At 36.5% G+C, this 72089-nt stretch overlaps 2 protein-coding genes across 3 annotated transcripts; one reads left to right on the top strand and one right to left on the bottom strand.

Moving 5' to 3' along the window:
- The first annotated feature begins 12669 nt into the window (after positions 1-12669).
- LOC105058055 (probable N-acetyltransferase HLS1) lies at positions 12670-15538 on the top strand. The gene is made up of 3 exons (XM_010940833.4): positions 12670-13164; positions 13310-13491; positions 13611-15538. The coding sequence occupies exons 1-3, from the start codon at positions 12991-12993 to the stop codon at positions 14491-14493; spliced, it is 1239 nt and encodes a 412-aa protein (XP_010939135.1). The 5' UTR covers positions 12670-12990; the 3' UTR covers positions 14494-15538.
- A 15507-nt stretch (positions 15539-31045) lies between these two features.
- On the bottom strand, positions 31046-59235 carry LOC105058056 (phototropic-responsive NPH3 family protein NPY4). 2 transcript variants are annotated; one of them, XM_073249614.1, is made up of 7 exons: positions 58859-59235; positions 58699-58776; positions 57331-58027; positions 35849-35918; positions 33851-33920; positions 32061-33245; positions 31046-31812 (listed from the first exon to the last, which is right to left on the bottom strand). In XM_073249614.1, exons 4-7 carry the CDS (start codon positions 35863-35865, stop codon positions 31267-31269), a joined length of 1818 nt encoding a protein of 605 aa, XP_073105715.1. In that variant the 5' UTR covers positions 35866-35918; positions 57331-58027; positions 58699-58776; positions 58859-59235; the 3' UTR covers positions 31046-31266. The 2 variants fall into 2 exon arrangements, with proteins under 2 accessions (XP_073105715.1, XP_010939136.1); XM_010940834.4 differs by lacking the exon at positions 35849-35918 and having other exon boundaries at positions 58859-59234.
- Between the last annotated feature and the right edge of the window lie 12854 nt (positions 59236-72089).

The following is a 72089-nucleotide window of genomic DNA, read 5'->3' as shown; positions in this document are numbered from 1 at the left end:
CAAGGGCTGTAGGGTCGGGGCCGCAAACTGGGGGTGGCGAGGCAAGGGCTGCATGATCAGGCCAACGGGGATGAGACCACGGGGAGGCTGGTGGGGTAGGGGCCGTAGGATTTCGCCAGTAGGGTTAGGGTGGCCACAGGCGAGGCAGGGTTGGGGTGGTTAGCTCAGGGCCATGGCATAGGAGGCACCGATGGGGTCAAGGTGACCGCGGGTGAGGTAGGGCCAGGACAACTAGCTCAGGGTGGCGGTGTAGGAGGCACCGACGAAGTCGGGGCGACCACGAATGAGGTGAGGCAGGGGCGATGGGCTCGGGACTGCAGCATAGGAGGCACCGACGAGGTCGGGGTGGCTGTGATCAAGGCGGGGCCGAGGCAGCAGGCTCGAGGCCGTGATGTAGGAGGCATCGATGAGGTTGGGACACTAGGAAGGAGGACGCACGGGGAGTGGGGAACATCGAAAAAGATGCATTGTGGAGGGGGGTTGCTGTCGGTCAGGAGGAGGCATCGGTGAGGTGGAAAAAAGTTGGGAAGGAGGAGAATGAGGGGATTCATGAGAAGGAGGAGAACAAGTACGAATTTTTTTTTTCCCTCTGGTGGGTTGGGGGTTTATTTTAGCAAAATTATTACCGACGGTAAGAAGGTCATCAGTAATACGGTCGGTAAAATATTATTTTATATGTTAGGATATTAGCGACGACAGTTTTCGTCGCTAATCCCATTTATCATTGCTAATACTATAAAATTATTATTGAAATATTAAAATTTAATATTAATTTTTTAAAAAAAAAATTAAAATAATATTTTTAAATTATTAGCGATGATAAATTATTCTATCGCTAATGCCATAGCTAATACTATTAAATTTTATTATTAATTTTTTTCATCATTTTTTGAGTGGTTAAAAATCATTATTGAATTTTATTAAATTTTTAGACTTAATTAATTTATGGATCAAGTTCTAATTGATTTAACTTAGATTTAATTTAATTAGGTTTAATTTAATTTGAGACTAATTAGATTTTAATATTTCAAGTATGACTTAGATTTAAAGTCTAATTGAATTAGATTTGATAGAATTTCGAATTGGATTCGAATCGAATTCGAATTGGATTTGAATTGAATCATGGATCAAGTCCTAATTAATTTAAATCAGATTTAACTTAATTAGGTTTGACTTAATTTGAAGCTAATTAAATTTTATAATCTAAGTAGGACTTGAATTCAAAGTCTAATTAAATTAGGTTTGATAAGATTTCGAATTGAATTCGAATCGGTTCGAATTGGATTTGAATTAAATCATGGATCAAGTCCTAATTGATTTAAATTTAATTTCATTTAATTAGTTTGATTTAATTTGAGATTAATTAGATTTTATAATCTAAGTAGGATTTAAATTCAAACTTAATTAAATTAGATTTGACAAGATTTTGAATTGGATTTGAATTGGGTTCGAATTGGATTTGAATTGAATCATGGATCAAGTCCTAATCGACTTAAATCAAATTTAATTTAATTATATTTAACTTAATTTGAGATTAATTAGAATTTATAATCTAAGTAAGACTTAGATTTAAAGTTTAATTAAATTATATTTGATAGAATTTCGAATTGGATTCGAATTGAATCATAGATCAGTCCTAATTGATTTAAATTAGATTTAATTAAGATAAGTTTGACTTAATTTAAAATTAATTAGATTTTATAATCCAAATAGAATTTGAATTCAAAGCTTAATTGAATTAAGTTTGACAGGATTTTGAATTGGATTCGAATCGGATTTGAATTGGATTCAAATTGAACCCAAATTGAAACCTATTTTCTCCTAGTTGATTTAAATCAGATTAAATTTAATTAGGCTTAATTTAATTTAAGAGTAATTAGATTTTATAATTTAATTAGGACTTAAATTTAAAATCTAATTGAATTAGATTTGATAGGATTTCGAATTGAATTCAAATTGGATTCGAATTGGATTCGAATCAGATTCGAATTGGATTCGAATTGGATTCAAATTGAATCTAAATTAAAATTATTTTCTCTTAATTAATTTAAATTAGATTAAATTTAATTAGATTTAACTTAATTTGAAGGTAATTGGGTTTACAATCCAAGTAGGACTTCGATTCAAAATCTAATTGAATTAGGATTGACAAGATTTTGAATTGGATTTGAATCGGCTTCAAATTAGATTCGAATTGAATCTAAATTGAAAATTTTTTTAATTAATTTTAATTTAATTTAATTTAATTAATTTTGACTTATTTTGAGGTTAATTAAATTTTATAATCTAAGTAGGACTTGGATTCAAAGTCTAATTAAATTAGGTTTGATAAAATTTTGAATTGAATTCAAATTAAATCTAAATTATTTTCTAAATTATTAGTAATAAAAAAATATCGCCGTCACTAATTCGATCGCTAATAACATTTTCAATAAAAAATTATTTTTTAAAATTATTATCCAAATTTTTTTTAAAAAAATATTAGCGACGATAAGATTTTCATCGCTAATAATCTCAATTCACCGTTACTAATAATTATTTTATATTTAAATATTATAAAAAATTTAAAATATTTAAATATTTTTAGTGATGGCAAATATCGTTGTTAATAATTATATTGTCATCGCTAATAGTATTAGCGACAGTAAAATTTTTGATTGATTTTATGGTGACTAAAAGGTGTTATTAGTAATGAAATTTTTTGCTGTCACTAATACGGTCGCTAATATTCAATATTTTTGTAGTGTATCTATTTTTAATGTTAGTAAAATAAAGTCAAATTTATAAATAATGATAGAATGAAATGAATAAGGATTCTTATCCATGCAATATAGATGGTAAAAATTAAAAATTTTTATATAGCAACAAATTAGCTAGTGTGATTTTAGTGGATATATGTAAGACATAAACTAAAGAAGGTCTTGTACTGCGGATCAATCAAAAGCATAATGCTAAGCATGTTTACCCAAACTAATTGCAAATCGTGCTATGAGAGGGGAGTGGAGGAGCTCTCGATGCCGCATGCCAGTAGGTAGCAGCTTCAAAGTCCAAACAGAGGGGAGGTGCTATGGACAAAAGGCCCAGAAGGGATCTCGACTCTCGAAGTTTCTTAACAGCAATAAAATGGGAAGGGGAGGAGTTGGTCACGGACCCATGGCCGTAAGCGGCAAGCCGACAACCTCAAGAAGGGGACTCAGTGGCACTGTGGTAGCAGGCAAGGCCCTAAAAGAGCTGATAGTGGCTAACGATGGACTAGCGGTGAGTCACAATATTTGTCCAATAAGAAGGGAGAGGCAATGAAGCGATTGACGATGGTTGATCGACGATGAGGTGATTGGGGTATTGAAAATAGAGGCGACCAAAGGGATGGTCGTGAGAGGAGGGAATGTCAACAGTGTTAAGTGGTAGAATTGTGGTGATTCATTATGTAGCTGATGGATGAGCATGGTGAGGTAGCGAGGTTGCTGGCATGGTGAGGCGTCCGATGAGGTTGATGGGGATGATGAGTCGACAACTGAAGAGGTTGATGGGCATGGCGGGCAAGATGGCAACTGATGAGATTGATGGGCACAGCAAGACAGCAAGGTGGCTAGCAACAGTGAGGTTGCTAGTGCCAGTGAGAAGAAATCTTAGATTTGTGGATGATTTGGGAGGGAGATGGTGGATAGTCACGGATCTCATGGTCTCTTCAGGAGCATGGACTTGGAGGGATAGGTTGGGGTCTGTAGGGACTTAGCCGAGTAGGAGTGAGACAGTTGACAGGTTGGATCCAAGAAAAATAGAAAAAAAAAATACTTTCACTAGTGAAAAAGTATCATCGGTAGATCTATAACATAAAATTTTTGTAGCAAAAATCCAGTTGTCAGTAAAAGAGTAACATTCTGTGGCAAAATTCTTTATCGATAAAGTGAATTTTTTATGAATATTTTTAGCAACAGCTAAATTTTGTCATAAAAAGTAAAAAATCTTTTTGCAACGAATTTTTTCACTGAAAAAAGTTAGCGCCAAAATAAAAAAATGGCGCAAAATATTTTGCAACGAGATTTTCTGACAAAATAATAAAATCATCATAAAAAAATTTACTCATGTATTTTTTGTGGCGATATTTTATATTGCCGAAAAATATTATTTTTGTGGCAAATTTTTCTATCACCATAAAAACTTTTGTTACTAAATATCATTTTTCTTGTAGCATGCGGTCACTAAAATTATTAGTGACGATATTCTATAATTTTAGTGATAGTTTTTATTGCCATTAAAATTTTAATTTCTTATGATAAAGAAAATCATGGTGAACCTTATTTTTGCCATGACTCTTGAACTTCTCTCCAGACTCTTGGCACCTTAGTGGTCGTTGCAATCCAACCCCAAGGAAACCATGATGAACCTTTCTAGCACTATGATTTGATTTTTTTATTATTCTTGACATCTTAATGGTCGTTGCAATCTAACTCTAAGGAAACATGATGAACCTTTCTAGCACTATGATTTACTTTTCTATAGTATCAATGTGTATTTTGTGAATGTTACTCTCGAACTTCCCTCCTTACTCTCAACATCTTAGTGGTTTTTGCAATCAACTCCCAGGAAACCATGATGAACCTTCCTAGCACTTTGATTTTGCTTCTCTATTAATGCATGTTTGCATTGTCTTGTGACATGGGAATGATATGTTAGTGTATATTTGCCATAAATTAATCAATCATAGTCTTCAAAAGTCTCTCTTTTTTTCTAATTGTAGGGTAGATTAATTGATTTGGTGGATGTGCATGTCTAAGGCGACTAACCAAGTCATGATCATATTGATTTATAATGTGAGGAAGCTAAGATGTTGCAAGATATATAAAGTGCCTTGTTCACGTGTCTCCATTAGACAAAAGAACTTTATTTATAGGTACTTCTTTCATAACATATTCTCATGAGTTTTAAGAAAGATCAAAAGACAATAATAACTTAGCACGAAAAATTTAAAATATATTTATCAAGCGGGATTAATCATGAAACAAATTTTAATGAGTTGTGATCACAGCCATCCATCTTTCTCTCATGCATATCAACTGTTGGGGCTAAAAATAGCTAAAATATGGATTGTATATCAGTTTGTCCATATTTATATTTAATTTTACTTGTTCATATATGAATATATATATATAAATCGGATAATAAAATTTATACTCACATTCATTTTAAATGAATCCAAATAAGATAATCAAATTTTATAGATAAATCCACAAATCAGAGATATTACCATATGGAAACTAAACTAAATTTAAGGCACGTTGATGCTGTCATTTTTTAAAGTTTTTGAAAAACCATATAAAAAAAATAGAATAACTAACCTAATTGAATATTAGAATAAGAATGGGATATTGCTATATCCAAGTGATGCACCCATATCTATATTTTTTGCTCTTTGACGGATATAAGTACATGAATTTTGATCACACACTATAATGATTCTATAATTTATATCCATATTTGAACAGATCAGGTATGAGAAAGGATTCAATCTTGATTTCAATACAAGGGTCCGAACTAAAAAATAATTTTATATTTCTTCATAGGCAAAGAAACAAGGGCCTCACGCCACATCAAGAGGGCCTGACCTTCTTGGATTATAATTATACCTACCTCACAGCTACTCGGACGTTGACTGCCTTTCATTGAATGGAACTCGGCAGCCATTGTCTGGTGACAAGCTTCATTTTTTTTTCTTTTTAAAATGCAAACACCCAAATATTAAAGCATAGCCCACGCGTAGTTCTTGTTAGAAGGTCGTTGTTGTTGGGTCAGACGCACTCTTGCATGGAAACTGCACCATAAGATTCCGGAGACAGGGATTGAAAGGCTTTAGACTAAGAACACATGGATGAATAAAGAAAAGCCAAGAGATCTTTTTGATTAGAAAAAACTATACCCCCTTTGTGACCGAATGCGGTAAAGCCCGGGTCAATTGAAGGTCTCGATGCCATGAGCTTCCAAGGAAATGGTTCGGAAAAGTCTCGATGGTTAGACTTCCAAGCAATGGACACATTTGTTTTCTCCAAAAAAACGACAAATGAGAGTAACGTCGGATGGAAGAAGAGGATGGGGGTTGCATCTTTCCCACAAAAGAAGGATCCATCTCCTTTATAAAATCCACCATTAGATTGTATGGTGATTGCTTCAAGATCTATACAGATAGATGAAAAAAAAATGAACTGCTTTGAGATTTGTTTATAGTACAATCCAATAGTCAATGTCGTGAAAGAAGAACCAACATTCTTTTGCATGAAAGATGCAACTTGATCCCAAAGAAGAATAAGATAGACAACCTCTGGCGAAACTTATAATTAATCTCCATTTCTCCAGCAATGGACCATTTTTGTAGTCAACTGCTCCAAGCCGAAGTCCCCTTCCGTAGTCCACATTGAGCATCGCATTTTTGTAATGGGTTTGTGCTAACAAGCCAACCAGACACAAGGCGGCATTACGGCTAACATGTTGCCTTAGTTGACAAATCTTTTATGAGCTTAACCTCTTCCTAAGTATTCTTTTCCCTCAAGTCTCTTTTGGGTTGTGGGTAGAAAAGGATGTTCACATGGCCACGGGTGGTCTAAAAAGCCTATGAGCCCCACTCTGGCCCGACAACCCTGCATTGTGTTTCGCGCTGGTTGGACTTATAATTGAAATGTGAAACGCTTGTGTACGGTTTCTGGGCCATGTGTCGGCGGCCGAATACATGATCTAATGATGCAAAGTCCATGGATACGATTTGTCTTGTCCTAATCGTTGTCTCTCTCTTCTTTGTTTAGGTAAATTTGGCATGGGTTGAATGCAAAAAAGAGCGATAGGTCTTCCTTTTAAACCCATGGTATCATACGTTTTCGGTATATAATTGTTGGGAGGAGATAAAGATACTATATTTGTTATTCTAACTCACAAGATGGAATTGTTACCATTGTGAAGTAGCTTGAAACACCTTATAATGAGCCAATTCTGCTTGCTTTGTTAATATGTTCCAACTTTTTCCAAGAAATTTCCTCAAATGATGCGTTTGGTTTGAAGTCAATGAGTTCAACATTATTTTTCTTATGGACCCTATTGATCCTCATGTTTAGTCTTCTAGTCAGACAAACATTAACCGACATGGAGAACCATTCCTCGTTTTCATGAACTCACATGGCACTTATGCAACCAATCATCACAGACGTCATAGTTGTCATCCTTATCGTCGGTGTAACTATCATCAAGATCACCATCGTTGCTTTCACATTGTAGTCGCTCCCATCGCATCCTCATTTCACATTCATGCATGGCATGCCAAATGCCTCATATAATTGATGAGAATTACTTTTGATAATTAGGTTACCTACCTTATTTCTATATTACTCTAAAGAAGTATTTGGTTGGAGAGAGTTGGGATCCGGAATCAGAATGGGAATGGATAACTCCTATTCCTATCATTTAGTTAGGAGGAATTTCATTCCGATTTTGATTCCAGAATGGAATAGGAATAACCTAATCTATCTAAAACTCAATCTTTATTATCTCCTAAGGATTCAAATTTGTATTTCGATTTTAATTTCAATTTCGAGTATGAACCAAATACTTCGGGGGATTTGGTCATTTCAATTCTAATTTTAATTTATTCCGATTTTCATTCCGATTGCAAACCAAACATCTCCTAAGTAGAAATCCAATGACATAGATCAAGCTAATAAGTGGTACCTTATGAAGAAGGCCACTATCATTAGAAATCACCTACTTAAATATTAATAATGACATTATTAGAGGATGTTTAGTTTGCAACTGAAATCGAAATCGGAATAGAAATCAGAATGGATTGGAATCGAAATCGGAATGCCAAATCTCCCGAAGCATTTGGTTTATGATTGGAATTGAAATGAAAATTTGAATCCTTAGAGGAGAATAAAAATTAAATTTTAAATAGATTGAATCATTTTCATTCTGCTTTGGAATTGAAATCGCAATGTAACTCCTTCCAATCAAACAGTTAGAATGAAAGTCATCCATTTCTATTTCGATTCTAGATCTCAACTCCCCCAGCTAAACACCCCCTAAATTTAAAAGCATAATGACCATTATTTTTATCTCAACCAGGAGCTGTTTTGAACTTTCAAATTATCATAAAAATTACTCATAATCTCATGTATCAAAAAGTCGTTGAGGCTATTGACACTGGCATGAGAAATCATGCAATGCAATGCCGGTTACCACACGGAAATGGATCACTCCATTTAGTTATGCAAGACATTGTTCCACCGAAGCGTGTTTTGTTACGATGCAACGCAGAGGTGGTGTAGGTATCTTGGACCGACGGATAAGGTCGGGTGGGAGGTGGGGACCACCGGATGCCACGCAAAGTCGGGTCGCGCTTGTTAACTGCTGTCAACTTGTCATTTTGGAGGCACGTCGTCGCCGGTAGCCCGTAGCCCACAAGAAGCGTGACGGCGCTTCCCCACGTCGCCTCATCTGGCGGCGGCTTGTAACAAAGAAATAACGGACAAACCCCTAGAAGAAACTAGTATGAGAATCCACAAATACCTCTAATTACATGCAGAATATCTCTATTGATCACTTGCCAACAATCACAGATTAGTTCACCGAAATATAGTAGTCAAGAACTATAGATTGGAATCCATGGTGTCAATAGGGTTCGTAAACGATTCAGCTTATCATCAGCTTACACATCCACCAGTGAACTCAGTGGTGATCAATAGCACGTAATTTCTATCTTGTTTCTTACATGTATATCATTAAATTCTTAAGGCCTATATTTTCATCATTGGAGCACTAATATTCAAACATGGGTGTTTATATTGATGAGTAACTATGAGAAATAATATTATCTTTCCAACAATAAAAATAAAAGATAGATTTGGATAAGATCGATCGGATTTAGGCTCAAATCTGGTCAAATCAAAACTGAACAATAAAGATCCTATATTGATGATTCAAATGATTGGATGTAATTTACTTTCTCAAAACTGTTTACACATAAAAAATCATATAATTTAGAGACCTATAACTAATACATCAAGTGACCATAAAAATCTCTAATTTAATTTTATTTAGATTGTCCAATTTTTGACTACTTAATGTATGGGTTATTAATTTTTAAATCATATGATTTTTAGTATACAAATAGTTTTGAGATAGTAGACATATCCAATGATTTGAATCATCGATGTAGAACTTCTATTATAAAGTTTCAATTTGATCGGATCTGAATCCAAATTCAATCGATCTTATTCTAGTCTAACTCATAAAAATAATATTTGCTATCACATGTATTACTGCATGAGTGAATTGTTCGCATGACATCAGAATTAGGAGAATCATATGAAAAAACATGGTTCGAGAGAAAATTAAGAATAATTAGAAAAGTTACCACTCACACTAGTTATTGTATGCTCATGAACTATTTATGTATATTCTATTGCCCTGAAATAGATATGATATTCTAAGATCTTTCAAATGCTATATAAGTTTCTTAACAACAATTTGCCTGATGACAACATACTCTCGTTCAACAAAAATAAATATCTTAAATAGAAAAAACTTGTATTATTATATATGGAGATATTTGATATAGGGTGATCATTTCAAGATCAAGAATGATGTGGGCAGAATATTTAATTGCATCATAAAGATTCTATATGATAGTGATTTCAATATCTCCCACTCCTTAAATCACTATCCAACTGAGTGATGGAATACTTATCCTAAAGATCGAAAATTCAAGATCATTCTAGAGCAGTGATCTTGGATCAAAATTTAAGGATAAAATTGCCCCTCTGTCTAACAAAAAAAAATGATAGGATTTTATTACGGTACTCCAAAAGATATTTTAGTCTTTTTACTATTTATGTATTTTTGATCATCGGATTAAACATGAATCATTCGGATTCTAATCGGTTGAAGTGCTAATATGTACAGGTAGGATAGTAATTATTTTAAATATTAAAATTATTTCAACATTGAATTAATAGCAAGTTCTGTAATTAACTTGAACTTTATTTTTTTTTCAAAAATGCTTCTCTGTGGGCCACCAAAGATGAAGGAGCCGTGGGTGGCTGGGAGAGGAGGGTGTGGACCGAGGATGGAAGAGCCACGGGCGAAGGACTGCAGGCAGAGGACCTGTGACGTATGGGGGGGCAGAGAAGCCACAAGAGGAGTGGGGGAGGTACCACTGAGAAGCCGCAGGCGCATGCGAGGGGGGCACGAGTGGGGGGTGGTGTGGACCAAAGGCGGAGGATCCACAAGCGCCGAGGGGGGTGGGCATGCCCAGGGGATGGATGAGCCATGGATGGTAAGGGGGTGGAGAAGCCGCAGACAGAGAGAGATGGAGCCATGGATAGGAAGGTCAGGGGGAGGAGCCATGGGTGGTGTTGAGGGAGAGGGTGGGGGATGGGTGCGAAGAAGTCGTGGGTAGAGGGAGGCGGAGATATTGATATTATATATAATATATTATGATATATAACTTTATTTTTTTTTCAAAAAGGCTTCTCTGTGGGCCACCAAAGATGGAGCCGTGGGTGGCTGGGGGAGGAGGGTGTGGACCGAGGATGGAAGAGCCACGGGCGGAGGACCTGTGACGTATGGGGGGGCGGAGAAGCCACAAGAGGAGTGGGGGAGGTAGCACTGAGAAGCCACAGGCGCATGCAAGGGGGGCACGAGTGGGGGGTGGTGTGGACCAAAGGCGGAGGATCCACAAGCGCCGAGGGGGGTGGGCATGCCCAGGGGATGGATGAGCCATGGATGGTAAGGGGGTGGAGAAGCCGCAGACAGAGAGAGATGGAGCCATGGATAGGAAGGTCAGGGGGAGGAGCCATGGGTGGTGTTGAGGGAGAGGGTGGGGGATGGGTGCGAAGAAGTCGTGGGTAGAGGGAGGCGGAGATATTGATATTATATATAATATATTATGATATATATTAAATAATAATATAGAATAAATCATTTTACTACCATATTATCATTCAATGATAATTTTAAAGTATAGTAAAATCATATTATTTTATTTTATATTTATATAATGAAATTATTTAATATATTATTTCTATTTTATTTTATTTTTTAATTAAAATAATTAGTAGTATTAAAAAATAATGTATTATAACTATAAATAAAAACACTAATTTTATAACAGAAATTAGAGTTTTGCTGAGGTGATTTTTTATAATATTTTATTATAAAAGATATTTAAGATATTACATATTATTATTATATATATATATATTAAAAAATAATATTTTATTACTATTTTTTTATTTTTTCTCTCTCTATCCGTGGCTTCTCCACGCCCACCCTACCCCTAGGTGCCATCGTGGCTCCTTTGTCCCCCTCCAAACCCCTGCTCATAACTCCTCCGCCCTCGTGCCCTACCCTACACCCCCCATGCAGCCCACACCTTCTCCGCTCTCAGTCCCTTCCCACTCCTCATTCCTCGATGGTCGATGCCCACGGCTACTCTATGCCACTCACCCCTCCCAATGGCCTGTGCTCCGCCCCCCCCAACACTTGTGGCTGCTCTTCATGCCCCACCCCCTCGATGGTCGATGCCTCCAACTGCTCTGCATCCCCCACCCCCTGGGTGACCTACGGCGCTCGATGCCCACGACTGCTCCATGCTGCTACCCTCTGGAGGTTCGCACCTCCTCCGCTCTACACCTTATCCCCCCAGAGCTCGTAGCTACTGTTCACTCCCCCTCACCCGATAGCCAGTGCCCACGACTACTCTGCTCCCTAGACGGCCCACACCTCCACCGCTCTATGCCCCACCCCTCGGCACGGCCCGTGCTTCCTCCGCTCTGCAAATCCCTTCTGGCACCCATAGCTTCTTTATGCCACCATTGGAAGCAGAGAATGTTTTTTTTCAAAAGAAAAAAAATTAATTTAATTATGATATAAAATAACTTTAATTTTTGACATATTTATTGTACCAGCCATGCACATTAAGACTTCAACAAGTTGAAATCCGAATGGTCTATATTTAATCCGATGATCAAAAATGAATAAATAATAAAAAAATTGAAATATCTTTGATAGTACTGTAGCAAACTCTAAAAAAATTATATATTTTTATAAGATTAAAAATTTATAAAATTAATAAATATATTTTTATAAAATATATTAAATATAATTTTATATTTTTAATATTATATGATCGATGATATTGTATTCTCATGAAATATCCAACACACCATTTTTGGATACTCGTACATCTTTAATTATTGAATTATAACATGTTAAATATCATGTTCTTAGATCATTTGAGATTAAATTAGATTATAGGTGACCTAAAATCACTATGATGATTCCATTTGGATCATCAATACCATCTATCGTTATCCTAACCATAATTGCATGATACACCTTCAACTTCGTGGAAATAAATGACTATAAATGAAAAAATACCAGCGATGTACCGAAAAAGAAAAAAAAAAAAAAAACACGACTGAGCGCGCGCGCGCGCACGAGGTCTTCGCGCAGCCGCAGCCGCAGCCGCCACTTCTCTCCATCCCTTCTACCCTCCGCTTTCCGGTCGCCGTTATTTCCACGGCCCTTACTCTTTCTTCCAATTAAAATAAATGCGTACTTAGAACTTGCGTAAGAGAGAGAAGAGAAGATTCTAGGCAGGGGAAATTAATAAAATTAGAGAGAGAGAGAGAGAGAAGAAGGCCCCTCGTCCCAACCCCATCACCCTGTACAAACTTGTATATATGCCATTGCAACCCCATCACACTAAAAGCCCGATCATCACACTAAAAGCCCAAAAGGAGTGGAACTCTTCTCCTCCTCCTCGTTCCCTTCTTGCTGTACCCGTGATTCAACAAATTGATATAAAGCCACTTGCTTCTCCTCCCCTTCTTTCCAACTTCCACGAGAAAGAGTGGTCCAAGTCCTCTCTCCTTTCCCTCCCATCTATACCATTGCTTGCTTATAATACCAACACCAACAAGTTTATTGGCAGAGACCGGAAGAGAGATGGGGGAAGAGGGATTTGTGGTGAGAGAGTATGAGGAGGAGAGGGACCGCCTGAGGGTGGAGGCCATGGAGCGGATGTGCGAGGTAGGGCCCAGCGGTGAGATGAGTCTCTTCACCGACCACCTCGGCGACCCCGTCTCCCGCGTCCGCCACTCCCCTGCCTTCCTTATGCTGGTATCATTATCGTTATTATTATTATTATTATTATTAGTACTACTACTATTTTTCTCTCTTCTTTCTGCTAATATATTATTCGAATAAATATTTGTAATTTTAATATCATTTAATCATGAAATTTAATTTAATTGAAAATTTTAAGGTGGCGGAAAAAAGTGGGCCGGTGAAAGAGATCGTGGGGTTAATTCGCGGCAGCGTGAAGACAGTCACCTGCGGAAAGACCATTCCACGTAACGCCGCTGCGAAGCACCAGAACCCGCCCCCCATCCCTATCTACAGTAAAGTCGCCTACATCCTCGGGCTCCGCGTCTCCCCCTTCCACCGGTAGTCCACCATCATTATTGTTTCTTTATGTGCGTGTAAATGCTGATTATTAAATATTAAATATTAATGGTTTACTAAGTATGTTTGGTTAATTTTTTTAAAAAAATATATAAATATAGGAGGATGGGAATTGGGGGGAAGCTGGTGAGGAGGCTGGAGGGGTGGTTCAAAGCGCAAGGGGCGGAATACGCATACATGGCGACGGAGAAGGACAATGAAGCATCGATTCGGCTGTTCACCGGCCGGTGCGGGTACTCCAAGTTCCGGACACCGGCGATTCTGGTCCACCCGGTGTTCGCCCACCGCCTCCCCATTCCCGGAAGCGTCCGCATCATCCGCCTACCTCCGGCCGACGCCGAGACCCTCTACCGCCGCCGCTTCTCCACCACGGAGTTCTTCCCCCGAGACATCGACGCCGTCCTCTCCAATCCCCTCTCCCTCGGCACCTTCCTGGCGGTGCCTGCGGCCGGCGGCGGCGGACGGGGAGGATGGGAATGGCCGGGGGCAGAGGAGTTCCTGGCGGCGCCGCCGGAGTCGTGGGCGGTGGTGAGCGTGTGGAACTGCGGGGGGGTGTTCCGGCTGGAGGTGCGGGGGGCGTCGAGGGTGAGGCGGGGACTGGCGTGGGCGACGCGGGCGGCGGACCGGGCGCTGCCGTGGCTGCGGATCCCGTCGGTGCCGGACATTTTCCGGCCGTTCGGGGCGCTGTTTCTGTATGGGATAGGGGGGGAGGGGCCGGCGGCGGCGGGGATGGTGGGAGCGCTGTGCCGGCACGCGCACAACATGGGGAGGGGGGCGCCGGGAGGGTGCCGGGTGGTGGCGGCCGAGGTGGCGGCGTGCGAGCCGCTGCGGCAGGGGATCCCGCACTGGAGGAGGCTGTCGTGCGCGGAGGACCTGTGGTGCGTGAAGCGGCTGGCGGAGGGCTACGGCTACGGCGGGGCGGTGGGGGACTGGACCAAGTCGCCGCCGGGGACGTCCATATTCGTGGACCCCAGGGAGATATGATGCTTCCTCCCCTCCCCGCCGGCGGGGGACGGAATCTTTCGCGCGATTCACCTTCCTTCGCGCGAATACACCTTTGGATGGTCATTCAAGATCTTGGCAGCGAATGAGAGGAGGGCTTCGGAATGCTCTAAGAGCTGGGCTTTGTGGGGAGAGAATTTTGTCTGGCTCGACAAGGAAGATATTTTGAGCTACTGTCTACCCTACATGGCTTTTCTCTTTTGTTACATCGACCAGTGACCTCTTAAGAAAAAAAAACACTTTGCATGCTGTACAAAGCAGGCATCATAATATATATGTGATTCTAAAATATATAATGAATTATAGAGACAGTTGACATAAAGCTGGGTTTTGCAATGGGGAAGATAGGGAGATGGTTGTAGGCCAAGCTGGTGGCTGCAAAGCTTAAATTTAATGACTGGGATGCTTATATAATTGGTAAAGATATTTCTTCTTTGTGGTGCTCTATTGCATCTTCAGGAATATGGGTGTACGATGCATTCAAGTGGCACATTGATGATGGAAGTAAGATTCGTCTTCTTCAGGATCTTTGGATTAGTGAGATTCTTATAAATCTGAGTGCTATTCCCATCAATCTTCCCAAATGACTAGGGAGTCTCACATCTGGTTACTAATGAAGGCACAACCGGAACTTGGTGCATTGCATGTTCTCCAATGACATGGCCTCTCAAATCTTATCTGTTGCCATCCCCAAGAATGAATGCAATGATCGTCTTGTGTGGTATAGACATTCAAAATGAGCGCATGCATCCAAACTTCCGATGAATTTGGAAACTCAAGATCTCACCCTGAGTCAAGGTGTTCTGGTGGAATGTGTGCTGGGTCAAATTTTGGAAACCTAAGATCTCACCCTGAGTCAAGGTGTTCTGGTGGAATGTGTGCTGGGGTAAATTATGGTGCAAAGCTTGCTTGTATTCTAGACATCTCTTTCAAGACCAACAAGATCTGTGCCAACTTTGTTCTAGTAGCATTGAGAATTTGGAGTGCGACATATATATTCTCATGTCCCAGGGGTTATGCTGTTTGGCATGTTTTGAGGAATGGTCACCTGGATTCACTTCAAATTAATTCTACTAAGATAGAGGTCAGCGACACCGAGAAGGCCCTCGTTTATTATACTTCATGATGTATTTGGCAGGCTAGAAATGTTTTTATCTTCGAAAATAACAATATGAGAGTAGCTCCATCAATTTCTCTGCTCTTTGGTATATCCAAAACTATGGTCCGGCTTCTTCTTTAACGGGTTTGATGGAAGATCCATAGAACTAGGTTACTGGCGACTCGGTGAGTCCACAATAATCCTCCTCTCGATTGCTTTATTAGGCACCCCCATTCTGTAATCAAGTCAAGGTTAACTTTGACACATCGTGGTCGAAGGGAAGAGTTCGATTTGGCTTCTTAATCAGAGATCATTATAGAATTGTTTTATTTGTGGCATCAATCCAATCTCTAGCATCCTTTGTCCCGAAAGCAGAATTACAAGCTGCATGGAAGGCACTGAACACCGTGATTTATTAGCTTGGCTTTAATCGGATTTGGCTTGGGAGATTTTCTGATGGTGGTCATATGGATTCATACATATTGTACATCTGGTTCACCGGTGAACCCCACCATTCTCATCCATCCTCTATTAGAAGATTTGCGCTATTATTTTGTTATAGTTGAAGAACTGAAGATTTCACATACCCACAAGGAAGGTAATCAACCAGTTGACCACCTTGCTGCTTTAGATTCCGACGAGATCTTATGATCTTCTTCCTTACACTCTCTCCTTCCCCAAATGACTTTTATTCCATCTGATGACTGTGATAGAAATGATCATGTGCTATCATGATATCTGATTTTTGGCATCTCTACTCATACTGCCTCTTACACCATCATCGATATCTTGCTTACATCACCACCATCTCTAAAGCCTCTATCATGTCCACCACTGCCATTAAGACCTCCTTTTCCACCATCACTCTTGAAGCTACCACCACCATCCAACATGTTCAAGGAGTTGGAAGAGTTACTTACATATAACTGCTTGGTGAAACTCTAAACTCTTGGATTCCAAAAAAATCTCCCTACAATCAAGAAAAAGACAAATTGCAGCACACATAGAAGGAGACCTTTACTATAAAAAAATGGGTTATTAGCGACGGCTAATCACTGTCGCTAATAATCACTTTACCGTCACTAATACTATTAGCGACCGAATCCCGTCCTTAAAAATTTATCAGAAATAAGCTCATCGCTAATTATCATTAGCAACGGTAAAATGTCCGTCGCTAATATGAATAATTAACGAAGGCATTAGCGACAATAAAGCTATTACTAATATTTTTTTATTTTTAATTTTTTTCATAATTAAAAATTATTAGCGATGGCATTTATTGTCTATAATGCCGTCACTAATAGTTTTTTATTTTTTTCATAATTAAAAAGTATTAACGATAGTATTTGCCGTCTATAATACCGTCGCTAATAGTTTTTTATTTTTATTTTTATTTTTAATTAAAATTATTAGTGACGATATTTGCGTCACTAATGTCCTCGCTAATAATTTTTTATTTTTTTTAAAAAATTATAATTAAATTATTTAAAACCTATTTTAATCACAGTAACAAGCAATTATATTTTTTAAAACATGTTATAAATAAAATAATAATTATTTACTACAATCATAAATATAAAATTAATTATATTATATTAAAAATATAAATTATATAATTTTATAAATTTATACTGCTTTACAAGTGTTAAAATTACATACATATTAAAAAAAAATCATGTAAGATCCTCTTTGTCGTTCTCCTCATCCTCCTCTTGCTTTTATGTCCTTTCCAGCAGTTGGTGGATGAGAGCCGAATGTTCCAACATCTTATAATAAAAAAAAATAAAATATTATTAATAAATTTTGATATAAAAATATATATATCGATATGAAGATATATATTTTGATATACTACTTCGATTCTCGAACAGATTATTTCTATACATTCTATTCGATGATACGGAGCTATAGATACTTTCGGTCTATCGATTGAATGGTTAAATTGAATTGTTAACCCATAGATCCTATTTTTGAATTATTAATAAATTTTGATACGAAAGCATGTATGTCCATATGAAGGTGTATATTTCGATATACTATTTCGATTCTTGAATAGATTATTTCTATACGTTCTATTCGATGATACAAAACTATAAACACTCCTGGCTCATCGATTGAATAGTTAAATTGAATTTTTACCTCTTAGATCTTATTCTCGGACTCAAGTTTAAACATGTGAAGCTTCTAAATATAAAAATTTAAAATAAGTAAAGAAAATTATTAAACTTACCTGTTGTAATGGTTGTGACAACAAATCCAGTTGATCGCGTAGATGTGGGTCTCGAAGAATCTCAATGACCATATCACGGACAACGTCTTGAAAGTTCTGAGATCGCTGGCTCCAAAACATCTGCACGACCTGCTCCACATGTGTATCACTCCACGTCTGCATCGTTAAGGTCTGAAAGGAGGATGTTGAAGAATATCGAGCTATTGGAGAGTCGAAGTTATGGTCGAATCTTATGACCCAACTTTTACTCATCCCTTCAGTGGCCCTGAGCCATCCCTCGAGGTCGAGGGGCCGAGAAGATGGATCCTCACCATGCCGCAATATGAGATACTCTGCGTAATCCACCTATACAGTTTAGAAAGTTATTAGTCCATACATATCAGTATATATAAAAATTTAATAAATAATATTTTAGGTTGTTACCATAATTTGTTAAGATGTAGGAGCTAAGTAATCACCAGTTCTCCTAGACTGGTGTGTGGCCTCTCATATCTGTAGCTGTCCTAGTGCACGAGCCAACTATCATATCTACAATAAATAAATAATAAAATTAAATTAATTAAAATATATATATGATTAATTCATTATAAAATTAATTTAAGTATAGAATTTTTAATCTATCAGCCACAACATGTGTACCAACGGAGCCGTCGGTGTGCTTGATCGGATCCTACTGGATGGTCTGAAAATGACTAATATAAAAAAGATATTATATTCTTTCATATACATCCCAGGTGATGGATTGTGTAGAGTAATAAAGATTGACCAACATGAATAAGGGGCCACCGCATGATTGAACAGTGTAAACCCATCTATAAACAGACCTAGTCAGACATTATATGATTTTTGAGCAAATAAAGAGTGGCAAGCATCAAATTTCTTTCATGTCTTACTGTCTGACGGATGACTCATTATATCGGTGTACTTACGAATCCTTTCTTTGTGCCATCTCATCTACTTGATAGTACTCTTGGACAAATAGAGCCTTCGAAGCCTAGGAGTGAGGGAAAGGTATCCAAGAATCTTATATGGTATGTCCTTCTGATTTCTATTCTCTTATCTCGACTTAAATTGGCTTTCACCGCATATGTCATATGAGCTCTTCAGTTGGTTCTTATTGTAGAAAAGCATGTAATTATTACGGCATGCATCTATCTTCTCATATTCTATGTCCAACCCTTTCATCATTTTTTTTGAAGCATAGAAACTCCCAACAAGCTTCTTATCTTTTGGTAGCTTCTTCTTTATTATTGCTACTATCCTATCAAAATAATTGACCATCATATTAAACTCGGCCTTCAAGTTCAACAACTCTGACACAGTTGATAATACAATGTGTGTTTCATATTTCCACCACAGTGGTTCATCAGTATCTTTCAGCATATGATAAAAATCATCACTACCAGCTTCTGGATCGTCCTCCATATTTTAGTCAAATTCAGGACCAGCCACATCCATAGTCATGTCTACCATTCTATCTGTGTTCCTATCCTGCTGACTTCTAACCTCTGCACTTATCTCCCACACTCCTCATACAGGTACTAATGCTTGTAGTTTGGCATAAATTCACTTCGATATAAATGGATAACTATTATATCCCTATCAAGTATTTTTCTATTGACATTTCTCTTACAAAGACAATGAGCCCGTCCTTGAACTAAGAGTGTCGCATTCCTAAAAGCATAATCATAAAAGTACTTGACATCCTCTTTATATTCAGTAGAAATCACCTCATCAACTATTCGATGATCCATCCAACTATAATTCATGGCACACTATCTAAAGATTCTACATATATAAATATAAAAAAAATATTTTTATTATTTAAAATGACTTACATAATAAATGCATCCTATCATCAACTAATAGGTATAGAAGGTCCTATCTTATTCAAAAATTATATTAATTTTATAAGTCAATTACAGTAATCAAACGATACATAATAGGGGCTAAAAAAAATTTTAGTAGTATTTTTTCTCAGTTCTCCCCACACGGTTGAAGATGTGTGAGGAGAAGTAAAGAAAATACTGATCAAAATTTTTTTTGAACCCTCAACATACCATTTGATTACTATAATTATCTATATAATTAATTAATTATAATTTCTAAATTATTCAAATTGGATTGTTAATTGATCAATGTGCATAATTCTTCCATCCATATAAAAATATATAAATGTATAGATACTATAGAATATGTACATTAATTAAAAGATGGATCTATGGTTCTATGCAATATAAAATTTTTAAAAACAGACGACTAAGTAGGAAAAAAAAAATAAAAAGCAGAGCAAAGCAAGAGCAAAAAGAAACTCAGAAGATGCAAAATATGTTCTAATAAGGATCATTAATTAAAAATCAACTATCCAATATATTTAGGGCTGAAATTGGGTTGGGCCCTACCCCTACTCGAGTTAGCCTGGTTCGAAAATTTTTTTGGACTTCGGGTCAAACTTAGGCCTAATGATTTTAGGAAAAATCAGGCTTGGGCCCGACTCAGGCCCTAGTCTGAGCTCGGCCCAGACCCTTTTGGACGGGCCCGAACCATTAGGTGGCTACAGCGTAAGAAGGCTACAAACTAGGAGTAAAATTTTTTTTAAAAAATAAAATAAAAACTTAAAACAGTACTTAAATTAGAGACCAACAAAGTAAATAAGGAAAAGAGGAAAAGAAAAAGGCTCGGATCTACCATTGGAACTATAAAGTGGCTGCAAGTGGTTGCTTGAAATGTAATAGACCGTCCAAGCTTATCCTACAATTACAACAATAAGAACATAAATGCATCACCTCCATCTCTCTCTAGACTCTTTAGGCGTATCTCACACAAACAGTCATCATAGCCTCTTTATGAATAAAGCACTGTTGGTTTTAGATTGGATACGGGCTGGCAGTATCGGATCCACTCTTGGACCGGATCTGGGTCGGGCCAAAGATATATCCGAATCTATTCTGAAATTTAAATGGATCCTGTAATTAGGCCCAAATCTGGCCTGAACTATTTCAAGCCTAGTCCAAAGTCCAATCTGAATTTGAATCGACCCGAAGCCCATCGAACCGATCCGAACCCAGCTCCAGCCCTAATATAGTTAAATAAAATACTTAATAAATAAATTAAATTAATATCTAATTAATTAATTAAAATTAATTAATATATTAAAATAAAAAAAATTTAGTGATGGCTCAGTGGTCATCACCGTCGTCGTCACTAATACTCATCAAAATATAGGTCCAAAGACACCGACGGTGTAGGAACGATGGTGCGGAGATGGGGACGACGATCTGACGCTGGGATGGTAGATCCGGTAAGGAAGGCGACAGATCTGGCAAGGGGACGGCGTATCTGGCGAGGGGGTAGCAGATCTAACAAAAGAATGATAGATCCGTTAAGAAAATGGTGGCACAAGGATGGCATTGGGGAACCAGGAGAGTGGGAGAGGAGGGTCTCGATCTCCGGTGTGGGAGATGAAAACCGAGGGTGAGGGAAGGGGAGAACAAGAGGGTGGGGGGGATCGGTCAATCATCAATGTGGGACCCAACTTAGAAACTGAGAGGGGGAAATGAGGGCTGAGGGGGGGTCGTGGGTCTCGATCGTCAGGTGGGGGAAAATGAGGGCCATCGTCGGTGGGAGAGCTAACCCAAAAATCGAGAGGGCTGGGGAGGGGGGTCAGAAAAAATGGGGGTCTCGATCGTCGGTGGGGGAAAATGAGGACGGGGGAGGGGATGGAGGAAAATGAGGGCAATCACCGGCAGAGAAGCCAACCCAAAAATCAAGAGGGCTAGGGAGGGGCGTTGGGGGTCGGAGAGGGGGGTCGAGGGCCTCGGTTGTTAGGTGGGGGAAAATGAAGATAGGTGAGGTCACCAATGGGGGAGCCAATCTAGAAATTGAGAGGGCTGGGGAGGGAGGTCGGGGGTCACGATCATCGAGTGGGGAAAAAAAAGGGCGAGGGGGGGGCAAAAATCGATGAAGGGAAAGTTAGGGTTATTAGTGTCGGCTCCATCAATAATAATTATTAGCAACGGAAGTTTGCCATCACTAATACAATATTTCGTCACTAACATTCTTATGGTCCAATTAAAAAAAAATAAAATTATTGCTTATTAGCGATGCAATTAGCCATCATTAAAAATCAAAAATTCCATCGCTAATAATTTTTTTGTTTTGACGGCTTATCTTTTGGTCACCATTATTAGTCGGTAAAAGGGGTTATTAGCAACGATAAAATTGCCTTCACTAATGACCGTCGCTAAAAATTATTTTTCTTGTAGTGAGCTTGACATGAATCAACTACCACATTGCACTCATATAACCTAGAGAAACTTCTCGGATTCTTGCCTTTGAAATATCCACCAAGAAAAGATGATAATGATAAAGATAGAGGAGCAATTATAAAAGTAGAACAATTAAAAGAAGATGTAGAAATAACTCTGTTGGTCTCTGCTAGAAGCCATTTTCTTAGAGACCTCAAAGGAAGTTGTTTCTAACCTTATGATACTTGAATTATCATTTGAGGAATGGGGATATCCAAAGCATACTATCCTCCTACACTTTTTGTTCTATTCTTTTGCTACTTGGTAGTCTTTGCATGAGAAAAGATTCTGAAAGCTCTAAAAGTAGGTGGCTTCTCTACTTTCATATGCATTTGTTTCTTACTCTTCTAGCTTCGCTTTATGGGTTTACTATTTTTCTTTATTTTAGCAATTGGAGAAGACTGAAGAGGTTTGAAGAGGGCTCTCCCTCGTCTAAGAATATCAAATGGTGTTTAATATTATAGAGAGAAGAGGAGGTGTTTCAATGATACATCTATTTATTTTTTATTGGTGAAGCTACAAAGGAGGTTTCTTGAACTTTTTGGGTGGTAGTGGCTTTTGAGGGTGATGGTGGAGGCGAGTTTGGTCATGGCAGGAGTGGTGGTGATGGTGGTAGCATGGCAGAAGGTTTGGAACTGGCAATGGTATAAGTGAAGGTGCTAGTCATGGCATAAGATGTAGTTGGGGTTTTAGAGGAGGTGGTAGTGGAGGAAAATAAAAGAAAATAGAAAACAAAAACCTAGCTCGAAAAAGAGAAAAAGAAGGAAAGAGTTTAGAAAAATCTTTTCCACATCAGCCAATTTTATGTCACATCATCATTCATTAAATATCACACCATAGCACATGACTATTTCTATCATAGTCATCAAATAAAACTAATAACAGCTAGAAAAGTAATTGTAATATTTTGAAAATTAGATCATCTGATTGAAATAAATTAAAGTTTATCATAAAAATAAAAAATCCTAAAAAATTCAGAATTTTTGGCATAATTAAGCCCTTATAGAATGATGAATATGGTTTATTGGAAGCATTACGGGTAGATTTTGGTTTGCTTTTATGATTTTTTTTTTTTGCATCATTATTTTATGAGGCAAAGTAGTTAATGAAGATGGATGTTCAAATAAAAAGGAAAAGAAATAATTGGTATAGATCTATTGCATGACATGCAAGTATTGCTTGTAAAGGCTTGCTCCTTAGGCATTTGGTATAACTCTAAAACCTCCCTTATTTAGAATGCGTCATGGGTTGTTTTGTGTGGAAAGGAGATTATTTTTAACCTATTAAGCTCTAGAATAAACATAATTTGTTACAAAGTTTGAGCTAAACATATGATGCATATAGTTTTATCATGATGAATCTTGTATGAAAACTATATATATATGATGCACATATTTTTATCATGGCACTAACTTGACACATTTCAATTTGATCAACACCTGGTAACTTGATACCTCATAGCCTTGCTCTTATAATTTTATAATATCCTCACATCAAAATAATAGTAATAATAATTCATGATATCCATGTTATATTAAAACATAAGTTGCCTTCAGACCTGTGAGATCCAACCCTGTGCTGGCACTCCCATCCACTTCCTTATCTCTCTAAATTGAACCGTAACAGGATCCTTAACAAATCTTGACCATGAGGCACCACAATAATTAAGAACTTGACCCAATCAAATGCTCCACAGGCCTTTACACATTATGTATATTGTTGCAGGAGGAAGGCACCTTTAATCCCACATTGGTTGCGAGTCAAGAAAAATTCTGGCTTATATGGGATCGAGGCCTTCTCTCTTCTAACAAGGTGTATTTTATATAGGACAAAATCGTGAGACCCAAGATGACTATAGGTCCAAGGGCCCAAGATAGCCCAAGACGATCTGTGGCCAAAGCGGACAATATCTCACACATGCGGGAGCAGAGATCGACCCAGCCATCTGAGTCATCCGATTCCAAACCACAACAGAATGGCACTAGAGGAAATCTTTGATCAGCTTTGAAAATACCTCACCTCGACCGTGCTCTTGACCAGATCCTACCTGTACCTTGTAATTTTCTTCATAGCCATCAACTCGGTCCTTATCTGGAAAGGAGGAGCACAGAAGCCTATTTACTACACAAGTCGGGTACTAAGAGATGCCAACATCAGGTACCCCAAGGTGGAGAAGATCGCCTACACCTTGGTGACCTCAGTGCGAAGGCTCCAACCCTATTTTCATGTGCACTCCATCATCGTGTTAATCGATCAACCCCTGAGGTAGGTTCTATAAAAGCTCGATCCTTGAAAAGATTGATCAAATGGACCGTGGAGCTTAGAGAGTTCGACATTCACTATCATCCCAACCATCCATCAAGGCCCAGGCTCTAACCGATTTTTTCTTAAAGTGTACACACCCCAAAGAAATCGAGTCCCCATCAGAACCTCCACCTCAAAGCTTGCGGTCCTGTAGATGCTACACATCAATGGATCATCCAACGTTGCAAACATCAGGGCCAGATTGATTCTTGCCAGTCCCGACGGCATCATAGCAGAGCAAGCTCTCCTCTTCAACTTCAAAATTTTTAATAATGAAGTAGAGTACGAAGTACTCTTAGTTGGGTTGAGACTAGTTTGGGAGCTTGAAACCTCTTACCTAAGCTTTTAGTGACTCTTAGCTGGTGGCTGGCCAAGTTCGTAGAGAATATGAGGCTAAAGTACCTTCCATAGAGAAATAACTATAGAAGGTATGAGAGATCATTCCCTCCATCAAATTTGAGATTTTACAGATACTCAGAATGAAAAACATCTGGATGGATCTGCTGTCAAGACTGGCAACTTCAGAGAAGCCTATCTACCTAGAGACCCTTGAGAGATCCAACATCGAGGATGAGCAAATCCAAGTAATGCAGGTGGACCACGAACCATGCTAGATGGATCCGTTGATTTGGTACCTGCAAGAAAGGTCGCTGCCTGAAGATCAAGCTAAAGCTCGAAAGATCTAGATCAAGTCCTCGTAGAACATGATGCTCGAAGAAAAGCTCTAAAGGCGGTCCTACTCCATGCCTCTTCTCCGATGCCTCCACTCTGAGGCAGAATATGATTTGCGATAAGTCCACGAAGGTATCTGTGGCAATCACCTGGGAGGCAGGACCTTAGCTTACAAGATCCTATGATAAGGATACTACAACCTACCATCCACGAAGATACTGCTGAGTTCATGAAGCACTACGTTCAGTGCCTGTGACACTCAAGCATCCAACACTTGCTAGTGGCTCCTCTTTCTCCAAAAAATTAGTTCTCCATGGCCATTCGCTCAGTGAGGAATCGACATCTTTGGCTCTATTTCCACAAGCCATCAGACAGAAAAAATTTCTCAAAATGGTGATCAACTACTTCATCAAGTGGATCGAAGCCGAACCACTTGTTCAGATCACTGAGAAAAATATTGGCGACTTTACTTGAAAGAACATCATCTATAACTTCAGCCTATCTTGAGTCATTATAACTGACAACGATTGACAGTTCGACGATGCTCCTTTTTACGAGTTTTGCCAAGAGCTCCATATCAACCATCGCTTCACTTTCGTAAGACACCCCAAAACCAATGGAGAGGCTGAAGTAACCAATTAGATCATCCTTTAAGTCTTGAAGACCCACCTAGACAAGGCAAGAGGACTCTGGGTGGATAAACTGTATAGTGTTCTTTGGGCCTACCACACCATGCATCAACTCCCAATAGGTAAAATACTATTTAACCTCACTTTCGTGACCAAGGTAGTCATCCCTATGGAGATAGGCCTATCCTCGCACCGGATAGTGACCTTCAATGCACAAAGAAACTCAGAAAATTTATAGATGAACCTAGATTTTTTAGAGAAAGTTTGGGAGACGGCATGAGTTTGGATGGCGGCATATCGATAATGGTGTCGCATGCTACTACAACTCTAAAGTCAAAGAGAAGCACTTCCAACTCAGAGACCTCATGCTCAGAAGGACTGAAGTCAACCAACCCATAGAATAAGGAAAACTCTCATCCAATTGGGAAGGACCGTATCGCATCACTGAGGCAATATGTTTTGGGACTTACCATCTAGAATAGTTGGTTAGCATACTTGTACCCCGAACTTGGAACTCCACCAATGACCAATCTCCAGCCTTACTACTAGTGAGAGATATCTTCTGAAAGTTGATTTTGCAATACACTCTATTTTTTTACGATTAGAAAAATATTATCGAGTGAAGCAGATCAAAGCAATAAAATCTCAAATCAGGCTAGGCCACCACACCTAGAGAAGCTTGGGTTGAGTCCAATCTCCTCAGGCCTAGTTAGCATGTCCGAAAGCCTTGATTGCCTTATCCTTAGAAACAGAAGGCTCCGAGCCGTAGATAATAGTAAGCCCACATTGGCTGAAGAACCTTGAGAAAAGTCTCAAGTCAGGCTAAGCCACCGCACCTCTGGAAGCTTCTCTTTAGGCTAGGTCACCATGCTCGAAAGCCTCAGATATCTCATCCTCAAAATATAGGAGGCTACAAGCCTTGGACAAGAGTAAGCCCATGTCGACCAAAAAATCTCAAGAAAGTCCTTGGGGGTAGGCACCTCAAACCAGGATGCCGTACCCGTCTTCTTCAAATCTCAAAGGCTACAATATGAATGTCTCTCGATATTCAAAGCAATTTACGATCGAGGCATCCACCATGACATGGAACAAATCCGTAAGGCACCTGATACAGGATCAAAGTGGATAATACTCACACATACGGGAGCGAAGATCGATTCAGCCATCTGACCCCTGATCGGAACACATATCATGTCAGAATGTGATCAAGGCTATGAGTCCGTGACCTATGAAAAAAAGCGGTTACAAATTGGCTAGACCAAGCTCTACTTGATAATCCACATGCACCTCTCACATGAACTCATTCTATGCACAAAGGGTTACAACATGTACACCACTTTGTAGCCCATTTAAGTTTTTCTTTCTTTCTTTCTTTTTTTAATCATATTGGCCTTTTTAGTTAAAGTTTTCAGTGGACATGTAGTGTAGCACAAAAGGGTGATAAGTTTTGTTTGCATGAATTTGCTAGCAAGTTTTCATATCTCATTTATTCCTTAAAAAAATAAAAGAAAAGGTTTTCATATTTAATCGATCAGTCATGCAATGCTTTTGCTCATTATATATCTCGAATCCTGTTATCAAATTTACTAGCAAGAGTCAAAAAAGCTTTAGGATTCATTCTAATAAAAATATTAGTATCATGGGCTATCTTGACTCTAGGTTTGAATCAAGAACAACGTAAGCTGCCGAACACTTAATGCCCACTATTCAATTATGCCTAAATATGCTTAACCGACAAGATTAGTTTACTCCACCTCACTCTTTTAATTTTTCTTGACTTTGTTCTCAAGTCGTCTTTTTCCCTATTTGGCAACTTTGGGTATCAAAGTTTTACATTATCAAACATTTTGGTGGGCCTAAGTCTTATCTGCTAATATTATTAAAGATTTTAGACCTGCGGTCTTATGTTAGAGTTTCGTATTGTCAAACATTTTGCTAGACTTCAATTTCCCCTAGCGCTTCCAGTCAATGGATCATGGAGGCAATATTGATTCTGACTAGTAGAGAAAGCAAGTCAAAAAATAAGCAAGCTGGAAAGCATTAATTGGAATTGAAAACTAGAAACCACGCAGAGTACTATAGGTACACTTGGCTTGATCAAGCATGATCCCTGAGCATCTAATAATGCCAGCAAAACTCACCCATCAAGCATGAGATTAAAGTAGACTAATACAAATCTATTTAAACAACCTTAAAGCCAGAATCCAAGCTAAACAATCCTTGCCAATGGCAGAGGCCCCTAATCCTAGAACCTAAGTTGATTGCCAGCTACCTTCAAATGTTCTGTATTTCTCTAACACTACTTTATTTGTAATGCCAATTCAACTTGATAATCCACTCCTCTTGACTAGCAATGAGGCGCCGCCGAGCAATTCTTCGATGTCTTATCATCCATAACCAGTTGATGAAATGCTTTAAAGATTCTGCCAAATAAATATATTGCACAAATGTGGAGTTAGGTGCTAGGAGAAAGCGGGGCTAACTTGTTCTTTACCTATCACTTAGTAAGAGTGGCTTTGTAAAATTTCCTGCTACTATTTGCTTAGTCTTTTTCTCCTCCCTTTGACTGTACATCATACTAGTGTAGCAGCAAATGGAGGAGTCCTTGGATGCCACTCTCATTTTCAAAGCTCCGTGGGCTTTCATTTTGGTTAAGATGGCCCACTCCCTCTCCTTTCTCCTAACTTTTTGCCACGTGTATCACCTGAGGTGCCATTTCCTCTGGCCTCATTTGGACCATAGAGGTGAGCCCGCCTCCTTAAGCCCCCTGGCCTACTGCTTTTTATCCCACTTCCTCTTCTCTCTCTCTCTCTCTCTCTCTGCACGCAAGCAACAAAAGCAAGCTAACATCCAAATTTCTAGCGAGTATGTGGGACCATCAGCTCAGGCCCCACCTCCCAACCAATCACGGGCGAATAAAACTTAGCCACGGGGCCCACCAATCAAAGGGACCAAAACATGTGGCTAGGGAACCACTTCCACCCACCGATCTTTGGTGACAAATCAATGTCACGTCTCAATAGTCAAAACCTCCGCATCCATCGATGTGTCCAACCGAAACGTGAGACCCTCACCGTTAGATTCCCTCGCATCCAATGCGTCCAACGTGTTTGACCAAAAGTTCTCGGTTGGTCGGTGGACTTTTGAGAGCCTGGGGGAAAGAATTCTGTGAGGGGTTCGGATTGTATCTTTCGCGCGAAAGAATGATTCATCTTCTTTTTTTCCGCCACATCAACCGTTGGATCGCATCTTACACCGCTACCTACACAAATCTCGAAGCGGCTGACGTCGTGAAAAAGAAAGGAGAATCATTTTTTTCGCGCGGAAGATGCAACCAGAACGCGATGGACTTTGTGGGAATAAACTCCAGAGGACTTCTGGTCTAGCCAAGGAGGCTGAGACCAGGTGGGCTCCAGCACCGCTATTTTGTCTCCCTATGTGCATCTCCACCTTCTAAAGATGACACTAACAAAAGGGCCACAAAAAGTTTTCAGAAAAATTCTTTTTTTGAAACTTTACAGCCCGTTCTTTCTTTGACTGGATTCTAGTAGATGATCCTTTGATTGTTAGTATTTAATTGATTGTTAGTATTTAATTTTAGTCCAACACCCATTTATACGAAATTTGGACGCACTAACATTTGTCATGTATATACTTATGCTGGTTCTCGCATGCAATTATATTGTCCCTACATACAGTTATGTTATTCACAAACATACCCAGATCTATGTATGTGGTTATTTGTAACCGTACATATAATGGAGTATAAGTGTACACATTCGCTAAAACGTAGGTCGGGTGTTAAAGTCCTGGTCAATAGGAATTCAAAGTTACAGCAAGATTAATGGAGGGATTGACTACGATTTATACTCTTTTTTTTTTTTAAATGAAAAAGAGGACCCGTCCATCGGTATCGATGGAGGGACCGATTGGATCCATTTGTATCCACATCCAAATTATATAAGAAAAGTCTAGCTTGAGTTTGGGTGTGGATTTATTATTAGAATTAGCATTCAAACTTGATTAATAATCGGATTCAAATTCAAATTTGAGTTTTTTTGAACAAATTTAAGTTGTTTAAACTTCAATTTACAATATGACTTTAGTGGGACAACTAGCCAAAGATTTATAATTTCCAAAATGGAAAGGACTCTTATCACAAAAATCCTTGATGTATGATGAACTTGTGGTAGATTGTGATGGAAAATCAGCACGATATGATAAGAAGTGAATGACTAAATTTATAAGAAAAATCCAGTAACTTTTGAGAGATCTTTAAATTTGAATTTATATTTAATTTAATTGACATGTAATCAGAATCTAAGTATCGACTGGGATTTTGGAATTGAAATGGTAATGAGAGAATATTGACGAGAATATATATGGGAAAAGCATAAATCCAAAACATGAAGAAAAGAGATTACATGAAGTTCAGTCTAGTAAGAAATCAGGTCTTATACATAAATCTGATTTTGATCCAATAAGATTATAGAAAACTTAACTTAGATCCATATCCAATTATTATAAAATAATGAGGTTGTGTTATTGAGTTTTTGGATATCATTTACCCCCCTAATTGAACTAATGATTCATAGTAAAAGCAACCAGGATGGAATGATGATGCTCACAGAATAATAGGCATCCATTAATCCATTGAAAGAGGAAAAATAAGATAGCCGCTATGTCGTGTAACGTTATAATGTAGGGAAAGAAAAAAAACAGAAGTGGTGCAGGCAAAAGGAGGACGGCAAAACTTTTCCACATCTTCGTAGTGGTTTCATTATTGAATCTTTGACGAAGTGAATAGGTTCCATTTACTTGCTGACAAGAAGCTCCGATTCACAGAACCAGAACCAGGATAATGCCATTTGGAGAATATTAGCATCATCATTGGCCTTTTGAAGGAACGCTTGAGCATTCCTTTCTGGCCAAATTGCCCACGTAGCAGCCATGGACCATTGAAGCCAAACCTGATGGAGAGTTGGGTGTATCTTCAGATTATTTTCAAAATGCCCGAGATCCCTACAACAAGTGGCAATACTAAAGTCTTTTTTGTGACCCCCAAGATTTTCCTAACCAATAAATAATTAAGAAAAATATGATCCAGTCTTCCAACCCTTTTGTAAAGTTGTTTAGAAGTGATCCAAGAGGATAACCAAATTCGATGTCGACCCATATAGCCACTACAGAAAGAAAGCAACTCGCATGCAAGAATATATTACCCTCTTTTCCTTTTGATCATCAAGAACCAGTAGGTATTTCGCATCATCCACTACTGCAGGCAAGTTGAATGGATGTCATGGAAGATTTAACTGATTTGGCTGCAATAATAAGAGATAATAGACAATGACACTTATCCACATCGATATTATCTCGTGTTTAACATTCTAACGTTATACCAAAACCATGCTAACCACCTTCTTCTTCTATGATACATGAAAAACTGGGTCTTGATCGCCTAAAAGAACCCATCTTTCAGCTTTCATCACGCTTTCTCCCAGTGATGCACCTTGGTTATGAAACATACGGTCTTGTGTTCCTTGAAGGTGTGGACTTTGGCTCATCCTGGTTTGCTGAGCCTGGGCTACCGGAAGTGTCGGAGCTACTGTTCTCCCCTCCCTGCCCTTTGCTTGACAGCAGCTTGCCCAGTATCTTCCTCGGCATCATCATGCCTTTCACCTCGATGCTGCCAATTTTGTCATTGCCATTGTTCTTACGAGCATTGTTACTGCTGCTGCTCCTCTGGCTTTCCATGCAATCCATGAGCTTCATAGACTTGAGAGTCTTGAGGTCTTCTACTGTTGGGACTCCATCCCAGTCCTCCTCTGTGTTGGTGGTGACACCTGATCTTGAACTCCCATAGGAACCCCCAGTGTTCTCGGTCCGGCCTGCAGTAGCTGCTGCTGCCCTGACCTGCTCGAAGAAGAGGACCTGGACTACCACCCGCAGTGGGAGACGCTCGTTCTGCACAGCATGAGTGCAGGCATTTACAGAAAGCTTCTTGCAATCCATCAGACTACATATCTTCTTTCTCTCACTCTTGTTCAGGCCTGGGTGCTCCTGCTCATAACAATAAGAATGAAGCATTCAAAATCTCATAACTAAAACACTAGCAACTTCATGACATGATAATTCCATGATTATGATTATTTCAAGCCTACATTATAGTTCTGAGATGTAGATTTTTTTAAATTTATCCCTATACAGAATTTCTACTTTCAATCCTTGACGGATAAGCCGAAGAAATTAAATCATTTACAAGGACTAAGGGAAGGAATATGGCAATTGAAGGATTGCAAGATTTTCACCTTCAGATACATGTCAATAGCACGATAAAGCCCATCATGCACTGGCCTTGAGTTGGCTGATACCATTTCAGCAAGATTGACAAACTTCGAAAGAGGTAAGTTGGGGTCTTTTGCTATCTCAGCAAGATACCCATCAACCAGCTTCGCTACAAGAATCTTTGAACCACCTGAAACTAAAGCTGGGCTTCTGGTCTCCTCAAGCACTTCAGATACCTTTGAGGTGGTTCGAGCAAAATTGTTATCCTGCATCACAAATTCCTCCACTATACTTTGGACGATGTCGGTATCATAGACAGTTTCCTCCCCTGCCATGCTGGGGATCAGAAGATCAGGCACTGAAGCTTCTTCTAATTGGTGGCCTATTCGCTTGATAAGCTCTTTCTTACCCATTTCACTGCAATCCAATAAACTTGCAAGTCTTAGTAGCTTAAGAAGGAAACTGCATGATACCGAGCCTTTCTCTGCTGGCAATAACCAGATAATGGTTTCTAGCAGTGACCTACTTTTCATGGCATCACTTCCATTGATCATGGAACCTTCGCCAAAACCTGGGAGTCTTCTATTTGTGTAAGCTTTCAGAGCTTCTCCAATCACTTCACTGGACATTCTTCCCTTAGCTTTGATAGCCATTATAAGCTGCCTGTAGAAATCCATTTCAAGCTCACACAGGTCCTCAACCCACCAGTCTTTGGGTACTGACTGCTGCTTTTTTATTGCATTCCAATGGGGATCAAGACCATTTTCTGATAGAAGATTCTTTCTGTTGTAAGTGTAGGACCATTCCACCTTACAAGCATCGGTGGAGGCCTTGGAAGCTATAGAATCTATACAGTGGCTAACCAACTTCAGGTCCTCAGGCCAAGGTAGCAGAGTTTTTGTAGTCTGGAGAACTATGATGGAGTCTTTCCAGCTGCGGAATATGCTTGTGTTGAGGAAGACTTCGATTTTATAGATCAGATTCCCTTTCTCTACAGCTTCATGCATTTCAAGATACTCTGCAGCACATCTGGCTGCAACCACATTGTAAGCATTGAGGGTGACAGTCATGCCATAACAAAATTTAGCACAAATCTCAAAGGCAGCAGGGCCGCCAGGAGTATCAGGAATGTGAATCTCATTATGGCTCTCATCAGTGGTAGCTGCCACCAACTTCTGCAAGCGAGAACTCTTGGACAAAAGAGGAAACTGCATTTTTTTTTCAATTGGTGCAGAAAAGGTAAGCACAATATGTACAAGGTTGAAAAGAGTCTGTAGGAAATTGAACAAGCAGAACTGAGAGATCAAACGCATCGCACAAGCCACAACGATTATTGATGTTCTTCTCTATGCATAAATGAGAAGTGTATTACCTTTTTGTTCTGGAGTTTGTATCTTTTAATAACATCAATGGTATTCAAAAGATGAATGCATGAAAAATGTATCATAATTAGGAAGCATTAGCATATAAAATATAGTTGCTGGGTGACAAGGTACTACATATCATAGTAATTACTTGTAAAATCATTACCGCTCTGATTTACTCAAACACAAATGCTAACAAAACAACCTAGCAGTAAAAGATTTATGGTAGCAGGACCCTCAAGTTTTTGCTTACCCATTTAATACAATAAAGTGCAGCTAAATTACTAAAGGACATTTTCCTCATGGGAAGGAGGACCATGCACTACATGGAAGGTATGTGCATTTGTCAAAATGTGAATGGATTAAGGCACAGAAATAAAAAATTTAGGATCCATGCATAACGAATTCCAATATTCATTATGGCTTTTGTAGAAAAGTAGAGTTGCTACCTTGTGTAGATGGAATTTAACATTTCCTACATGAACAACCATGTCAGTTGCCAGCTCAGTTGCCACAAACCTGCAAAATGACCAACTCTTTAATCATATTTCAACAGATAAATACTTGCGATGTTGACAGGGCTAAATTAGCAAAAACAATCAAATTTGAACTGTCAGATATGAGTATTATTATAGATATAAGCAAGAAGAACTGAAAGGGGAATTTTGCTGGCAGGGTGAATAAGGTGTCACTTGTTGACAATGAGCTCACTTAACTAAACACTAGATACTCCATCTCCATGCAACAGATATAGAATATGTTTGATTTTCCACAAAGAAAAACTTTTTTGTTTAGAATGTCTAAGGTACACACTCTGAATTTGTGTTTCACCACTCTTATAGATCAGTCAGTTTTCAGCAGAAAAGATGCTTGTATCATTATTTCAAGCGCAAAGAAAGTTGTTTCATTAATTCCCTTTGAATAACATGTTTCAAATACTAGTCAAACTCATAATTTCTAAGCAGATAAGTATGACAGTATTCATTCCTTCAGCTAATTTCACTAAGGAACTATATACAAGAGTTTTTTTTGCACAAAAAGAAACATGGATTAATTCAGATCAAAGCCGAAAGAATTTATGTAGTTTTCGATCAAGTGCTTATTGGAATGGCCTTCATTCCATATTCATGGATATACTTTGCTAATTCACAACAGTTATGATTAAATATATCTCTCAAAATGCTTCATCGGTATGATAGTATGGTTTCTTGACTGAATCATGCAACAAAATGCACATGTTATTTTTTTAAATGTGTAAATCATTTGCCAATGATCCAATTCATATCATATTGTGTTTCCACTGTATCATTTATTACTTACAACCTTTCTATTACGGCTCTTTCAATGAAGTTGCCGGAACAATGTGATATCTTCCAATCCAAATCATTTTCCCAGTCCTTTCCGACTAGATTTGCTTGGGCCTTTCTTCTTTCCAATTCTTCAAGACAAATGAACTCCATTCTTTGGCCAAGCCTAACCACATGCCAATAAGATCACAGTAGCATTTTTATGAACTTGCCTGTGGTAAAATTATGGACCTCATAACTTAACCAGTCATGACCCTAGTCTTCTTCCAATGCAAAATTTCCATCTCCATGGGCATATTCCTCTTAAATACTTTACATTCTCACTTAAATTTATAAAAAGTTGTCAAAGTTATTTTTCTTCTCACTCCATCTGCAGTTGTAAATAAGCATATGATATTTACATTCTTTAAGGCATTAACGAGTCCAGAGATCCCAATTACAATCTACTGTATAAACATAGAATTTGCAGGTATTAATGTCCATTTGAACACATTAACATATGGCATTAGGGAAACTAGCAAATAAAGGTTCAAAAGAACTTGTTTAATGGTATTTGTCCGAAATATGCTTCCCAATGCTTAGCATCAATGCTGGTGGTACAGTTAGTGAATACAGGATAACGTTTGTCAACAAAATTGATGAATGAAGCTATTGGAAGCTTTCTGAGATAGTCCATCCCATGGAAGAAGCCATAATATTATAAAATAAATAATGCAACAAATCACCATTTCAAACTATCCCTTGCCTTTCATGATTGTATCAAAATCAGTAACATTGCAGAAAATTATTATTATTATTATTTTGAGACAATGGGAGGGGTTTCTGGCACCCTACCGCAGAAAACTATTTTGTTGTCACCATTCTAATGAATCTGTTGAGTAAAAAACATCCTCTATCACTGAATGAGATGAGATCTTTTTTAAAACTAACTTATATAAAGATCAAATATCAAGAGAACAATTAAGCAAAGTAGCAAACGATTTTAGTCTTTGTCCACATGAACTTTAAAAATAACAGCCACTTAAGCAATGTACCATATATTGTTGTGGCAAGCACTGCATCAGAAACTCAAGAGCAGAACCAAACTGATCCACTAGTATTCAAACAATTCACATATTAGAGGGCTGACTGCCAGATTACCTTGGACAAATATCCATTTTCAACACAAATTAAGTCCATGAGCCTCCAAGTACGATTATTTGGAACAATCCTGTCAGATTTTGTTGACAGATCCATCAATTAAATTATCAGAGGAAAAAAAAGAACCAAGAAAGAGATCCACCTACAATAAGAGATTGCCACACTTGAAGCTCATGAAAAGTTTTAGAGCTCCGAACAGCACCACTTCTACCTCCCTATCCAATTTTCTTAACTACCTACAACGTGTAGCCTAAGGCTGTGTCTTGTTGCAACAACTACAAACTGGAATCATGATTTCTATTTTAGGTTACTGTTATTCATGATCTAAGTCAAGATTCTGTTTGGATGCGTTAAGATGGAATGAGTTGCAATGGAAAATTTGGATGTAACAAAGTTCCTATCCTTCCCCATGAAATAATTTATCCCAATCATCACATAATAAAGTCCTATGACTAGAACAAACACTCCAAGAGTAACCTAGGGTTGGCGAATGAAATTTGGCTAGGGTCGGGCTATCCTTTCCTCATTTTGGACCAGACAGGTTCTTTTTTAGTTCAATAGCCAATTATAATTGAATAAGTTATTCTACTCAATGACCCCTAATTCCTCCCTATCCCATGAAACTAGGTCTCCTTAGATTTTATGGTTTCATGAAGAGGGTCGGAATAAAGTGTTGTCTAAGAAAAAGGGGGAAATTTATTCCACCCAACTCTTTCAATTTAATCTAACTCTATCTCAAGGCAAGCAAACAAATTCAGAATTATTCCATGTATAAAATGAAAAGTTAGAAATAGGAAATAGCTCTCTCTCCCATCGCTACGACACAAGCATACAGGGCCTACAAGAACAGGAAGGAGAAAAAGAGAAAGATAAAGGAGGTTATAGCAACACCCATGGATAGTTGTGCACCCAAATTTTAGGGTGTGTTTGGTTGGAGAATAAGTGGGGGATATCCCCCTAAAGCAGGGGAATATCCTGCCAAACACCCAAAAAAGGGATTGAGAGTAGGCTTATACCATTGTTGAAGGTTTGGTGGTGGGCCACCAAAAATATACTTCTATTTCATCATTTTGGTAGAATAGACCTATTCAATGGAAAGGTGAAAGCTATCTCCTATCCACTCTCTAAACACACAACAAACTGGGAGGGCAATTTTGTTCTTGTAACAAAATCGATAACATTGGAAAGTTTTATGTACTTTGTTCCCGCACAATGTACCTCTAACCAAAAAACAAAGTCACTTCCTATGGAAATAAGTCTTTTCCTACCAATAGTACCCAGATAAGTTTCCTTATCCTCTCAAAATTTATCCCGCGAGCCAAGCATGGACCTAAGTTTTTGTACAAGATTCTTTGCATGCTTCTTTCACGATCATTCTATTGTTGTAGCAACCCCACGGCATGACCACTCAGGGTAACTTCTTTGAAAGAGAATTTCCTAACTAGGTCATGGACCTCCATTGCACCAGTTTTGAAGGCAAAAGGCCCATTCGATCAGCATAAAGGGATACCCTTACATGAACATAAGAAGATTTGATCAAGTGATCTAGGAAGATCATTGAACTTGATGACCCAATTTGTATAAGGGCAGACCTTATTATTATAAATAGAAGCTATGTACCTTGATGAATACTTAATTTAAGTCACTAGAGGCACTAAATATTGTAATAATTGATGTTATTTTATTGAAATTTGATGCTCTCTAGTCTATTTTGCAGGTAATTGGGAGTTTGGGTTCATATGACTCAAATTAGACTGAAATTGGATCAAACTTGAGTGAACCAGACAACCAGCTCCTATTCCAGTGTGAACACGACTTAAAGATCAATGGAGGAGAATCAATATGAAGATCCAAAGATCCTTATTCACGCTCCCACTCCTCTTTTCATAAAACCCTAGCCTCCCCACTCTATAAATAGAACCCCAAGACCTCCATCTTCTTCAATCAAGCCAACTCTAAGTTCTCTTCAAGCTTCTCTTTCTCTCTCCCTCTTCTTCTTTTCTATAAGTCTATGGAAGGTACTAACCCTAGCACAACACCATATTCCTTCATAGATCCTTTTTCCACATCCCATCAAATCTAGGAGAGATCTTAATCCTAGTGCTGCTACCCTTTCTCTTCTACATACCCGCTTCCATCAACTTTTCTTCCTTGGAGTTCCTAGACCAAACCTTCCAGCCATCTTGCCGCTGTCTGTACGGAGGAAGATGAAGGATTCAAAGAGACACATCCACCATCAGACGCAGTAAGAAGATCAACTTGGTTTAGTTATCTTGTATCACAATTTTATTTCTTTTTTTTATGTACGCTTCTTTATTTGATTAATGAAAAATAATTTTATTATAATTTTCATACTTTTTTCTTAATTTTTTATAATCTATTATTCTTTTTTTAATATTTTCGAAACAATCAACTAAAATCCCTGCGGATACGATCCCGACTCATCCTATCTACATAGTAGTGAGTAGGGTTAATTTTGATGTGCTACGACACGCATCAAATTTTGATGCCGTTGTCGGAGATCTTGACGCGATTGCTTTGAAAAAAAAATCATAAAAAAAAATTATAAAAAAATAATAAAAAAAATATTTTACTGCTTTCTAGATTTTTATTTCTTACTTTAAATTGCTTGACTGCCTTATATGCTTTACTGCTTTATATTTCTAATTGATTATTTTTTTTTCTTGTACTCTTATTTTTCATACTTTACTTTGCTGATTAGTAGTTTGCCTTTTATTGTTAGTTAATTTATTTTAATTACTTAATTATCTTTTATTTATTCTTTTTGAAAAATTTTTACCTCATTTTGCTTTTCGTATATAGTAGATTTACTATTTTATATCTAGACTTCTTTATTTGCATGCAAAGAAATTTTTTTTATTTTTTATAGCCTGGTGATCTACTACTTTGTATAGGTTAGAATAATTTACTGCTTTATATAATTAGTAATTTTTTGCTTTCCAAGTAGATTAGATTTTGTCTTTTATTTAAATTACGTAGTTACCTTTTATTCTTAACTGTGAGATTACTTTATTTGCATAATGAGTAGTTACCTTATTTATTATTGCCCATTATTCCTAATGATTTACTACTTTCCATAGCGTAGAATAATTAATTACCCTAAAAATAGATTTAATTTATTATTTTATTTGTAGGCTACCTACTTGCCTTTTAATCTTAGTATTATTTACTTTTTATTTAATTAGATTTACTAAATCTTTTCATACCTAATTAACCTAATTTAAAAACTTAGCTCTTATTCTTTTTTGCTTAAAGATAACATAATATAAAAAGAATACAAAGACACTACATAACACTTGACTAATATAAATAAATCAATTAAATCTTAAAAGCTACTTAATATATTTGGACACTTTTTCTTTTTTCATTGCATATTTTCATAAAAAATCTTAAGAACAAAATCCTAATCAATATAAGGTGAAGATTTCATCACCCTTCCTTGGTCCACAAACCACCATTTTGCAATTGCATTGAACTAAACCTTTAATTTAAAATTGATTAGACGTTGACCCCTAAGGATCCTCGAGCTCAGTAAGACAAGGAATCCTAAAAGTTGGATTGGATTCAGATTAGTCAGTTTAACTGGTGTCTAGAAAAGTGGTTCAGAAATTACGTCCCGAAGGAAGATGGTTCATTAATTGGTTCCGTTCGCTTACCTGGCCAACACAGTTGGTGTCTAAAGAAAGCAACGGGGGGACCCCTACCAACCTTGCACTTACCTGGCCAGTTGAGCGGCTAATCTGCTACTTGGAGTACTTGAAGGTAACCTTCACAGTTAAGAGCTATCTAGATTTAGGGTAACCCATAGATAGGATTGATTGAACCACTTGATTGTTAACTAAAAATATCGTATCTAATTAATTCTTCTCTATCTTCTTAGCATTAAAACTCCTTAGGTTCTCTTCTTCAGAACTCTTTTCCCTCCTTTTCTCCTCTTCTCTTTCAAAAAAAAAAAAAATTATGAAAATTAAAACTCGGTGAGATCTTTTAGGTGCATGCTAGGACGCCGATCATTACAACCTGATTTACGCCCATTAGACCTAGAGCTAGAAAGAACGATTCAAATAAATCAAATCAAAACTATGGATTGAAAACAAGAGACTGACCCACCACGACAATTGAGGGAGTATTTTACTCCCTCATCTTACACCTACTCGCCATGTATCCAGCCTCCTCTTGTGAAGGAGGCACAATACGAAATCAAGTTTAGCATTATTCAAATGCTACCATCATTCTATGGACTGATGAATGAGGATCCGTATAAATATTTGGACGAATTTCTTGAGATATGCTCCATAGTAAAAATCCAAAACTTCTCTGATCTTGCCCTCAAGTTGAAACTGTTCCCTTTTTTACTTAAGGACAAAGCCAAGCATTGGTTAAACTCCCTAGATTCCATAATCATTTCAACTTGGGATCATCTTCAGAGAGAATTTCTCAAAAAAAATTTCTCAATTAAAAAAATAAATCAAATTAGAAAAGCCATCACTAGTTTTTTCCAATTGGATGATAAACTTTTTCATGAGACATGGAAAAGGTTAAGAGACCTTATTCGTAAATGCCCCCACCACGCTGTCCCCAAATGGCAACTTGTTCAGTATTTCTACGATGGTCTATCAGAGAAACACCAATAAATAATTGATGCATTGTGTGGTGGGACATTCATGCTAAAGAGTGAGGATGAGGTTTGACAGTTTTTTGAAACACTTAGTGAGAATTCCCTGCATTATATCTCTGCCATCTCTAGAGAACAACCCATGTCTCCACAAAAAAGAGGTGGAATCTATCAGATTGGAAATGTTATGGATATCCACAGTAAGGTAGATGAGTTGTCCTAAAAATTAGACCGTCTTCTGAATACTGGACACTCTTTGACTTTACCTAACCCAGTCCAAGATGTTTGTGCATTGTGTGCAAGCCCGACCCATTTTATTAGTGAATGCCCAACTGCACCTCAATTTTCTGAGTTTGTGCATGAGCAGGTCCAGCAAGCTCAAACCCAACAAGCTCGTAGACCAGAAAATGATCCATATTCAAACACTTATAATCCCGACCGGAGAAACCACCCAAATTTTTTCTGGAGACCACAGCCAGTGGTTAGCCCTGCCGTATCTAGACCTAACTATCAGGACCTGACATATAGGCATGGACCATACCACCATTTCCAAAATGCTCCTCAACCGTCTACCATTGGTCAGCTTTTGAGGAGAAGGTTCTAAAAGCGCTAGAACAATTAGAAGTCAACTCCCAAACCCTTAACTCCCACACGCAATCTATTGCTAAGCTAGAGACCCAAATAGATAACTAGTAACCACAGTCAGTAGGAGGCAAGGAGAAAAATTACCTAGCCAACCTGAGAGCAATCTGAGAGGGCAATTCATGGTTGAGAGCTCCAATACTCCAGATACTTTTTCTGAACATGCCAAATCAATCATGACTCTCAAAAGTGGGAAAGGTCATTGAACATACAAGTAAAACTAATGAGACCGACCCTAGACCTCTGACCAAGCCCGAATCACCCAAGAACAAGGAGGATTCAAAAGTAGAGAATGGACCAACTACACCGAAATCATCTTACTTGCTTAAAGCTCCATTTTCGAGTGCCCTAAAAGTCCTTACTCCTACGGATAAGAAGGAAAGAAGACTCGATGAGATGTTAGAATTATTTAAGCAAGTCCAAATTAATCTTTCCCTTCTAGACGCAATCAAACAGGTCCTAACTTATGCAAAATTTTTGAAGAAATTATGCACTCAAAAACATAAATCCCGATCACAACTCCCGAAAAAAGTATGCCTCACTGAACAAGCTAGCCTGTATTCCAGCACGCTATCCCTCCAAAGCTTAAAGATCCAGGTACCCCTACCATTTCTTGCATTATAGGAGACTTTCACATCGAACAAGCTCTCCTGGACCTAAGGGCCAGTGTAAACCTTTTACCTAGCTTGGTTTATGAACTTTTTGGGTTTGGAGAACTGAAACCCACGTCGATCATTTTACAGTTAGCTGATAGATCAATTAAGACACCACGTGGGATGATCGAAGATGTTTTAGTCAAGATAGACGAGTTCTATTTTTTAGTTGATTTTTTAGTCCTTGACATGGAATTGAGTGACAATCCAAGGCAAATTCTCATTATCTTAGGTAGATCCTTCCTAGCGACGACAAACGCATGCATCAATTGTAGGACAAGAGTCATGGACGTATCGTTTGAAAATAAGAAACTGAGACTGAATATGTTCAGTGCATCCCAGGGACCATCAACTGATAGTTGCTTCGAGATAGATACATTCGAAGATATCATAGAGGAAGCAACATCAACGATTTTTGCATATGATTCCCGAGACACCCACTTGATGCACTTTGGAGTGGATGACTGTGATATGGAAAGAGGTAGCGAAGAAGTAAATATTCTAGTTGATACATCAAATACTGAAACTACTCTTCCTTGGATAATCAAGTACGAGCCATTGCCCACATTAGCCAATACACCCACAGTCCCGTCATTAGAATCACCATCTGCACTAGACTTAAAGCCACTTCCAATCGCACTCAAGTATGCATTCCTAGGATCTAATGACACCCTCCCAGTGATCATTGCATCAAACTTGACCTCAGATCAGGAAGCACAATTGGTTGGTATTCTGAAGAAAAACATAGAGGCTATCGGCTGGTCTATTGCCGATCTAAAAGGAATTGACCCCTCCATCTGCATGCACTATATTCATTGTGAGGCAGATGCCAAACTCCATCGAGACATGCAGAGGAGACTGAATCTAAACATGCGAGAAGTAGTGAAGAAAGAGGTGGTAAAATGGTTAGATGCTAGAATCATCTACCCCATATCCGATAGTAAATGGGTCAGCCCTACCCAAGTAGTACCTAAGAAATCAGGTATTACTATGGTGGAGAATAAAGAAGGTGAATTGTTCTCCACTCGCACACCATCTAGCTGACGAGTATGCATTGACTATAGAAAACTAAACGCTGTTACTAGGAAGGATCATTTTCCATTATCCTTCGTCGACCAAATCCTAGAACGGCTAGCGGGTCAACATTTTTTTTGTTTTCTAGATGGTTATTTAGGGTACAATCAGATATCTCTATTTTTGGATGATCAAGAAAAAACCACCTTCACTTGCCCCTATGGCACTTTCGCTTTTCAACGTATGCCGTTCGGGCTCTGCAATGCACCCGCTACATTTCAACGATGCATTTTAGCCATTTTTTCAGATATGGTGGACAAATATCTCAAAGTTTTTATGGATAATTTTTTCGTGTTTGGAACCACCTTTGAGAATTATCTTCATAACCTCTCCAAAGTCCTTAAGCGCTGCACGGAAACAAATCTGGTTTTAAATTGGAAAAAGAGCCATTTCATGATTCGAAAAGAAATCGTATTGGGATATATTGTTTCTGAAAGGGGGATTGAGGTAGATAAAGCCAAAATCAAGGTTATTTCAAAACTACCACCTCCCACTTCGATTCGACAAATACGATCCTTCCTAGGTCATGCTGGATTTTACAGATGCTTCATTAAAGATTTTAATAAAATATCGAGATCCTTGTGCAATCTGCTAGCTAAAGATATGCCATTTATCTTTAATGAAGAATATCTATAAATCTTCCACATATTACAAGCAGCCCTGACAACAACACCCATAATAAAACCCCCTGATTGATCCTTTCCATTTGAAATCATGTGTGATGCTTCTGATTTCACAATAGGGACCGTCTTAGGTCAAAGAATCAATAAGAAGCCACATGTGATCTATTACGCTAGCAAAACTCTATTCGATGCTCAATTGAACTACACCACGATAGAAAAAGAGCTACTAGCGGTGGTATTTGCCCTCGATAAATTTCGTTAATATCTGTTAGGGTCTAAGGTTCTAGTATATTCTGATCACACGACTCTGAAACATCTGCTCTCAAAGAAAGATACTAAACCACGATTGATCAGATGGATCTTTTTGCTTCAAAAATTTGATCTAAAAATTCGAGATAAAAAGAATTTTGAAAGTATGGTCGCTGATCATATTTCTAAAATTTTAGTTAATCATACGATGAGTACAGATAAAATTAAGGAGAAATTTATTGACGAACAACTTTTTGTAACTATCTCTGATCAAATCCCATGGTTTGCCCACATCGTTAACTATTTGGCAATAGGATAATTCCTCTCCATTGGACAAAACAAGAGAATGATCGATTCTTCTCATAGGTCAAACATTATTATTGGGAGAAATCTGAACTGTTCAAACATTATCCTGACCAAGTAATTCGACACTGTCATACGGGGGACATTTCAGTGGGAAGAGAACAGCCGCGAAAGTGTTACAAAGTGGGTTTTACTGGTTGATATTGTTTAAGGATGCACATAAATTTTGCCTTGAGTGCTTGCGCTGTCAACAGACGGAGAATATTTCTAAAAAAAATATAATGTCCCTATCTTCCATTTTAGTCGTGAAAGTTTTTGATGTTTGGAGAATCGATTTTATGAGTCCCTTTCCTCCATCCTATGGATACGAATACATTTTGGTTGCGGTAGATTATGTATCTAAATGGATTGAGGCTATGGCAACCAAGATGAATGATCACAATGTGATAATCAAATTTATCCAACAGAAATTCTTAAGTCGATTCGATTGCCTAAGGGCCATTATTAGTGACGGAGGTACATACTTCACGAATAGGCACTTTGAAAGTTTAATGAAGAAATACAGAATCACTCACAAAGTTGCCACACTATATCATCCCCAAACTAGTGGCCAAGTGGAAGTCTCCAATAGAGAGATCAAATGAATTCTTGAGAAGACGGTTAGGCCTAATCGAAAAGATTGGTCTGGATAATTAGACAATGCATTATGAGTCTACCGTATTGCATAAAGGACCCTGATAGGAATATCTCCTTACTGGCTCATTTTTGAAAAAATCTGCCATCTGCCAGTAAAGCTAGAACACCACGCATTTTGGGCTATAAAACAATTCAATTTCGACATGAAAAATACTAGTAATAAGAGACTATAATTGAACGAATTAGAAGAGCTATGCAATGAAGCATACGAGAGTTCACGAATTTATAAAGCTCAAACTAAGGCTTATCATGATAAATATATTTCACGAAAAATGTTCGAACCTAATCAAAAAGTGTGGCTTTATAATTTGAGGTTACGACTATTTTCTGAAAAACTCCATTCACGTTGGGATGGACCATATATCGTAACTCAGATATTCTCTCATGGAGCAATTGAAATCAAAGATTCTAAACAAGAAAATACCTTCAAAGTAAATGACCAACGATTAAAACAATATGTGGATGAAATCAGAGATGGCGAACAAGTTGACTCAATTGAATTGCAGGATCCAGTCTACAATTAAACTTTGGTTTGGTCTAGCTGAAGACCTTAAATTTAGCACTTGTTGGGAGGCAACCCAATATTTTATTTTTCAGTTATTCAATTTTTTTTTTATTTTGTAGAAATTTCTGAGAAAGATAATTAGCCAAGTTGGGGGGAGCACCACGATCAATGGAGTCAAAAACACATCACGTTACACACATCAAACTCAGGTGGTGTCTTTCCTTGTTATATTCTATTTTAGCTTTATTATGATTCTCTTCTTCCATTGGGGACAATAAAAATTAAGTTGGGGGAGAGATTAACTAATTTAATTAAGTCCTCAAGTATGATCAGAAATAATTAGTTTTATGTATCTGAATTTTATCTCGATTTGAAGTTAACTAGGCACCCTAATCAATGAGTGATTAACAGTCTAGATAATTTTAGAGATATTGAGAAAGAAATTATTAAGGACGTCCAATTAATGGAAGAATTTAGACCAAACTAAATTTTGGAGTAATTTTAGAACCCTCTTCCCACCATCTCAATGAAAAATCTACTTTATGGGAGTATGGGTGGAAAGGTCGAGGTATACAAAAATTATTTTTTATTATAAAAAAAGATAAAATAAAAAAAAAATTTAATATTTCTCACTAAGTAACCGGGCTGCTTCGCCTAAGTAAGCATTGTTGTTCGCGTCAAAAGGTGAGAATGTGAAGAAACCTCTTGTATAGTCAGTTTTTAACTCGTAGCCTTTTTGATTTGAGTTAGTAAGTCTGAGGGGTGTTTTACACCTAATACCCTAAAGCCAACTGGTTTGGGAGTCATTGGCCTAAAGCTCGTTATAAGAGTCAATTAGAAAGCTTAAGGGGTTTGGACATTGCACTGTCTGTACATGTAAATATTTCTATAAAGAAAAAAAAAGAGAAAGAATAAGGAGACTAAATTGTAAGAAGACAATAAATCCTGCTCACATCAAGTTAGAGAACTTAAAGAGTAAAGTGGAAAGTTGGTGAAAGAAGATCTTTAAAAATTTCTATGGCTAATACTCAACCATTAATTGGATCGAATTGATAATCCAATAAAGTACCTCGTTAATGATCTAATCGGATATCCACTACAGCTAGGAATGTCTAGGATAACTTTTGATTCAAGGATAATTTGGTGCACAATGCTAATGTATCTATTTTACTCGAGGACGAGTAAAATTTCAAGTTGGAGGGTGTGATGAATACTTAATTTAAGTCACTAGAGGCATTAAATATTGTAATAATTGATGTTATTTTATTAAAATTTGATGCTCTCTAGTCTATTTTGCAGGTAATTGAGAGTTTGGGTTCATATGAGTCAAATTAGACTCAAATTAGATCAGACTTGAGTGAATCAAGCAACCAGCTTCTATTCCAGTATGAACACGACTTAAAGATCAATAGAGGAGAATCAATATGAAGATCCAAGGGTCCTTATTCACACTCCCACTTCTCTTTTCATGAAATCCTAGCCTCTCCACTCTATAAATAGAATCCCAAGGCCTCCATCTTCTTCAATCAAGCCAACCCTAAGTTCTCTTCAAGCTTCTCTCTTTCTCTCTCCCTCTTCTTCTTCTCCATAAGTCTAGGGGAGGCACTAACCCTAGCACAACATCATATTCCTCCACAGATTCCTTTTTCACATTCCATCAAATCTAGGAGAGGTCCTAATCCTAGTGCTGCTATCCTTTCTTTTCTACATATCCGCTTCCATCAACTTTTTTTTCTTGGAGTTCCGAGACCAAGCCTTCTAGCCATCTTGCCACTGTCTACATGGAGGAAGACGAAGGATTCAAAAAAATACATCCACCATCGGACGCAACAAGATCAATTTGGTTTAGTTGTCTTGTATCGTAATTTTATTTTTTTTTATGTACACTTTTTTATTTGATTAATGAAACATAATTTTATTATAATTTTCATACTTCTTTCTTAGTTTCTTACAATCAATTATTTTTTTCTTTTATATTTTTGAAATAATCAACTAAGATCTCTGCAGATACGATCCCGACTTACCCTATCTATATAGTAGTGTGTAAGATTAATTTTGGTGTGCTACGACATGCATCATACCTTATTTTTTATAATAAAAAAAAAGAGAAAAAAGAGAATTGATTACTAGTTTTGAAAATTCTCCTCTTCTTTTATCTTTTTCTTTGGAAAATCCAAGTTGAGCAAGTTGAAGAAAAATTTTCTTCTCCATGAATAGATCATCAAGTGATCCAGAAGGATCCTCAAACTAAACATGGTTCACTTTGACTACTACGAGTAAGAGTTGGATAGGATCTAAGAGCAAGATCGACCATATCAGGAAGTTGAATCATATGTCAAATTTTAGAAGATCATAATTTAGTTATACGATACATGATTCAGATGATCATTTTTTTGAAATTGTGTATCAGTTCCAGATCTATAATTTTGGACAAACCTCTTAGAGGTCTAAATTGGGCCAAATTTTCATCATTTAGGTCTCAAAATGGGATGGTAAAACCAAAACTTTCCTTTTCAAGAAAGACTTTGATCAATTTTTTAATTCATGAAGAATTAGATGGAGTGATACCAAACAAAATTGATGTAGAAGTTGAGATCAATAACTCATAAAATTTTAATTTTTTTATGATTTTTTTATATTAATCATGTTTGTTTAGAGAGTTAGTCCTATTTGAATTAGAAAGAGGAATCTAGTCCAAATTGTTCAAGAATAGACATCGTTCTAGAAAATAGGAAGAGAAATCAAATCTGAATTATGCAAGGGCAAATCTCATTATTATAAATAAAGGCTATATACTTTAGTTTATAGGATGGAGAATCAATTAATGAAAGAAAAGGGACTTAAGTCCTACTTTCATAATTCTTCCATTCTCTTCTAGTTTTTTTTTTTTTTTGAGAGAGAGAGATTCAAGTTGAATGAGTTGAAGAAAATCTTTCTTCTCTCAGATTGAATTAGGTTAGTATCAGAGCTTCAGTTCTTTACATCTATGGGAATCTTAGTTTGTAGTCCAGATGCATGAATGGTACAAGCAAATAGGATAAGGGATATCCATGTTTGAAGTACATTAAAGGAAAAAGACAAGTATGACTACTAGTTCTTTCTTGATGGATGATGAGATGAAAGAATATTTCACACAACTACAGGAGAAGGTTGCACAACTCACCGAGGTTGTCTTTAGATTGGTAATACTTTGAACACAAGCACAAGCACTAATAACTCCTATTGTAAAGCATCTCATATGTTTGGAGATGAAGATCTCCCATCTAGCGAGGAGGATGAGCAATCTAGATGTACACAAAATCTTTTTTTTCAATAGTTTATAGTTGAAGCTCGAATCAAAATCTCTATATACAATGGGACCGTTGATACAGAATGAATAGACATCTGGCTAGACCAGTTAGAGATATACTTTACTATCTATGGACACTTTAGTGTTCAGAATGTAGCTTTTGCTCGTTTCAAGCTTTCTAGCTATGCTCTTATATAGTGAACTTCGTATATAAGAAACAATGACATTTCTAATATGACATAAAGTAAATTCAAGAGCTTAATCAAGAAGCAATTTTATCTAATTGACCATGAGGATTGATGGATCACGTAGTAGTACCTGTGGGCAAAAGTATGATCAATCCATATAGGACTATGCCATTGAGTTCTATAAGCAAATAATTTTTTTCAGAATCTCTATTGACAATCATGCAATTTTCATGAAGTATATTGAAAGTCTCCACTAGAGCATCCAATGAAGACATCAGTGAAGCTAGCATGAAGGTTGTTGATTTTAAGGAGAAAAACTGGGCTAGAGAAAACAAGAAAGGCAAGAAGCATGCCAACATAACTCAAAAAAATTATCATAATTAGTACAACCTTTGGAGATATACTAAGAAAAAATGTTGGAAGCTTCATCCCGAATTGAAGCCGAAGGATGATGATTCTAAAAAGAAAGGGAAGGCGGTTTTCAATGCTATAGAGGTTGAGTTGCTCAAACTCAAGCAAGCAGACTCCAAATTAAGTTTGATGACGACGAAATCTGAGACAACAAATGAGATAGATCTTGAGGTACCAGAAAAATTTTTCTACTAGAAGATCTAAGTAAAATAGAGTATCATCAATGCTATTTTAGATCTTGAAAGCTAGAAGAATCTCATCTCTAAAAATTTTATTAAGAAGCTGGATTGTAGAATAAGCCTTATCTGCATCCTTACCCTCTTAGTTGGATTCAAAGAAGATATCAAGTTGAAGATCACCAAGTAGTGCACCTTCAAGTTCACCATTACTAAGAGATATATTGATAAGATAATTTGTGAAGTAGTTCCTTCAAACGTTTGATAGATTATTCTTGGGAGCTCGTACATGTGGGATCGAGATGCAATCTTTTATAGATGACAGAAGAAGTACCATCTTGTAAAGGATAGAAAAGAGTTCATGGTTAGCACCTCTAAAATAAGAGAAAACATAAGCATTGTAATATAGCTTAGGGAAAGAGTTTTGTTAATGCCTGTAGTATGAAATTTTATATCGGCCTAAATCGGTAGGTACACCCCGTACTGAATTGGACTGACCAGGGACTAGTCTGCTTCGAGGCTAAAAATTGAGAAAGGCTCCCGAATCGCATCGAACCTATTGGTTCGGTGCAGTATAACCCAAAACTGCGTGAAACCATGTGGTTATAATCTGTTCAACTTGGTTCGCTTGCAAACCGACCCACACATGAGGTGGGGTGGGGAGGTGGGGTGTTAGGTATTGGGGTGTGGTGGGTAAGGCTAAAAGCAATGAGATAAAAAAGCATACTTCTCTGCCTCTTATTGTTTTCTTTTGTTTTAAACGGAAGGAAAAAACTAAACACCCCAACTTGCCGGATTCTTCATGATTTTATCAAAAAATCAAGATATTTCAATCGAATTCAAGATAATCCAACTTTTTCTCTCTCATTTTTTACTTTTTTAGCCTAAAAATGATAATAAATAAAAAAATAGAAAGAAATTATGCCAAAACTTTTGATTTTGATATGATTTTATTATATATTGTAGATCTTTGGATGATCTACATGATGATGTTAAAATTATTAATTTTTATTAATTATATATTTTTAACATTAAAAATATAAATTTTATAATAAAAATTATAAAAAATAAAATTTAAAAATAATTATAAAATTAGAATATTATTTAGGATAATTCAAGTTACTTTCAACATATAATTAATGTCTGTTTGTAAAGATTTTGATGCATAATGCATAAAATAGCTTAGGCCTAATTTTGAATGAAATTAAAAAATAAATAATATTTAATGCATATTTTTGAGCTTAAAAAATATATATATAGCATCAATGATATATTTCTACTTGAATATAAGCTAAATTTTTAAAATTTTTAAAATTAAAAAATAATTTAATTAATTAATTAATAAAAAAATATATAATCAATTTAAAATATATATATATAATTAGTAATATAATTTAATTAATTTAAAAATATTATTTAAAATATATAATATATTTTTAAAATTTATGAGATTTAAAATTATTTTTTAATATAGAAAAAATAGATATAAATAAAAATTATGAAAAATTAGAAGTATAAAATACGTTATGTAGATATATTTTTTGAAGTTTAAAAATTAAATTTTTTTTTAGCATGACAAAATTTTATTATTTTTATGTAATTATTCAATTAATGTGGTTTGTTAAACCTACAAAAATGAATCCATCAGGTAAGAAGGATCTAGAGTATGACATTGGTTGGGATTATGGTGAGATGCTCTCGACTCGGCACCATTGAAGATGCAAATGGTATAACACAGAGTTCAAAAAGGAAGAGATGACTAGGTTGAAGTAGCACTTGATTGGTAGCTGTCCTGATATAATCATATGCCAGAAATGCTTATAGGAGGTTCAACGGGTAATGAAGCATTTCATTGATTTCAAAGCAGTAAAGAAGAAAGCAAAGTAGAAGAAGATGGAGGTAGACAATCGAACCATAGAGCCACATTCTTATCATATCAGAGAGTTAGAGGAGGCCTCCACTCCAGATGATGAGGAGGCATATATTGAGGCTGCCATTTAGATGAGTCTAGATGATTGGTACCAGTTGGAAGCAATGGTCAGATATAGAGAATGATTTAGACCATCATGCTCTAAATCGAGGTTTAGCTCTATGACTGCTGGGGGAGAGTCCAAGTTTATGAGAACCTCCTCAGTCAGGGAGACTATTAGTAGAGACAGGCATAGTATTTCATTTATGCTGGAAACTTTTGATAGTAAGAGAAAGTCCTTTAAAGAGATTTCAACAGGAGCCGCCATCGATGACTTGAATCTACAGGCTTTCTCAAGTAAGAATTCAAAGTAGTAGAGAATTGATAGGATACTGAAGAAGGATAAGAAAGATATATGGTGAGCTATTAGATTATGGTTTCATTTTAACTACATTCTAGCGAATGCAACAGACAACACATACATCGGTCTGCCATTTTAGCCATACAGACTATTGATCCAAATATAGATCCTCCAGGACCTAAGGATATTTATGGTGAGCTTCTTGGCAATAATAAAGAGGATCTGCAAAGATGAATTTCTTCTTATAAGAGTAAATAACCCACGTACGGATTGATGGTGATGTGTGATGGTTGGATCAATCCTATTAAATAGAGCATCATCAATTTTTTGCCTATTATTGTGAAAAAATATTTTTTTATAAATCAATTGATGCTTTAGATAAGGTATGATGCTATATACATCCTTGGACTGCTGGAAGAGGTGATTGATATAGTAGGAGAGCAGATGTCATGCAGGTCGTCACAGATAATGGATAATAGTATAAGACCTTCAGAGAGTTATTGATAGAGCAATGACCATATATTTATTGGATCTAATATGCTGCATATTGCATCAACCTCAAATTGATGAATATTGTGAAGCTTCATAAGGTGCAGCAGGCAGTAGACTCAGTCCAGATTATTACCAGATTTTTTTACAATTATACATGGATCCTAGCACTGATATGGACATACACTAGAGAAGAGATCTTGAGACTAGATGTCATACGGTTTGCTACAAACTACATAACGCTTGATAGCTATCTAGATAAGAAAGTATCCTTGTGTCAGTTATTTGTCAGTGCCGAGGGCAGAAGAGTAGATATGCAAGGGACGACACTAAAAAAAATCATGTAAAAAATTTGATGATGAGTTAGTCATTCCAGTAATGGGCTGATAAGATAGTAAAGGCTACTAAGCCATTATACGAGATGCTTTAAACCGTGGACCATGAAAGATATTCCTAAATGGGCTTCTTGTATCATATGATCGAGAGGGTAAAGAAATAGATTAGTGAGATAGATACGGAACATACATAAGAATATATCAACATCATCGAGCGAGGATGAGACTATCAAATGGGTAGGGACTTACATCTAGTAGGTAAGCATGAAATCAAAAATCTTATGAAAATTTTTTGCTCTTATACTTTATAAGTTTACTTAATCATTCATGAAATTTATCTACAACTTACCATCTGAATTCGAGATTCTAGTACAACATATTTGGGATGGATATCGATAACGAGCTTCTAAGTGCTCTCCGTAATGCGATTATAAGATGGTGTTCAATCCAGAAAGCATAACTATATGTCTACACAATGTATATTAGGTTAATTGAGGTGTGAACATTTAACTGAATTTGATCTTTAATCAATAATATATTTGTTAACTTAACAAATATATTTTTCATAAACAAAATAGTTTAGAGAGGGGACAAATAGCTTTGGAGTTTCATCGGCTATCGTAAGCAAAAAAAGGATGAATACACGTAAATTAGATATTAATAACGATAAGATTTTGTTGATATTACATGTCTACTAACTTCATACAATCTAATACATAATTTTGCTTAATATTTTTACAGCAAAATGATGGATTGATTTTGAACCATCCATAAATAATTTGAAAAGCATGACTATCTGCATTTTTTTCGAATGGTCTCTTTTAATGACTGTGAGCATACAATCGATCAACTTTCACCCTTATCCATAGTAAGTAGAAAATCATCTGACTTAGAAGCACCTCAACAATCTTATATATGTTCACTATAATTTAAGATTGAGGCTAAAATGCATCTAGAAGAAAGTACAGCTGAAGTACATTGATTCAACGATAGATGATTATACTCTTGATGATGAGGATCCGATGATCGGATGCCTTATAGGCCAGCAGTAGGAGCTGGAGCTTGATAAACTGTGATCTTCTCCACAACCAATGAGTTTGGTAGCTAGAAAGATTTGGGTGGATCCAGAGCAATGGATAGATAGAAATATTCCACATAAGATTTCAGCTATAGCCTAAGGGGCCATAGAGGAGTCATTCATCATGTGACTCCACATCCAAAACATCCTTCCAGAGATTTAAGTGAGAATTGTTGAGATCAAATTGGTCATCTCACTGTCTCATCCTCCCAGGCACTATAAAGTCAGTCACAGAGGGGCACAAGGGGAGGTTAAGTAACTACTCAGTGAAAAGATAAAGAAAAAAAAAAGTTGTTGCTACCTCGATAAAGAGAGTGGAGTCAGCTCACTCAGATTTAGAGACCAGAGAAAGTGATGACAATTTTGATAGTCATGGATTTGATAGCCAGGAAGGGAGTGGAGAACAAGGGACCACTATTCCTAAGCCGTAGCTATAAGATGGTCTTCGAATCATCGGTGAATCTTAATGTATGTATGCTACACAAGATAGAGACCATGATGCATGAGCTGATAATTCCCACGATGATATGATTTCATATAGATAACGGGCTCCTAGAGGTCGTTTAGCATACGATATAGCTGCAGATGACCTCGCATGTGGCGCAGGATCCATGGATGTGTAAGGTTTATCTTTACAATATTATGGATCTTATTATCCACAGGTAGTTTAGAATCTATATGACATAAATATGGTACATTCGAGATATCGTCTTTCAGTGGTTACTACCTTATACAGTCTAAAGCATCTTATGAATTGGATTTAGCTAACGATATATTTGGATAGATATCTCCATAGCCATATATGTACCATCAATCCAAGAATATCTCTCAGAGCGAGAGTTTGAGCAAGAGATCTAAGATGTCCTATAATCCAAAGCAAATACCTTATAGAATGAGCATTCAGAACTATAATACAGCTTGGTTAGAGAGATGGATTGATATTTCTTCTGATTACATGGATGATCTGGATATTTATGAGTATCATCGACACTTGACAAGAAACTAGATCAGTAAAGATTTTGAAGTTAGTATATTATACTTTATAATTTATACTTTAAATATATTTAATATGCTGTATATTTTTTTTATTTTATTTCAAAGTGATAGGAACATTATATAACATAAATGAACATCAATTTAGATCTAAAATAATAAAAATAAAAAAATTGATTGGATTTAAAAAAAAAATGTGTCGGTATAGAATCGATATGTCTGATCATACCAATGCTCGATATGGTATGGTACCGGTACTACACCATACCAATCAGGAATCGATATAGATCCTGGTACCAGTCCCAAAATCCTTGGCTTATAGTAAGTTCATGATGATGGAATGAAAAGCCGATACTATTAATAAGAAGCTAAGCTTTCGTCCCTTAGTTCCATTGATCAATCAATCGAGATCAAGATTGAGGAGTTGCCATAGTTGTCATTGATAATGAGGAAAGACGGCAAGGAGCATCTCTATCACGAAGTCCAAATACGAGAGCAGACCAAGTGGTTCAATAAGATTTGAGAGCAAAGAAAAGCAAGGCAAGAAATCATCTTTGAGCAAAGTCAGATAGTTCAACCATAAGTCAAGAAAGCAGGCATTTTTCCACTTCAATTTGATTTAGTAGTAGCTAAATCCTTAAATAGGGAGAGTCCTAATCCAGAAGGCTTCAAACTCGATGTAGACCACTTTGGCTACTATGAGTAAGAGCTGGATAGGGTACATGAGCAAGATTCTTCATATCAAGAAGTCGAAATACATGCCAATTTTCAAAAAGTCATAACTTAGTTATATGATACTTGATTAAGATAATCTTTTTTTTTTTTGAAAATTAGATATCTTATTGAGATCTATAATTTTGGGCCAGCCTCTTGAGAGCCTATATTAGACCAAACTTCATTATTTGAGCCTCAAAATAGAATGATCAAATCAAAACTTTCTTTTTTGAGAAATACTTTAATCAAAGACTATCTTCTAATTCACAAAGAATTAGGTAAAATGATAGAAGGCAAAATTGATATTGAAGTTTGAGATTTATCTTCTATAAAATTTTAGTATTTGTTATGATTTTATATTAATCATATTTTTTTAGAGAGTTAGTCCTATTCGAATTAGGAAGAAAAATCTAATCCAAATTATTTAAGAATGGATGCCCTTTTAGAAGATAATAAGAGGAATCTGACCCAAAATGTGTAAGGGCAGATCTCATTATTATAAATAAGGGCTTGTACCTTAGTTTATGGGGTAGAGAATCAATTAATAAAAGTAAAATGACTTAAGCCCTAGTTTTATAATTCTTTCATATTTTTAAAAAAAAAAAAAAAGATTCAATTGAGTAGGTTGAAGAAAATCTTCCTTCTTCCTGATCAGATCATTAAGAAAGGGGACTATCCACTTGAAGAATAAAGAAAGAGTCAATTAGCTTTTCTTCACCCCCATGGCAACTAGGGCAACCCCTCAAAGAACCATAGAATATCTAATTGATCATTTCGACCAAGGCAACCAATCAATTGGTTACCCAAGAAGTTGCTTTTTAAGAAAAAAAAAGATCCAATTGGGGCTTCCCGCTCTACCACTGCAATTGGGGCTTACCCTTTGATGAATAAAAGGAGGTTTTTGAATTCAAAACTATGCCAATCCATTTGAATATGTGCTTTTATAGTGGAGCACAAATTAGGAATCACAACATGCCATATAATATAAGAAATTACAAGTGTACGAGATACCCATATAACTAGTAGTATCCTATAATTAATAAAATATATTGCTAATGTACAAACTTAGTTACATGCCCCCTTATAATTCTTATCATGATTTTTTAGATTATTTTTGTTGCTGATGCATAAAAGATTGGGTTATGCAAATTTCTATAACAATGACTCAAAGCTGTGTGATGCACATGTTACAACACAACCAAAATGTTTAATTGTGATTACTTTTGATACTGTGTTTTTATAAGTTAGTTAAGAAATGTGTTTTTAGCTTGGAATAAGTGTAGAAATGTATTATATGGGTTTCCTAGTCCTACATAAATATCCAAGATCTTCTCAACAAATAACCGATGTAGGACTAAATACATGTCTGGATAGGCTCTCACATATAGCATGTTTTTGAGGCGACAAGGGGTCCCACCTCTTGTCAACTTAGTACATAAGCATGCTTAACTTACAAACAAAGAATTCAGTAAAATGTTTGGTTTCTAAATACAATCTAACAGATCATTTCTTGGTAAAATTTATGATTGTGAGCTTAGACAAGGCTAAATTTTAAGTAGAAACAATTTCATAGAGCAGAGAGTATAAATAAACACACTACTTGATTATCAAGAGAGACAACTTGTCACAGAATTACATCAGATAGAATGAAGTGAAGAGCAAATTAGTACAAACCATTTCATGATGGAAAGTATATCCAGTTTATTCTACCTTCTAACTAATTTTAGATGCTAATGGATGGAAGTCAGTTTAGATCAAATGAAGCTTCATGAAAAGTAAATTATTTTGCAGTGCAATTGCTATTAAAAATAACTAACCACATATGCACCCAGATATCACAACATAATCTGCAAACTACCCTGAATATTATTTGTCATCTTCAAAGGTTTCAAATTATTTGGATCATCTTCCCTCAAAAAAAAAAAAAAAAAAAAGGATCACCTACGGACCCTAGAATTAACACTAAGAACAGTCAAACCCAATAAATGATTAACCCTGAAACTTGATCTTATGCAGTCCAACCACAAAAGCTGACAATTAGTAGATTGGGAAAGTAGGCATGAAAAGGAACATCATAGAAGAAGTCAGAGCAGAATAACTAATTACTAGAGCAAGAATTAATATTTCTTTAATAACTAGAATCCTTAAGACGCATCACCTGATGTTGTTCCCATCTGTCTGAAAAGAATCAGGCTTTGAACCAAGCTTCATAAACTTCATTATGGAATTAAAGGAAAACACCTTCTCCTCCACTTCCGCAACACCAAGAGCAGATCTCCCACAAATTCTAAACTGTCAAAAGAACAGTATACCACCACCCTGCATCCCTGGCAGTATAAATAAGAGCCGCAATAGAGAACACTGCCAAGTGTGCTATTACAAAGACAGCGACGCAGACTTTTCAATCTAAGTTGTTACTGAGAATAGGAAGGAAAGACTAGCTTCCATCCCAAGAAGGAAGAAATAGGTCTAGTTTTAAAGGGCCATGCCACTTGAATGAGGAAGAGACCCCGAGTTGCGGTCCGAGGGAGAAGGTAAATTGTTTCCCTGATCCACAGCAGAGCCCACAGGGTCCGGAAGCAAGTGGTCAGGCACAGCAGACAGCCATAGGCTCTCTAGAGTAGTAAACAATTAAGGGAGAGCTGAGACACAGAACAAACACTAAGCTGACACCACCATCCTCCATAAGATTTACTTATGGATTTGTCCCTGATCTCAGCTGTATATTGTGTTCTCCAATTGTCATTTCTTTTTCTTTTCCTTGCTCGCGTTGTTCCAAAAATCTGCAAGATCTAGTGTCCCATGCATAAATGCTTATGCCTCCGGATACAAATTCCTCCAGTTCAACTCAGCTCCTGCAAGACCATAACAGCGCATTAAAGCGAGGAGGAGGAGATCACTGAAAGCCCCGACAACGAGCATCTTTTTTAACAGGTAGAAGGGGGAACAAAGAGACCAAAACAACTGCTTTCCTTGAAGGAATCTTATCAACTTGGTAAAAACACACATCTGAAGGCATATAGAATAACTATAAATTTATGGAAGCCAAGAAAACATGTGAGACTGCATTAAAACTTCAGCACAGTTATTAAAATAATAAAAGAGAATCCATCCAAAAATAAATGGAAAACTTCCTTTGATAAACAAAGAGAAAAATATTGGCATATAGAAATGGATATCAGGGTGGAAAAAGAAATAACAACAAATACAATACCAGTGTAGTAGAATTAAGTGCAAAAACATATGATATCATAGATCGAATACATTGAATAAATTGTTGTATTTTTAAAGTTGGGAAATGTACCAACACGTATCTAGTTATAGTTCCCAGGTAAAAGAAGTTGTTTTTTCTTTTTTAAGAACAAAAGTTGCAAATCTTTAGGAATTCATCACTAATATAACCAAAACCCAGCTTAAAGGGGAAAAATCTCAGAGAGTCCCACATGTTAGAAAAGAAAATGATGAAAAAAGAGACAACTCACAGAGAGGGAGAGAGAAAAGGCAGGAGAAAGAAGAATGAACCAACCTCAAGAGTGTATGATAATGGCTGCCAAAAGCAAGCACTGAAGCCCACCACCAACAGAGGAAACAGAGGAATACAAAACTAAGAGCCAACAAAACCAACATTATTTTGGAAGAGGAAAATAATTAAACTTTTTAATAGGAAAAAAGTAAAGGAAAACCACCTTAAAGTCATGAACTGAAACCCTCCAGGAAGCACAGCAGGAAGCCCATGATGACCCTTCCCATGCTTACACCTCTTCTTTGTGTGCTGTCAGTCCCCTCACTCACCCAAACCCACTGTTGAGCAGCAAAAGTACATGAAGAGGGAGCTCAAAACCAATGACTCACATCCAATGACCACAAGAATTCAAACAACAAGCTCCAAACTCTTTCTCCTTTACCAACTCTCCCACTCTCTCTCTCTAGAACAGAGGATGCTTAAATATCAAAAAAAAGAAAAAGCCTTTCTTTTTCTTCTTTCACTCCTTTTTATTGCCATTGAATACTTCTTTATTAACTTCTTCCAACCCACAGACTCTCTTTTCGCTCCCTCCTCTCCTTCCGTTCCCCTCCTACCAGCCTGCTGTGTTGAAGCTTAAAAGCTGAAGTGACATTTGTGCCCCTGTTGTCACTGCAAAAATTTGATGGTGCCACCTGTCGATACAAGAAAACGTTTACTTTATTTCCTAGGATACCTCTGTGAGTGAGACTTTGAGTATACTAATTTTCAGAATTTATATAATTTTTTTTTGAATGTTCTTATGGATTCAATTCAACAGGGCGTGGTCAATAAAGAATGTCACCTGCTCTTCTTTTTAACTCGTCCCAAGTTCCAATACCTTCCAACCATTTTTTTTTTTTTTAATCGTCAGGTCGACCTTCCAACCAGGCCTGCTTTCAAGTTAATGATGCCCGTGCTCTTTTTCCACCCTTTGTTTTTTCTTGTTCGGTTTGCTTCCATATCCACCTCCAATGATTTGACTGGACTTTGTTCATCTCTGATATGCTCGACTTGTCCTCTTGATGTTGTTGAAATATAGCTTGATCTTGAAAACAATTTTGTTGTGTTGTTTGATGTAATGAATAATATTAGTTGATTATGAGAAAAAAGAATGGTATTAGTATTATAATGATTAATCTACACTACTCCTAGGTTTTTGATCCTTTTGTGGTCTTTCTGGCTAATGTATATTGTGAATTAATTCAATAGTTAATCCGGATGCGAGTTTTAAAAAATAAGCTAAATGTTTCTCGTTTTTTATTAAATGTGCGCCTCACCTCGCTTCTTCTCTCCCATTTCTCTCACCCATCTTATAATTCCTGCTACAAAAATCTTTTCACTATTAAAATACTTAACTGATTCAAGTAAACGTTTTTGAGTGCTTTGGTTATAGAGATTAGCATGATCGGCATCTCTCTATCATATCTCCTAGCCAACCTGCATCTCTTTCTTACAAGCAACAAACATTCTTTCATATTTGAGTTACAAAGACAACCTCTATATTTCATCAAAAAATAAAATTTCTTACTATGTCAAGTCTCTCACATGACTCGTTTTTCTCAAAATCTCTTATTACGTGTACGTAAGAGATTTAAATATATTTGAGAAGATGGATGTCAAAATTTCTAAATCCGTACGAAAGAAACTTCCAAAATTAGATATTTAATAAGGGTATTATAAATAAAAGGACTTCGATGACTATAGTGTGTACCATTTATTAGATAATTATGAAGAGGATGATTTATCGTATGTATAGCATGTGTATTATTAAGGTTAGCAAAATATGATCTGATCTGTTCGATTCAAAGTTTCAAATGTTTGATCTATTTAATCCGTTTAATATTCAGATCGAGATATCTATTTAATAAATGAGTCGGATTCAGTTCTGAATTCATGACTTGTTTAATGAATAGATCTGATTTGGATTGATGATTTTTTGATTTGATCTGCATTGATCCGATCCAACCCAATTGCCATCTTTATCTATTACTAGTTAGGTATACGCTAAATGCAAGATTATAAGTTAAGTTGTTTTAGAAATATTGGAGTTATTACATAATGGTAATATACCACCACAAGAATTTGAACAAAACAACTCTTTGGAAGAGTGGTTCTGTGTTGCTCCAGATTGACTAGAGAATTGAATATATGTCGGGCCAACTTATAAATTAAATTGTCCAGATTGACTAGAGAATTGAATATATGTCGGGCCAACTTATAAATTAAATTGTCCAGATTAGAGAAAAAGCTTTTTCATTTTTCCCACTATCAAAACTTCTATTATTTTGGAAAAGAATGGATTTCATTTTTGTTATTTATGTACCTCTATTATCATTAGTATCATGTTCTGGATCCAGAACATAGTGTTGTATCTTGAATAATGCCATGCAATGATAGCAACTTCCTATTGCCATTGTGAGCACATAGCACTAATTAAATACATAAGCCCCTAATAAAAGGCTCATCTATTATTTATATATCTCCAATAAGTAGCTAAAGACTTGAATATGACTCGATTCAAAATATTCGGATTCAAAACTTAATTCGAGATTGATAGAGGTTTGATAGTCAAACATGAAGTCAATTCAATAAAAAAAGATATAATCCTTAAAATCGATTCAACTGGATTCAAATATCAACCGAACTATATTTGAGCTTGAATTCAAACCTTAATCATAATTAAAAATATAGTAAAAAATATGATATAATATAATATAATATTTTAAAATATTAAATTAATAATATATATTATACTTAAAATATAATATCATTAAAAATATATATTTGACTAGATTCGAAAACTTTCGAACTGGGCATTTTGCCATTCAAACTCAACTAAAAAAATTATTCTTGGTACTTGAGCTTGACTTGAGGTTGGTAATATAGTCGAGTGTAGTCAAGCTTGAACTTAAATCAAGTTTGAATAGCTTACGAACAGTTTGGCTCATTTATATCACTAGACTCTTGGACTACTTAGCATTGATATATCAAAAACGATTTGTGGACTCTTTATAGGCATGTACTCTTGGGCTTCATTTTCAAGATTGACACTTAAACCATAAAAAACATTATTTTCCTCCGTGGTTAACTATGATGTTACAATCTAATGTAGAATCTTGCAGAAAATAGAGGTATGCCACATATGCAAAGAAACACATCAAAATTGATTCTTATTCTTAACCAGAAAAAAATGCTCTCTCTTTTTTTAGCTAAAGCGAACGGGAGTTGGAGGCCGCCTATTCACCCAAAAAAATGGTTTCTCTAATGCAAAGCTATCAAGTATTTTTTGACCATTGAGCTCAGAAATGTTCATCCTTACTTTCATGTAGGTTGCTTAATCAAAAGTTGCTAAATAATCGGTTAGCAGTTTTCACCTTATTCGCCTTGCAATTTGCTGCCTTGTTGCCTTATTATAGGGTTGCTTGCCACCTCGTCTCATTCCAACCACCATTGGTTTATATTTGTTTATTTCTCATTGAGATCTTCTTGATCTTCAATTTTATATCTAATAATGAATTCTGTCCCCTTTGCCTCTGTGGATCATTGGTGGCCATGTTTGCAAGTCCTAACTCCACATGCCATGGTCTCCAAAACCCAAAATTACCACATCAATACTTTTAGAACCTAACATAGGTTTATCATAGTCCCCACTCTTCTCCATAATGATGTTTGCCTTTCTTAATTTTATTTAAAATTCACTTATCTCAACCAAAATCACAGGCCTCTTCTCCGTTCAAGATGACCGATAACATATGGGGATGACACTAGGTTTGGCGACTAGAGCATTGTTCGTACGATGCTTGCATGTGCTTGATATTTTCTATTTAAAATTAAAGATTCGACAATGTGTTTACTGCCGTGTTAATGACTGTTTAGCTTATATTTATTGAGATTAAGTTTCGAGACCTCTATAACTGGAAAAGTTGTCCAACTAAAAATCTATTTTCTTGTGTTATTTACTTCATCCCCAGAGAATATCCAATTGTTGCCTTTGGATTTAGCAAGACATAGTAATTATGTAGTGAATCTTGGTAAGTTGCAAGAAATTCTATCCGATATCTATAGTTGTTTTTTCCTTATTTGGAAAAATGTATGCTTGTCTTGCTTCCATGTAAGCATTTTAGAACTAATGATCTCGATCTTGCTGGTGGTTAGTTGATATCAAGAATAAACAAGATCTTCGTTTGCATTAGTCGAGATAGATGGAAAAGGTAGGGATAGAAAGAGATATTTTGAGATCCTAGCTAATAGTATGGAAACTGGGATATCAAAAGCCCTACCCAGTATACTAAAGTCAAATTAACTACCATTTTGAAAAAAATAAATAAATATTCGATACTCAAAAATTAATTTAGGATTGTAAATGTTGATGCAAAAAATTATATTTGAATATCCTAATGCCGAACATATTAGAATATATGGTTTAGAGATCGGTCGAGGGGTTAATTATATCATATTGGTCAGTGCCCCCATTACTGATACAAAATATATCACAGCTTACTTGATTTATGATTCAAAACCAAATATGCTCAAGCTGCATTCATGTCTGATCTGGTTTTAAGCCAATTAAGCATGGGCTTCACATGGTATAGCTTACTTCCCAAAGGGTTTCAGTATGGTTTTGGGACTTCTGGACATGTACATCTAGGTCTAGGTTCAATTCTATTATAGTCAACTTTTTAAACAATATTTTGATTAGCACAACTTTAAGTTTTGTCAAAGATGTTGAACTGAGTTTAAATCATGACATCTGCGTCTGGGACCCAACCTCATGCCTAATCAACTCTCCTTTCAATACGGACAGATATCAAGTTAGGTATAGTCTAGACTCGACCTAAGTTACCATACGTGACAAGTCTAAGGGGTATCTTCTCCTTTAATTATCAACAAGAATTAAGAAACAAGACTACAGTCAAAATCCTATTTTTTGCCTTTCACACTATACCATTTGTCAATTCTACTGGCCCACCACTTCTGGCCAGCAAAAATCTGGTCTACTTTGCATCATGTCAAGCTGCCTTGCACTTTGGTGTGTCCCAATTCATGCTTATCTTGCTACAACTTTATCAATGGACCATGTCCTGATCCCGCTCTCAATATAGCTGGGAGGAATTGTTCACACAAGAGCACTAGTTTTGGTTTTGATCAAGTATTTATTTGCCATGTTAGTGCTCTCCACCTTTGAAGTGGGAGATGTGGTTCATGGATCACAGAGTTAGAGAAGATGTTGAACTCACAAAAACGTAACACCCTTGTCATGAATCAATAACATCTCACTGACTGGATGTATTTTTTGATACAGAAAGAATCAGTTGGGGTTACTAAAGACATAATTAATATAGGAGTCGAAATCTACCTCATATAAAATTTTTATCTTTTTTGTATTTATTTCCATGAATAATATCTATTTTGGAAAAACTAATCTTATTTGAACCAAAGAAGAATTCAACTTTAAATATATAGAACCGGACCTCACTAGCATAAATAGAAGTTATGTATCTTCATTTTGATTCATCAACGAAAGAAAAGAAGATTTAAACCCTACTTTCGCCATCTTTCTATCTTTTTTTGGTTCTCTTTGAAAGGTTAGAGCTAAACAAGCCGAAGGAATTCTTCATTCCCTCCAATAAGATAATACTTAGAAAGCACGCTAAAGTCGTAAGAACATAACACCCTGGCCATGAATTAATAATCTCTCGTCTCCCATAATTTCCTCCTAAATCAGGCAAATCTCTGTGAAAGAGGGAAGATCCCCTTGTTATGTCATAGCCATTTCTTAATTAGCCTAAGAAGACATGGATACGTCACCTTAATGGGCTAATGGGGGACATAACATCGTGGGGACAATGGAGCAACATCCAAAAAAAAAAAAAAAAAGAAAAGAAGGATCCCATCAAAAGGGTTCAAACTGTCCAAGATCCACCAATAAGGTGTTTAGATGCCTAGCTCATGGACTAAGCTCTCCCAAGTAGGTATCTTGGGGTTTTATAATCCCATGCAAAAAGATATGGGGCCTCGTGGAACTCGAGATCTTAAAGCGAAGGAAACAAAAGAGGACGAGTGTTCCAAAGCACGAGACTTGGTGCTCTGCGTAATCCAGCGCAAATGCCGGTTTGGCGTTGCAGCTTAAAAGACCGTGCTGTGGGAGAAAAAAGCACGGAAAGAAAGGAGGCAGAGTGGACGTTTAACGTCCACAGAAAAAGATGGAGAGGACACAGCATTGAACTGAAAAAAAAAAAAAAAAAAAAATCAGAAAGCAGTGTTTTCTAAAAAATTTTCATTGGCAACAACAATATTATTCCTTCATGGTGGTTGTCTATTTCTGAATGGACTCCTTGGAGTGATTCTCAAACCTTCTATTATTTTATCTGAAAGGAGATATCTGATAAAATGGAATTTGTTTTGATTTACTGATTATATGTGATACAAGGCCAAATCTGGCTAACTTGTTTCCTTTGCTTTTTCTTTTTTATTTTTCCTTAAAGATAGGGAAGTTTGTACTTTTTGTAGCTGCAGGATTTTCTGGCTCAGAAAAATTCTTGGAAGAGGCAGACCAAAATGTTAAGGGATGACACCACTCAAGACCTGTGTTACCAGGACAATTGCATCCGGCTTCAAAATTCCTTGTTGAATATGTATTACAGACTTGGACGCTTATGAAGTCCTATGGTATCTATTTTTAAAATTTGTGAGAGGGTTGAACTCTTCCAACGATGAGGTTGACCCTCCATTTGAGTATTCTTCCTTTTTGGTGATTGAGCAAGGATATAGGTATTGAAGTAACTTTGAAAGATATTATTTTTCTTGTATTTTTAGGTTAATTAGAAACTTTGAATGACAAACATATATATATATATATATCAAAAGATCTTAATAAACAATATCTTTTTAATATTTTCATATTTAAACTAAAATATTAAATATATCAATATGTATTTTAGTATAAATTTATAATTTTATCCTATGTATCTTTGTATTTAATTTCTTTCTTCTTTCTTGCTGAGTTAGATATCTGGGATGCATTCGAATCCGATTCTTCCATCCGTGTCCCTGCAATACTGCTCAAGACTCTAACCAATGGCTCCTTTCTTTTGAACCAAGGGGCGTAATAACTGACAGAAACTCAAGTTAGCTAATTTGTTTCATATAAAAATTTATTTTAACCAAGGCTACCTTGATCAAATTCCAATAAAACCTACTCCAACTTTTCCACGCTGATCTCCATCAGCATTAGATTCTCACCTCAGGCATTGTTTTATAGAATTTTGAGTCTTATTCCTTGTTAATATGCCAAACTTTGATAGGAGCTCATCTTCCAATAGTTATTAAACCCTTTTTCAGAATGTTAGTCATTAAACCATTTAGTTAAAGTGACCAGCAGCATGCCAGAAAAGGGAAAGGATAATTTCAAAGTAGATACTATATTATAATGCCGCATTTCATTAAATTTCTATTGTCCATTCATTTTATTCTAATGGATGTGCAAACATGTAGTTATCTTATTACATGTTGCATCATTCATTAGGTCACCTAACTTTTTTTCCTCCACATTCCATCACATGATCCTTCATTGGATTGGTTTGCTTCCTCTTTTCTCAGTCCTTTCTTTAATCAGCATGATCAGCAAGCAGCAATTAACAAATAAGCATCAATAAGCTTCCTTATAGTTTAAAGGTGGTGGCAGGTTTCAGTTGGGCTCAACTAACTCTACCGGTCCCTGGTAATTGTTACATGGAGACCACCTCATATTCCTTATATTACACAATATCTGCTCACATAATATAGTTTTTAGAAAAGATCTGCCCACATAATATAAATTAGGAGATTGGATTCTACTAATTGGTTGATAACATGTGCTCTTGCCATTATTATAAGACCAGTGCTCCCCTAACAGGGCAGGGTGGCAAACCGGTGGTGACGACTGCCTCATGGCTCTTGTGGCTGCTGGTCGGAAAGAATGGCTTGTTGACAACCCTAAGGTGAGATGCAAATTCCCACTTGATGGCAGCAGAACTTATTTGCACTATGGGAGCAAATCTTTGTAGTTTAATGGAAGATGCAAGTCAGGGTAATATTTGCACTATATTAGGTTTGATCCTTCTCACATTAGAGATATAGATTAAGCTAGATGCATATATCAAATCTAATGTGATGCAGCTAGGTGTTGTGGTAGTTGCATGTTGAACAATTTCGTAGAGAATAGTAAATTCAATAAGAAATCTACATGCATATCGTCGTATCAAGCTTGTTCATACTTGTATATTATAGTTGATTATAATTCTTTAGAAAGAAGATTATGGTTTTACATAGGGGATTTAGAATATTTGTCAATGAGTCTTGTCTAAGGCCCCATACAGAACAATTTAGAAATTCAAGCGGTCTTGTTTAGTAATCTGATTGACACAGCAAGTGCTTAAAGGATCTTGAGCTAAAATACATTGATCAGATGCATTTTTTTTTTTTTTCAAAAATCTTTGATCAGTAACAGCTGACCCTAAAAGCTTCTAAGAATAGTTGAACTTCCTAAGATATCAAGCGCATAATTTCATGCAGTTAGTCATAACTTCTATAGCCAGCATTCCTTGCAATTTGGATATTCCAAGGAAATGAAAGAGCACATTGGAGAGCATATCCAGAGTGAAGTATATCAGCAGTGACTTATCTATATGCATGCTAAAGGGTCAGGGAAAAGAATTCCAGGTATTACTCATGAAGATAAACAACAGTAAAGTGATTAGCAGTGATCTTTGAGGCAAAAAATAAAGTAAAAACAAAGGATGTAGACCACACACCCTCTGGTTGCTTGGGACCTTGTTTTTTTGGATGATTCGTTGCTTGGGACCTTGTTGCTTCAGACCAACATCTAAGTGGTAGTTGACGCTTCCCAGTTGGCGAGGATCACTCGTGACCCAATTCAAGTGTAATAGTTGCTCATGGTGGATGACAGCTTGGGAACCACTGCAAGCCTTGTTTTCTAGGCTTGGCTTCCTAATATCCGTACCAAAGAACTATCCAAAACAATGTTGGATGTCTCTACCAGAGAAGATCAGCTCAAAATTAGCAACATGGAAAGGGAAGCTTCTTTCTTGGATGATAGAGTAAACTTGATTAATATAGTCCTCTCTGCTGTGCCCTTCTATTTCATTTCAATATTCAAGCTTTTGAGATGAGTTATTAACAAAATCGATCAGACGAGACGTGCTTTTCTTTGAAAGTAGAAGAAAAGAGTCTGTCTGTAGATTCTAATGCCTTATGAATTGAGACATTATTTGTCACACTCCAAGCAGGAAGGTGACCCTGAAATTAAGAATATCATAAATATGAATCCTAATCTATCGGCAAAATGGGTCTGAAATAGGGGGACAAACGAGGAGAGTTACTCACGAACTACTTGAGATCGATTTGACTTGACTATTATGAAGCTCGAATAGCAAGATACTTGGCTCAAAAATTTACAAACCTATTTGAATTTGTTTATATATATATATATATATATAGTAGACTAAAGCTTAAATTCGAGCTCAAATATGGTTCGGTTGATATTTGAATCAAATCGAGTTGATCTCAAGTCATGCATTTTTTTATTAAACCAAACTCAAGTTTGGAATATTAAAACTTGATCGATTTTGAGTCGAATTTCAAGCTTGACTACTTTGACTCGAGTTAAGGTCAAGCTTCTAGCTACTCGACTCGGCTTGACTGTCTTACATATATATATATATATATATATATATATATATATATATATATATATATATATATATATATATATATATATATATATATATATATATATATATATATATATATATATATATATAATTAGTAGACTAAAGCTTAAATTCGAGCTCGAATATGGTTCGGTTGATATTTGAATCAAATCGAGTTGATCTCAAGTCATGCATTTTTTTATTAAACCAAGCTCGAGTTTGGAATATTAAAGCTTGATCGATTTTGAGTCGAATTTCGAGCTTGACTATTTTGAGTCGAGTTAAGGTCAAGCTTCTAGCTACTCGACTCGGCTTGACTGTCTTACACCACTAGTGTGAAAGCTTCTTTTAGATTCAAGAGCTTTTTGCTTGAATCAAATCAAAAGTGCTTACTATTCTCGAAGAAGAATTGGAATGAGAGTGAAAAACCTTATCAACCTCTCTCCCATCTAAAAGGATGTAAATTAGAGCGACCTTGATGCCTTGTGAGATGTAAGTTAGTGTGGAAGCTTATTAGATTTTGGGAGGATTCTCAATTGGTTCAATCTCATTTGATTTCCTTGTTAGTGATTTATTCTCTAGAGCTATTAAAGAGAATGTTACTGGAACTAGAGATCTCTTTGTTAGAGATTGGATTGCGAAGGCCCCTCACCCACCATCAAAACATACAATTGGAGAGTTTGCTTGGCTTTCTCCCCCCCCATTAGACTATTAAGAATAGCTAATACCCTAGTTTGGAAGCTCAGGAGCTACAATTCTTTTTTGGTAGATTCATACTACAAATTATTAATAATGGTTGCTTTTTTTTTTATCTATTTTATAAAGTTATTTGGATAGGGTAGTATGAGAGAAGGTTAAATTATTTCTATAGCTTGCTCTAAAAAATAAGCTTCATATGGGAGAGATCCTTACAAAAAAAAAAAAAAAAAAATGCTAGCTATTGAGTGCTGGTTGCCTACTTTGTGGGTGTAATGTTGAAACCGTTTCTCATCTTTTTCTCAGATGCTCCTTTGCAAGAAGTATCTAGTCCACTTTAAAAACTTGTATATATTAACCTACGAGAATGGCCAACCAACTTTATTCACTTTGGACTTCATGGAAGAGCAAGAAAATTTAGCCACCTATCAGAAAAGCTAAGGATCAACTAATGAAGGCTCTGTTTTGACAAAAAAAAAAAAAAGAAGAATCTTTCTCAAGAAAAAAAATCTCTACTTTTGCTGCTATGCACTCTTCAAACTTTTTGTGTTGGAGAGAATCTTGGTCTTAAGAAGGTGATCCAAGACCATTAAAAGATTTTGAACTCCTTGTCCATCCTGGCTCCTCCCTAAAGCCTCTAGCACAATATTTCTCTTTGCTCAATGTAACTAAGATATAAATGAGACCAGCATTATTACATGATATTTTTCATTTTTCTTTTCACTTCCGTCATACATTCCTTCTTTGAATTAATAAATTGGGGGAAGTGGTTCACTTCCTCCTTGCTCCCTCAAAGAAAAAAAAAAAAAAAAAAAGAGAAGAATAAAAATAAATAATTTATTTGAAAATGTAACATTCAATAAGCTTGAAATCCAAATATTTCATGGCAAGCATTTATATGGACCAACATAAACTTGATAGACCAGAAAAATTAGAAAAATTATAAGAGAATTATGTCCACAACCCTTATTTCAGCTGGTTGGCATTTGTCTCCTCAGTAAACGAGTTCTTTGTTTGACGGGAAATGAGCATACTCCATGATATTTAGGGATGGCAAAATCGATCCGATCTGATGGGTATGCACCCTACAAAACCCGATCAAATCCGAAAAATAGGGTTTGATCGGGTTTGGGTTTGGATTTGGGTAAAATCCGAAAACTGTAGCACAAGTATGGGTAGGATATGGATAGTGCTATTTTCCACCCAAATCCGAATCCGAACCCGATCCAAATCTACGGATATGGGTAATATCCGAGCCTATATCCAAATATATATGTTTATAATTCTATTTTGATAATTATGTTTTGGTTGATAATATGCATAAAATTATTTTGATTATTTATATATTCTATGTTAAATTGTAATTCTATTTCTATGTTTGATTTTTATAAATCTGAACTTATAAATTATGTTCTATGTTGAATTGGTAATTTTGTTTTGATTGATAATATGCATTAAATTATTTTGATTATTTATTCATTTTGGGTATGGGATAGGCATGGGACAGGTATGGGTTGGATATGGAGAAATGTGCTACCCGTAGATATCTCTGAACCCATTGGGTATGGAGATGGGTATCTCTTTTTTTATTTGATCGGATATCGGATAGGATTTGGGTATAGGATATTAAGTTTGGGTTTGGAGATGGATAGTACAATATCCGATCCAAATCTTACCCATCCCTAACGATATTTTTCAATAAGAATAAAAAGTAGAGAAATATCATAAGAGAATTCTACTTAATAATTTCTCAAGACTGTGTTTAATCATAATATGAGGTTCTATTCTTGTCATTTGTAAAAAGTACCACTACCATTTTGAGAAATAAAATGGATGCACCTTCCTCTGAATAAAATTATCTGGGTTAAACCGGGTATAAGAAGTATAAAAAAGGTAGTAAAAGAATGAAATACAATAATAATCAAGTAATGTCATCCATTTTATCTTTATCAAAAAATTAAATTCAATTGATTTATTTATATCTGGATCATTATCCATAATGGATAAGTTGGCTCAAACTTTGAGCCTTATATTCATGCATTCCTTCCTCCACCACCATCATTCCAACCATCAGAATTAAGTACAGTTGCAACAATATTCCTCTACCCACTGGGGTCACAGATTGAGAAATTAGACATGCAAAGTCCCATCTTGCCACCTCCAATAGCTTTTCGGGTGTTGATCAAAGCCATGAATGGTGATCTGTACAATTTATAGTTCAAAATGGATATCAGGACAAAAAAACAAAATCCAAGGATATGTTATTCCTATTTTATCCTTACCATAACCACCTTTTTATGATTGGATTTGAGATCCACTGAGATATAAATTTGCGCATTAATGTAACATTGCATGCATGAAGTTGTGAATGCATTTTAATGTGACTTGGTTTTTTATCCTATGCATCCACAAGTCTTTTTTATGTTCCTCATCAAGTGTATGACATTGATCCATAGTCGGATGTTATATTTTAATACCTTCCATATTAGAAGCAGACATTGTGTACTAGACAGGCATTTTGCTTTTCTTCTCCAATTGTGGAAGGTAGTTTACTTTCTTTCTTTTGAGTCCAACTTTATTTCCATAGTCAAATAATCCTTTTCCTTTATTCTTTGTTTTGGTTCAAAATCTGGACCTAGTAGGGTGTTCAACCTAAATTTCATTGGCCAAGCCCACCTTGCTAGTCCACAGTCACAAAACCCTTTTTCAAGACTGGTCTTGACACCTTGGGCTCTGAAGATCAAGATAAAATGTTACCCATAAAAACCTTCCATCAGGAACAATCTGAGGTTTGCAAGGAAATAAGCAAGTTATTGGGATATACAAGGAATAATTGATATCTAATAATAAAGCAATAATTGGTCAAGTAACCTTGGGTGCAAAAGATGTCACTATTGGTCACTAGGACTTGTAACATTTTTTCGCAACTTTCATTTTGTTGAATCAATAAAATGGGAACAAAAAGCCCAGTGGCCAAGAGGCCTAGTCTCCCAAACTATGACATAA

Source organism: Elaeis guineensis, chromosome 15, assembly GCF_000442705.2.
Source record: "Elaeis guineensis isolate ETL-2024a chromosome 15, EG11, whole genome shotgun sequence".
Taxonomy (NCBI): Eukaryota; Viridiplantae; Streptophyta; class Magnoliopsida; order Arecales; family Arecaceae; genus Elaeis; species Elaeis guineensis.
Note: the sequence above shows the minus strand (reverse complement) of the source record. Positions and strands in the feature narration are given on the sequence as shown.

Coding starts and splice junctions, on each gene's coding strand:
- LOC105058055 (XM_010940833.4), top strand. CDS start 12,991: ATGGGGGAAGAGGGATTTGTGGTGAGAGAGTATGAGGAGGAGAGGGAC. Junction 13,165..13,309: donor CCCCTGCCTTCCTTATGCTG/GTATCATTATCG, acceptor GAAAATTTTAAG/GTGGCGGAAAAAAGTGGGCC. Junction 13,492..13,610: donor CGCGTCTCCCCCTTCCACCG/GTAGTCCACCAT, acceptor ATATAAATATAG/GAGGATGGGAATTGGGGGGA.
- LOC105058056 (XM_010940834.4), bottom strand. CDS start 57,392: ATGAAGTTTATGAAGCTTGGTTCAAAGCCTGATTCTTTTCAGACAGAT. Junction 33,921..57,330: donor ACAGATGGGAACAACATCAG/GTGATGCGTCTT, acceptor GTCATTTTGCAG/GTTTGTGGCAACTGAGCTGG. Junction 33,246..33,850: donor TTAAATTCCATCTACACAAG/GTAGCAACTCTA, acceptor AAAAAAATGCAG/TTTCCTCTTTTGTCCAAGAG.